Source organism: Gossypium hirsutum, chromosome A12, assembly GCF_007990345.1.
Source record: "Gossypium hirsutum isolate 1008001.06 chromosome A12, Gossypium_hirsutum_v2.1, whole genome shotgun sequence".
NCBI lineage: Eukaryota > Viridiplantae > Streptophyta > Magnoliopsida > Malvales > Malvaceae > Gossypium > Gossypium hirsutum.
In genome coordinates, this window is record NC_053435.1 from 12,185,028 (window position 1) to 12,257,116 (window position 72,089).

At 33.0% G+C, this 72,089-nt stretch overlaps 2 protein-coding genes and 2 long non-coding RNA genes across 5 annotated transcripts in view; 1 reads left to right on the forward strand and 3 right to left on the reverse strand.

Moving 5' to 3' along the window:
* Positions 1-432, forward strand: part of LOC107927090 (uncharacterized) — a 15,423-nt gene extending 14,991 nt beyond the window's left edge. For both annotated transcript variants that reach the window (XR_001692374.2, XR_005906646.1), the window contains exon 6: positions 191-432. This is a non-coding gene — a long non-coding RNA (uncharacterized lncRNA). The remainder of the gene's footprint in view (positions 1-190) is intronic.
* Positions 433-3,606: 3,174 nt separating this feature from the next.
* On the reverse strand, positions 3,607-4,146 carry LOC107939061 (uncharacterized). The gene has a single exon (XM_016872348.2). It carries the CDS (start codon positions 4,016-4,018, stop codon positions 3,755-3,757), a length of 264 nt encoding a protein of 87 aa, XP_016727837.1. The 5' UTR covers positions 4,019-4,146; the 3' UTR covers positions 3,607-3,754.
* A 28,649-nt stretch (positions 4,147-32,795) lies between these two features.
* On the reverse strand, positions 32,796-33,983 carry LOC121211347 (uncharacterized). The gene is made up of 3 exons (XR_005906665.1): positions 33,869-33,983; positions 33,663-33,729; positions 32,796-33,513 (listed from the first exon to the last, which is right to left on the reverse strand). It is a non-coding gene; the product is annotated as an uncharacterized lncRNA (long non-coding RNA).
* A 2,514-nt stretch (positions 33,984-36,497) lies between these two features.
* Positions 36,498-37,889, reverse strand: LOC121211348 (probable non-specific lipid-transfer protein AKCS9). The gene is made up of 2 exons (XM_041084090.1): positions 37,545-37,889; positions 36,498-36,631 (listed from the first exon to the last, which is right to left on the reverse strand). The coding sequence occupies exons 1-2, from the start codon at positions 37,828-37,830 to the stop codon at positions 36,498-36,500; spliced, it is 420 nt and encodes a 139-aa protein (XP_040940024.1). The 5' UTR covers positions 37,831-37,889.
* Between the last annotated feature and the right edge of the window lie 34,200 nt (positions 37,890-72,089).

Below are 72,089 nucleotides of genomic sequence, written 5' to 3' on the forward strand. Positions count from 1 at the left end.
ATTTTAAAATTTTAGTTATTTTCTTCTTATCGCTTGCGTAGTTTGACTTTGCTACTTGTTTTTAGCTTTGTTGCCATTTATCATCTTTTTTTTTATTTTTTAAATTCTTGTATTTGCTCTAGTTTTGCTGCGTGATTGTTTGTCTATTTTGTGTTTTTTTGTTGTTAGTTTCACTAAGTTATATATGCAGGCATTGCAATACTTTGGCTTCATCTAAAGCTTGAACCAGCCTTCTGTTGTATATTGTTTCTTCTTCTTTTCTGATCTTTTTCCTTTGATTAATGAGATGTGATGATGATTTGGCATTATTTTCTCACCAGGATGAATTATGTTTTAGAAATTCTAATACTTCGTGTGTCTGTGTGTGTGTGTGTTTTTTTTATGTATTAAATTACATATTGAATCAATGTTTATGTATTAAATTTAAATTCATTAATTTTTATATTTAGTTTTGAAGTTTAAATTTTAATGGAAAATTTAATTTAATTAATATTTTTTATTTATCCTTAAATGTATATAGTTTAAAGTTCAAATTTCAAAAATTAAACATAATATAATATTTAACATAGAAATAAATATTATTTAATTAAAATAAAATAATTTTTTTAATATCATTATTTTAGCAGCGTTTGTGAGAAAAGTGGCGCTAAAGGTTATGATCTTTAGCGGCGTTTGTGAAAAAAGCGCCGCTAAAGGTCATGGTCTTTAGCGGCGTTTTTGAAAATAGTGCCGCTAAAGGTCATGGTCTTTAGCGGCGTTGCATATAGCGACGCTTTTTGCGGCGCTTGAGAAAGCGCCACTAAAGGTACAAAAAACGCCGCTGAAAGTCTGTTTTCCTATAGTGAGGTGGTTCTTGAAGCAAAAATGAGAAAAACAAAAACTTTTAGTGAAGGAAAAAAAATATTATGTTCCTCTTTGTTTTGTCTCCTTTCTTTGCATCCTTGATTTACAACTTATTATTTATTATTTTTGCAGCAAATGACTTGGCAAAAAAATTATCAAATAATGTATATAAGGATGAAAAGCTTAAACAGTGGACCAGGCTGTACAAGGATGGAGGTAGAGAACACGAAGATAATAAGAAATCGTTTGAACAAGTTGATGAAGTTGCCAAGTCTAAGAAAGACATAATTATTACTTTTTTAAAATTGGTGAAAATAAAAAATTATAATAAGGTTTCAGAAGCACAATGTGGTAATGAGAAATAACTAGTGTTGTTTTCTTATTTACCACCTATGTTTTAAACATTTTTATATAAATTTTTATGAAATAAATGTTAAGATTTTCGGTAGGGAAACAGATCCTTCTCCATTAAATATTTGAGTATTGTAATTTGTTATTGTATATTAGACCTGTCTATTGATTAAGTAACTTATTGACTCAATAAGGTCATCTCAATTTGGGCCGAATTTAAACAAGTATTTTTATATCTTGAGATGACATGGCTTAACTGGAATTCAATTTAAATAATAAAAATATTTTCTAAATTTAAATTTAATTGGAAAAGTATATAAAATATCTACTAAATATATTTATTTATTAATTTTTGAATAGTAAAACAGGTTTTAATTTTTTTTAAAGAACTAAATTTCACCTCGATTAATGGACACCTCTACTATGTATTTACACTATTTAATTAATTTTCTTAAAAAAATTTAAATCACATGTAACAAATTTCCATTCAATTCCATACTTTAAAGTTTAATATGTTAATTACTTATGATTGACTATATTATAAATTTAATTTTTTTAAAAATATTATAATTTTACTTGAATTTACCGTTTCCTCACCATAAAACTTTTTTTTTATCACTGTTTAAATTTTATTTACTAGTAAATTTAATATAACATATTTAAATAAATAGACAGTAATATATATATATTAATCCGTGCTTTGCACGAGTAAAAAAAAAACTAGTTAGTTTATATAACTATTTTTAGACATTTTAAAATTTCAAAATTTAACCCAAACTTAAAATTTTATTCCTTCGTCCTTGATAACGAATCAATTACAGTTGTGAAATAGAAGGTTTAAGTCTTATATTTTAAACCCTATTTAATCCATATATGGAAATCTGTATATGGTAATTTTATGTATGGTAATCCTTAACTTATAACCTTACATTTTAAATCCTCGGTAACCTGTATATGGTATTTAAAGTTTTCGGGAGGAATTCATTAATTACATTATTTTAATATTTTTCTATTTATATACCCTAGTTATGGGTTTTTTTTTTTAATACAGCAAGGAAGGAAACAAACATATTGAACTAGAACAATTCTAGGAATAGTAAAATCAGTGCTGCCCTCTTGTAAGAGTTGCAACACACCAATTTAGAATGATATCGGATGACTAGTTCAATTAACACTAATGTAAATATTATGACGATAATGGAGAAGTCTGGCCTAGCAATTTCCTCAGGGAAAATTGAATATTTTGGCTGATATCTAGCCATACTAAGCTCCAAGATATGTGCACATTCAAACCAAACACGAACAACTCGCTCTCTGATGAATAAACCCTATTTTAGATTGAATTCCCAAAACAATAAACTCCTCTGAAGGTGGTCTAGGTATTTAGCAGGTCAAATTATATCCTACCATACGCCTAAAAGTAAAGGACCCACAAGAATTATGTTTAATATATAGTTAATCGTAGGAGGACAAAAGTGCATTTATCAAAGACGAATGTCAGGAAGCAAAATGGAGCTTGACGCCGCAAAAGATTGGGCTGAGAACGCCTGACATGATTAAAACGGACAGGAGCAAACAGATGAAGCAGATTGGTATCCAAGGTTAAGACAACAGTCATGTGAATGGTAAGATGGAAGTTCGACTTTACTAATTTCACTATTCATCTTCTTTTATTCTTTCGCTTATCCTATAAGCCATATCACTGACTTAAGCATAGGAGTCCCAATTACAAGGTCCCCATATCTCACCTCTCTTCTTGCAGGCTTTCTTGCTTTCACGTTCACCTCAAGTCCAAATCTTGACCGACCCCCGCTTACATTAATTTATCATTGAAATGAAAGTGCTTTTCTTTTTTCTGGTTTTGCTATGCTTAGAGGAAGAAAGGAAACACCTTGGACAATGAGAATGAGAAGGTACATACTTTCAACTCATCTGCAATGAAACAAACCAATTTACCCATAAATTCTTCTAAGCTGTTTCTAACATCTGAACCATCTCTGAGATTTTCAAACAAGCTATCAGAAACTTGTCTGATGCATGGTTTTCCATATGTATCACTTCTTTCACCTCTTTATTTATCGTATGAATCGATAATTAATAAAGTTGTACCGAGAGATACTAAAAACTCAGCCTTTCAGGTTTCAAAACTGGCAGATTCATATATGAAAACAGTTTAAGTCATTAACAGAGTTATAATCACTGCAGTTGCAGAGTGCAATCTAGATAACCGATACATCCTGCCAGTTTGTCGATGATAAGAACAAATTTTAAGTTACATGGAGCATGAAAATCTAATTCAGTTTGAAGAATTAGAACACCTTGTAATAAAAGAGACGGTGAACCGGGTTGGCTTTAGACGCCATCAGTCATACATATAATACTCGCAGACTGAGCTCTTTGGCTGCCCAAAAATAAAACAAAGCAATATTGATCTATTATTATGATATAATTTGCAGTTTTACATCAAAACAGAGGAATAAATCATTATGGGTAGATGAATGAATAAAATTAAAACCAGTTAAAGGAAAGCCAAAAGGAATATAAACAAAGTCTAATAATCCTAATGCTTGTGGGTACTTTTATGATACTTGTCCTTGATCCATTGAAGCCCAGAGGAGGTTCCTTGTTTGACCTTCTTCATCCCAGTTGAAGCCACAGATTTGGTCTTCTCAAGCCCATCCCCGACCTTCTGCTTGTACTTGGCGGTTGCCCCACCGCTGCTGCTTTTCTTCTCGTTCGCAGTACTAGTGGCAGCCGCTGGATCGGAGTAGTCCGATTGGTCTGCCCATGATGACCCATTGCCGTAAGACTTGTTTCCTTTCATTACTTTTTTGTATTGGGTAGGAGAATTCTAAATCTAAGAAAATAGAATTGATTTAGGGTAAGGATTTGTTAATTATTTAAAGTTAGCTAGGTTAAAAAACAGACGAGGTGCTCTGAATTGATGTTCTCAACTCAACTCCATATTTATAGGCGTTTAAAAAACCGATTTTTTTCCTTTTTATTAATCAATTATATATAATAAAAAAAACATCTCACAAAGTCACGCACGCAGTATCGAACGTTCTCTTCAAGAAACTTCCGCAATCCTAATGGCGTATGCCGTTCAATGCGAATTCCTTTCCCTCTTATCCGTGTTCAGCTTAAGGATAACCGCTAAATCGAATTAAATAAAAATTTTTTGAGTTAATTGAATTGTTAAATTATATTTTATTAATTTTAAAATATTTTTGAATTGAGTATAAGATGAATTTTGAATTAAATATATTTTTTTGATTTAAATTTTTAAAAAATAATTTTAAGTCTTTGTAACCACTGTCACCCATCGTAATTAATTTTATTATTAACTTTCATCACCTCATGATTTATTTATTAATCTTTTATATACGAATTAGCTTCTTTGCTTACTTAGCTGCTTCAATTATCTTCTGATTATGTATTTTGAAATTAAAAAAATATATTAAATGTAAAAATGTGATAACATAAAATTTTAATACAAATATTTACGGCATTATTAATAATTTAATTTTAATATAAATATTCAATATAATTAAACAATTGAATAATTTAAATAGTACAAAATGTGAAATTTAATTTAATAATATAAATAGTAGATATAAATTTTAGGGGGATGGGAGGGGAGTAGAAGTTTTAGGAGAAAGCGGGAGAGAGTAAAAATTTTGGGGGAAAATAAAAAGTTTTGAGGGCTTTTGGGAGTAAAATTTTTATGGAAAGTAAATGGGAGAGTAAAATTTTGGAGGAAAATATTAAAAAAAATTGGTGGGAAATGGATTTGGGGTATATGGGAGGTGGGAGGGGGAGGGGAGTAAAAGTTTTTATAACAGTCCCTTTTTAGTGAAATCGGAACAGTGGTTTCAGGACCACAAATCCGAGTCAGAAAGAAAAATTATTTTAAAATTATTTTAAAATTATTGTATGGTCTGCATTATGATAGGAATAACGTATGAAATTTTACCGATTTCATATTTAATTGATAAAAAGACCAAATTGCATAAAATACAAAAGTTGAGTTCTAGTAGCTATAGGTAGCAAATAACTATGGAATTCAAAACTTGAGGTCCTTATATGGTAAATAGACTATTAAGAAGGATTAGTAGATATTTATGATGATTCAGCCATGGAAATTTAAGAAAAGAAAAGGATGAAATTGAAAAGAAAAAGATGATAGGATGATAAATAATAAAATAAAAGAAAATATCATATTATTATCACCGTCCCCAAAATTTTCTATGGAAACTCTAGCTAAGAGATAGAACTTCAAGTAAGTTTAATTGGGTAAGTAATCATATCCCGTTTTTAGTAATTTATACATTTCCGAGGTCTTAATAACCCAATCTATCTATGTTGGGGATTAATTTGCAAAGTTATCAAAGTATTAAAATTTTTCCATGGATGAGTATGCTGAAATTTTGGAATTTATGGTAAAAAATGAAAGGTTGTTGATAGATAAATAACTTTTGTAAAGGAAATTTCCATGAAATTGTGATTTAGGGACTAAATTGAAAAGATGTAAAATTAAGGGAAATTTTCTAATTTTTATGAAAGACATGGACTGTTATTTTTATATGTACAAATTGGTTAGGCTTGAAATAAGGATTAAAATGTATGAATTTCATTTTCCGAGCATAGGAACGAAATTGGAATTAATTAAAAGTATAGGGGCAAAATGACACTTTTGCCTAAGATGTGAATTGGGTTGATTTGAATATGAAATGTAATAAATTGATGATTAAATTTATTTATATAGATCCGAAAAGACCAAATAAAGAGTTAGATTGAGGAAAAGAAAATGTGTAAGATTAGTAGATTCTCGTATACGAACAAGTGTCGAGGAAAGTTTGTGTAACTTAATTGTGTAATTATATGTTTGAATTGAATGATGTCTATGTGAACTATGAAATTGTTATGTACATGAAAATAATTATATGTCCGACATGTCTGATAAACATTAAATTCTGTATGAATGAAAGAAATTTGATGGATACAAGTTTCCTGAATTGGTTGTCGTCTTGCATATGTTGCGGACACACCAAAGATCAAAAGAGCATCCCGTTATTAGCCCTCTGGAGCTTCTCGTTACATGGTTCCTATGAACGTCTCGATCGGTATTGATCCTACATGTGTTGCGGACATACCACAGCTCTTTGTGAGCGTCCCGTTATATGGCTCTTCATAAGCTTCTTGATTAAAGGCTCTTTGTGAGCTTCCTGATTAATGGCTCTCTGGAGCTTTCTAATAATGGCTCGTTTGAACTTCCCGATATATGGCTATCTGGAGCTTCCCGTTAATGGCTCTTCGAAGCTACCTATTATTAGCTCGTATGAGCTTTTTGATTATGGCTCTTATGAGCTTCCTGTTATACAGCCTGGATAAGCTTCCCGTTACATGGGTTACATGAGCTTCCTGTCATATGTTCGAGAGAGTGCTCCCGATTATGTGCCTTAAAGAGCACCTCTAAATATGAATTTACGGATCACTATTTTATACACCTTGTGTCTACTACCCGAGTATTCATCGATATTTCAATGATTCAACGGACAAAAATATGAGATTTAAATGAATTATATCTCGAATATCCCTGAAATAACTGGAAATTGTTGTATGATGAGCTCATTTTTGATTTATTGATATTCATGTGAAATTTCATGACTAACTGGTTTGATGAGAGCATGTGTTTAGGCATTTGGCCAAAATGTTTTGGATGCATGTTTGTATGCTTATTTTGAATGAACATGATTGGTAAGTTAAATTCTTGTTATACGAACTTATTAAGCATTAAATGCTTACTCTATTTTTCTTTCTCTATTTTATAGTAATCGAAAGCTCATAAAGGTTGGAACTTGGTCAGAGTCACATCACACTATCCCTTGAATTTTTTGTTATATAAAGCAAACTAACTTTTGGTATAATGACATTTATAGGTTAAATTGGCCAATGATGGCATGTAAATGGTTGGTTGTAATTAGCCATTGGAATGGCTAGTGATGGCATGTTTGATGTATGTGTATGAGGTTATATCATGTTTAATACATATATATGCTTGGTATGACTAGATTGAATTTTGGTAAATTTATATGTTTATACAAATAGGTAAGTTTGAATACATGAATACATGTGATGATATATCATGCATAAGATTGGTTTTAGCTTGGTTTTAATGTCCTGAATTGGTTGGTGAATGTATTCAAGTGTTGTTGTAGGTTGAAGGCAAATTTGGGTGAGAAAAGTGGCCCTGAAAATAACCTATTTTCGTCCATATAGGTAGACACACGGGCTTGTGTCTCAGCCGTGTATGACACACGGCCATGCGCACGGGCGTGTGGTTTGGCTATGTGTCCTCGGCGTCCTTAAAATTGAGAAATAGAATGCCTGGATAACTTTACATGGGTAAAGATACGGGCGTGTGTCTCAGTCGTGTGCTAGCACACGGGCATGTGTCTTGGTTGTGAGAATCTTGTACCTAATTTTTGAAAGTTAAATTGTCCACACGACCTAGCACACGACCGTGTGGCTGGCCGTGTGACCCAATTTAGAGAGTTACATAGGTATAGACACGGGTTGAAACATAACTATGTACCTCACATCGAATACCCACACGGCCTAGGACATGGGCGTGTCACTTGGCCGTGTGAGCCATATGGCCTACCCATATGGACGTGTGTCACCTACACTTAAGAAAAATTTGTAATTTCGTAAAAAACTCTCTAAGTTCCCGATTTAGTCCCGTCTTGTTTCTAATGCATAACTTAGGCCTCGATGGTCTATTTAAGGGACAATATGATTGAATATGTTTGGTTTCAGATATGAATAGTAATTGATATAAATTAACTGTAATTGTTCTGTAAACTTCAGTAATGCTCTGTAACCATGTTTCGGTGACGGTTATGGGTTAGGGATGTTATATTTATTAGTATCAAAGCTACGGTTTAGTATTTTTCTTGGACTAACGTAGCAAATATGAGTCTAGCTATACATGCCATTATATAAATTGTGATAGTATGATATCTTCTGACCATTTTAAACATGTTTTTTATATATTAATGTCATCTAACCGAGCTGAATCCGAGGAAGCTGAGAGCAATGGTTAAGCTTCAGTTCAAAGAACTGCTTCAAGTAGTAGAAGGCCCGTAAGTGAGGGCCGAGGGGAAGAGGCTAGAGAAGCCTTTTTCCAAATGTTGAATGAATGGTTTACTAAATTCTTAAGAACAAATCCTACTGTACAATAACCTCCCCCTCCTGTTCCTCAATAGGTTCCTGATATGCCACAAGGTGCTGAACCTGTTAGAACTGATAAGCCTCCGGTAGATAAAATTTGAAAATATGGGGCAAAAGAATTTAAGGCTACTGCTGAAGATGATCTGGAAAAGGGCTAAATTTTGGTTAGAAAATACTATCAGGGTTTTGGATTAATTATCTTGCACACTTGCTAAATGTTTGAAATGTGTTGTGTCTTTGCTAAAAGATTCAGCTTATCAATGGTGGAATACTCTGGTTTCTGTTGTACTGAGGGAGTGTGTAAGTACGAGTGGGAGTTTGTTCAGTTAAATAAATATGCTAGAGAATGTATCCCGACTGAAGTTGTTATGTGTAAAAGTTTTGAAAATCGATTAAATGAAGACATCAAGTTGTTAGTTGGGATTTTGGAATTAAAATAATTTGTTGTATTGGTTGATCGAGCACATAAAGTCGAGGAATTAAGTAAAGAAAAGAGACAAGCAGAGATGAAAGCCCAAACTACAAGTAAAAGATTTATGGGAAAGTCATAATCGTCAGGTTCAAAGAAATCAAAGAAATAACATGATCGTTCTCTCACATCTACGGGGTACTGTGGGAAAGACAAAATTACTCAACGCTCTAATCTGAGATCTCAGTCCCTATCTGTAACAAGTGTAGGAAGTGTCGAAAACCCCAAACCGAGATGTAAACATTGTAATAAATTGCACTTTGAGGAGTGTCGTATGAGAAGTGGGGTATGTTTTAGATGACGTTCTCTTGACCACTATCTCAGAGATTGCCTAGAAAGGCCTAAAAAAGATACTGTTCAGACTTTAAGGCCGAGCAACTCCGCCTCGAGAGGTAGACCACCTCGTCACCCCGACAATGTTAATGGTAGCCGATGTGTGACGAAAGATTCAACCGTCAAATCTAAAGCACAAGCACCGACAATGACATACATTATTTGTGCACGTGAGGATGCCTCTGCACCCGACGCAATTATTGGTACTTTTTCTTTTCTTAATACTAAAATTACTACTTTGATTGATCTTGGTTCAACACATTCATACATATGTACGAATTTAGTGTCTGTTAAAAATTTACCTATTGAGTCCACTAAATTCGTGGTTAATGTTTCAAACCCCCTAAGCCAGTATGTGATGATGGATAAAATTTTTAAAAATTGTCCGTTGATGGTAAGGGGTTATTATGTCTGGGCTGATTTGATGTTACTGCCATTTAATGAATTTGATGTGATTCTGGGTATGGACTGGCTAACTCAACATGGTGCGGTGGTAAATTGTAAATAGAAATATATTGTGTTAAAATGTTAGAATCTCAGCTATATCTGATAAACTGATAAACTGGATGGGTTGTCTAATGTGATCTCAGTTATATCTGCACAGAAATATGTCAGAAAAAGGTATGATAGTTATCTTACTTATGCGATGGACACTAAAGTATCTTAGTTGAAAATTAAATCAGTGTCAGTTGTTTGTGAGTATCCTGATGTGTTTCCGGAGGAATTACTTAGATTACCACCGGGTAAAGAAGTGGAATTTTCTATAGATCTTGTACCGAGAACAATACCAATATCTATAGCACCTTACAGAATAGCTCTGAAAAAATTAAAAGAGTTGAAAGCACAGTTGCAAGAACTAACTGATAGAGGCTTTGCTCGACCTAGTTTCTCACCTTAGGGTGCTCCAGTTTTGTTTGTTAAAAAGAAAGATGGATCATTGAGGTTATGTATTGATTACAGCCAGCTCAACAAAGTGTAACGACCAAAATCCGTGGGCACAAAAAAAGTGTGTTATCGGGCCTCCGTCTTAGTGAAATAAGTTCGAAAATAATTATTAAAAATATTTATGAGCCTAGTAGTGTGTCTAATTAGGTTTTAATTAAGTAAATTTAGCTTAATTTAGAGTAATTAGTAAAAAGGATTAAATTGAATAAGGGTAAAAGTTTAATTATAGATTAAAGAAAAACTAGAAAGACTAAAGAGGAAATTAAACCATTTCCTATAGCTGAGGCGGTTTAATGTGGAAAAATATCAAAGATTTTATTGATTAAAATATATATATTTGTTTAATAATTAAGTATATTATTATATTATATTATATTATATTATATTATTATATATAAAAGAAACAAATGAGTTAAAAAGAAACAGAAATGAAAAAGAAAACAGAGAAGAAACAGGGGAGAAAGAAGAAAAAGGAAAATTTAGGTTTCAAGGTTCAAAATTAAATTGGTAAGTCAATTTAATCCTTTTCTTGTAATTTTTAAGTTTTTGGAGTCCTAGGACAAAATATGTCATGATTTATATTGAAAATTTGAAATATAGTAGATTTCTAAACATGAGTTATGTTGAACATATGATAGAATTGGGGGTCTATTTGATAGAAATTTTAATTGGAATTGAATAAAGGATTGAATTGTAAACTAAGCTATAAGTTTTGAGTTTTAGGGATTAAATTGAAATAAATTCGAAATTATGAAAATATGATAAAATTTAAATAGTTAGATATGGGTTTGATAAGAAATTGAGTAGCAAAGAGGTATGAATTGAGAAAGAAAAATATATAGGTTTAGTTGGGATTAAATTGGAATTAAAGTAAAAGTTAGATAAAAATTTCAGCATTTAAATTGTGTTATGCTAATAATTGTGAAATTATTTTAATTGTTCGTAGCTAATATCGAGCCTGAAGCATCGGCCCAAAAAGGAAAAGGAAAGATCGCCGAGGATTAAATCCGAAGAAAAAAAAATTCTGGTTTGTATCACTATAACTCAAGCTTTATAATTAATATGTGTTTAATTTAATATGAATGTGTGGTAAGTATTTTAAGGTAAGTATTTAATGAACTGATAAAATTTGTGATTGGGTATTAAAATTTAGATTGATACTGAACTGAATTATGGGATACTGAATATTATTTTGAATACCGAATTGAACTGTGAAATTACTGAATAATGTTACATATATTGCATTGAACTGTAAAATTTCTAATGAAGTGAATTATTGTATTATTGTGAAAATTGATCAAAATAATAAATTATAATTAATATTGAATCGAAATAGAAATTGTACTGAAAATGATTTAAGTACCCTATTAACTAGTCGGGCTAGTCGGATATAGTTGGCATGCCATAGGATATGAAAGAGTACAGGTTTTTGCCGGCTTACTGATCAGGCACTTATGTGCCGACTACTGTTACTGTTACCATTACTGTTACCGATTCGACACTTTGTGTGTTGAATATTGTTACAATTACTATTACAGATTCAGCACTTTGTGTGTTGAATACTGTTACTGTTACTGCTACTGCTACCGTTACTGATTACTGATTAGGTATTGTGTACCGTTAAGGCACATTGTGCCGTACTAGTGTGTTGGTTGGAATCCGTGTATCCGCCAAGTCCGAGTCAAGTTAATAGGGGCAAATGAAATAAATCTACTGATAAAACTAAATTTGAATGATATGGCATATGTGAAAGTTGAAAATTGAAATAAAGAAATAAGAATGATATATATATAATCGAATGATAAAATAAAAAGATTTAATTGTTCATTAAGTGATGATGATTGTAACATAAAAGTATGTGTGTGATTTAATGTATTTAATTATAAACTGAAATATAGTGATACCACTGAGTATATACATACTCAGCGTACGGTTCTTTCCGTACGTAGGTTGTAGAAGTCAAGTACTGAACCAGCATCCTAAGCCAGACCCGACTTCAGCAAACTTTTGGTGATGTATATTTTCTTTTGGTAATGTGGCATGTACATAGGATGTGTATAAAGGTTATTATGTTTTGAATATAAATGGTTTAAAATATTAGTATCGCAAGTCTAATAATTATATGAAAAAGTTTATCCATTTCAATTTAATTAGTACAATGATAATTTTAAATTGATATTATATTGATTAAGTTGATTAGAAAGTATTTAGGATAGAAAATAAATATGTGAAATAAATTGGTTGAATTGGTTATGTTTGAAATGAATATGGTTTAATTGCAGGGGGTTTTATGTAAAAATAAGTAGAAATGTTGTCAAAATTTATAAAAATAAAATAAAAAAAAAATTGGAGTACTTAAACGAGTCCCGTTTCACTTAAATGTATGATTTAGATTTGAATAGTTCAATATAGGGATTTAGTAATTAAATTATGCTATGAATATTATTTTATTTGTGAATTATTCATAAATTGGTTGAATTGGTTATGTTTGAAATGAATATGGTTTAATTGCAGGGGTTTTATGTAAAAATAAGCAGAAATGCTATCGAAATTTATAAAAAAAATATAAAATAAATAATAAATAATAAATAAATAAATAAAAATTGGAGTACTTAAACGAGTCCCGTTTCACTTAAATGTATGATTTAGATTTGAATAGTTCAATATAGGGATTTAGTAATTCAATTATACTATGAATGTTATTTTATTTGTGAATTATTCATAAGTTGTCTGATATGACTGGTAATGCCTCGTAACTTTGTTTCGGCGACGGTTCGGGGTTAGGGGGTGTTACAACAAAGTCACAATAAAGAATAAGTATCCACTGCCTCATATTGATGACTTGTTTAATTAGTTGAAATGTGCCACTGTATTTTTGAAAATTGATCTTCGTTCTGGTTACTATCAGCTATAGGTGAAAGATTCAGATGTGCCAAAGACAACCTTCAGAATCGGGTATGGGCACTATAAGTTTCTTGTGATGCCGTTCGGCTTAACTAATGCACCTGCGGTATTCATGGATTTTATTAATAGAAATTTTAGACCGTATTTGGATAGATTTGTTGTGGTGTTTATTAATGATATTCTGGTATACTCCCGATATGAAAATGAACATGCTAACCATCTTAGAATTTTGCTGCAAATTTTATGCGAGAAACAACTGTATGCCAAATTAAGTAAATAGGAATTTTGACTTCGGGAAGTTGGTTTTCTCGGACATATAGTATTTGCTGAAGGCATCAAAGTGGACTCGAATGAAATTTCAGCAATTGTTAACTGGAAACTACCAAAAAATGTGCCTGAAGTCAGAAGTTTTCTGGGATTAGCTAGATATTATTAGAGGTTTGTAAAAGGGTTTTCGATGATATCTTCTCCGATGACACGATTGTTGTAGAAAGATGTAAAATTTGAATGGTCTGACAAGTGTCAGCAGAGTTTTGATAGACTGAAAGCCTTATTGATTGAAGCATCTGTACTAGTTCAGCCTAAATTGGGTAAAGAATTTATAATTTACAGTGATGCATCATTGAATGGTTTGGGTTGTGTCTTGATGTAAGAAGGTAAGGTAATAGCCTATGCTTCTAGACAGCTAAAACCATATGAAAAGAACTACCTGATACATGATCTAGAATTGGCAGCCATTGTGTTTGCATTGAAAATTTGGCGACACTATCTATTTGGTGAAAAATGTCACATATTCACCGAGCATAAAAGTTTAAAGTATCTGATGTTGCACAAAGACTTGAATCTAAGACAGTGAAGGTGGCTTGAGTTATTAAAAGATTATGATCTAGTTATTGATTATCATCTAGGAAAAGCCAATGTGGTTGCGGATGCTCTGAACAAAAAATCCCTGTTTGCTTTACAAGCAATGAATACTTGGTTGTCTTTTCCTGATGATGGTTCAATCATAGCTGAGTTAAAAGCTAAACCGACATTTCTACAGCAGATCTTTGAAACTCAGAAAAATGATGATGAGCTACAAGCTAAATGGGTTCAATGTGAATTAAATTCTAATTCAGAATTTCAGATTGGGCCTGATGATTGCTTGTTATTCAGAGGCAGAATATGTATACGGAAGAATTCAAAACTTATATAGAAGATTTTGCACGAAGCTCATAATGGTATTATATCTGTACATCTGGGGAGTAATAAAATGTATAATGATTTGAAAAAGATGTACTGGTGGTCGGGAATGAAATGTGACATTTTTGAATTTGTGTCTAAGTGTCTGGTATGTCAACAAGTTAAAGCTGAACACCAGGTGCCTTTGGGATTATTACAGCAATTTATGATACTTGAGTGGAAATGAGAAAGAGTTACCATGAACTTTATATCAGGATTACCTTATCTCCAAAAAAGAAAGATGCCATTTGGGTAATTGTTGACCGTTTAACAAAGTCTACACCCTTTATTCCGATACATATGGATTTCTCTCTAGACAGATTGACTGAGTTATATGTTTTTGAGATTTTCAAATTACATGGGGTGCCAGTCTCTATTATTTTCAATAGAGGTCCCCAGTTTACATCCCGGTTCTGGAGCATGTTGTAGGAAGCTCTATGTACATAGTTACATTTTAGTACTGCATTCCATCCTCAGATCGATGGTAAGTCTGAGCGTGTAATCCAGATTCTAGAAGATATGCTTTGGTGTTATGTACTAGAGTTTGAAGGTAACTGGGAAAAGTACCTAACTTTAGTTGAATTTGCATATAATAATAGCTATTAGTCCATCATTAAAATGGCACCGTACGAGGCTCTGTATGGTTGTAAATGTAGAACTCCATTGTATTGGACTGAGCATAGTGAGAAAAAGATACATGGAGTTGATTTGATCCATGAGACTGAAAAAAAGGTACAAGTGATTCAGGATAGTTTGAAAGCAGCCTCTAATCGTCAAAAGTCTTATGCCGATCTTAAACGAAAAGAGATAGAATTTCAGGTCGGTGATAAGGTATTCTTGAAAATATTACCTTGGAAGAAAGTTCTCCGGTTTGACCGTAAAGGAAACTGAGTCCACGGTTTATCAGACCATATGAAATCATTGAAAGAATCAGACTTGTTGCGTATCGATTGACATTACCACCAGAAAGCAGTATCCAAACCTCTTTACTGGTAAGATTTTCGAGGACAAAAATTCTTTAAAGGGGGAGAGTTGTAACAGCCCAGAAAGAAAAATTATTTTAAAATTATTGCATGGTTTGCATTATGATAGGAATAATGTATGAAAATTTTGTTAGGAAAAATTTTACCGATTTCATGTTTAATTGATAAAAGGACCAAATTGCATAAAATGAAAAAGTTGAGTTCTAGTAGCTATAGGTAGCAAATAGCTATGGAATTCAAAAATTGAGGTCCTTATATGATAAATAGACCATTAAGAAGGGTTAGTAGATATTTATGATGATTCATCCATGGAAATTTAAGAAAAGAAAATGATTAAATTGGAAAGAAAAAAAATGATAGGATGATAAATAATAAAATAAAAGAAAGTATCATATTATTATCATCTTCCCAAAAATTTTCTATGGAAAGCCTAGCTAAGAGAAAGAACTTCAAGAAAGTTTAATTGGGTAAGTAATCATGTCCCATTTTTAGTAATTTTTACATTTCTGAGATCGTAATAACCTAATCTATCTATTTTGTGGATGAATTTGCAAAGTTATCAAAGTATTAAAATTTTTCCATGGATGAGTATGCCGAATTTTTTAAATTTATGGTAAAAATGAAAGGGAGTTAATAAATAAACAACTTTTGTAAAGGAAATTTCCATGAAATTGTGATTTAGGGACTAAATTGAAAAGATGTAAAATTCATGAAAAAATTCTAATTTTTATGAAATACATGGACTGTTATTGTTATATGTACAAATTGGTTAGGCTTGGATAAGAATTAAAATGTATGAATTTCATTTTCCGAGCCTAGAGACGAAATTAGAATTAATTAAAAGTATATGGGCAAAATGGTACTTTTGCCTAATATGTGAATTGGGTTGATTTGAATGTGAAATGTAATAAATGATTAAATTTTTTTATATAGATCCAGAAATACCAAAAAAAGACTTAGATCAAGGAAAAAGAGCTGTCGAATTAGTAGATTCTCGTATACGAACAAGTCTCGAGGTAAGTTCGTGTAACTTAATTGTGTAATTATATGTTTGAATTGAATGATATGTATGTGAACTATGAAATTGTTATGTATATGAAAATAATTATATGTCTAACATGTTCGATAAACGTTAAATTTCGTATGAATGAACGAAATTCGATGGATACAAGTTTCCCGAATTGGTTGTGGTCTTGTATATGTTGTGGACACACGAAAGCTCAAAAGAGCATTCTGTTATTAGCCTTCTCGAGCTTCTCGTTACATGGTTCTTGTGAGTATCTCGATCGGTATTGATCCTGCATGTGTTGTAGATATACCGTAGCTCTTTGTGAGCGTCCCGTTATATGGCTCTTCGTGAACTTCCTTATTAAAGGCTCTTTGTGAGCTTCCTAATTAACGGCTCTCCAGAGCTTCCTAATAATGACTCACTTGGACTTTCCGATATGTGGCTATTCGGAGCTTCCTGTTAATGGCTCTTCGGAGCTACCTGTTATTGACTTGCATGAGCTTCCTGATTATGGCTCTTATGAGCTTTCTATTATACAACCTGGACAAGCTTCCTATTACATGGCTCACATGAGCTTCCTGTCATATGCTCGAGAGAGTGCTCTTCCTGACTATTTGCCTTAAAGAGCACCCCTGGATATGAATTTATGGATCACTGTTTTGTACACCTTCTGTCTACTACCCAGGTATCTATCAATATTTCAATGATTCAACAGACAAAACTCCTTGTGTGATAAAAATATGAGATTTAAATTAATTATATCTTGAATTTCTCTGAAATACCTAGAAATTGTTGTACAATGAGCTCATCTCTGATTTCTTGATATTCATGTGAAATTTCATGACTAACTTGTTTGATGAGAACATGTGGTTAGGCATTTGGCCAAAATGTTTTGGATGCATGTTTGTATGCTTACTTTAAATGAACATGATTGATAAGTTAAATTCTTGTTATACGAACTTATTAAGCATTAAATGCTTACTCAATTTTTCTTTCCTCTATTTTATAGTACTCGGAAGCTCATGAAGGTCGAAACTTGGTCGAAGTCACATCACACTATCCTTTAGACTTTTCGGTATATAAAGCAAACTAAATGAGTCACATCACACTATCCCTTAGACTTTTCGGTATATAAAGCAAACTAACTTTTGGTATAATGGCATGTATAGGTTAAATTGGCCGATGATGGCATGTAAATTGTAACACCCCTCACCCTTATCCGATGCCGAGATAGGGTTCAAGGCATTACCGGGGTTTCACATTCACAAACATATTAAATCAGGTCACAGAGTTTCACTCAAATTTAAAACTTTTCAAACATGTACATCTCGTCCCTTAAACAGGCCTTCGAGGCCTAAAACATACCTAAGGGAAGTTCGAGACAAAACCGGGGACATTCGATAAACTTTGGGTACCTTGGAAAATTTCCTTTACTTTGAAGTGTCACACGCCTGTGTAGGTGGGGCCGTGTGATCACACACGCCCATGTGTCTTGGGACACGCCCATGCCCTCAGCCCGTGTGCAACCCTGACTTTAACCTTATCCCGTGTACAACACTGACTTAAACCTTTAGGTGCAGGGGATGCACGACCATACCACACACCCATGGGAGTGGCCTGTGTGTCACACATGGCCTAGACACACGCCCATGTGCCCAACCGTGTGGACCCTAATAGGCTATTTTCCAAGCCTTTGGTCACCCTTTTCAATACTTATACTTAATGATTGTCAAATGCAAAGCAAAACATGATTATATTCTTATAAATGTTCTTGGCAAAACTTATTGCATAGAAACCTCATATCGTTTGTTTCACACATGCCAGGTTATTTCCCATCTTGTATTTATGGGTTTCCATGTCACTTTAACACATTAAAGATTGGCTCGTTCTTGTGACTCATTGCCAATTGGAAACAAACCATCATATATGAATATAAACATGCATGGAAATTTTGTAGGTCATAGCCTACTTCAAAATAAGCCAATTCTTATGGCCATATACAAAAAAGAAGAAGATAGATACATCTTTACATGCCTTTATTTAGCAAATCAATTGACACATATAACAAAATACTCAAGAGTCCTATACATGCCATTGAACAAAATAGAAATGTCTTTATACCAAAGCTGGTTTAGTTGATAGTGTGCTGACTCTCCAACTGTCTTCCAGTCCTTACAAGTCCTCGAGCTCTGAAAAATAGGGGAAATGAGAGGGGTAAGCATTTACATGCTTAGTAAGCTCGAATAACCGGAAAGTAAACTTACCAAGTGATTAGCATACATCCATAATAGATAATGAAACCAACAAGTATGAAATGGTTCCCTATCACATGCACTCAATCAATGAGTTAGTCACATAACAAAGCACCATGTAATTTATCCTAGATGAACTCATCATCCATCGTTTCATTGATATACATCCTTCTCATGTTAATTCTATTGAGTTTCTAGGAAATCTCGATGGGATCTCCATTAACTGTCAATTCATAAGGATAATAATTTCAAGTGTGCACTCCCGTGAACCTCACATTTTATGGCGAGATTACCAGTCCAGGCTAAATCCCCCATTTACAAAACTCATAAGGTGATGTCAGGATTGCCAGTCCAAGCTAAATCCCCTTATAACAACAAACACCTTTATTGAGCTCAGATCTAAATTACCAGTCCAGGCTAAATTTAGACCTTAATTAGATTACCCGTCCGGGCTAAATCCATAATGCACATGTATTCTTCGGGAGGCTTGATCATCCAAAGGAACACCCGTTCGATTTGGATCCTTTTTATAATTGAGATCAACGGATTACCCGTCCGGGATAAATCCTTTCTGCAACACATGCAGGATCTCAATTCACTTGTAAATCATGGTTTATCTATCGAATTCCCTTTTTAAACCTCAAACGAGACATTTTTCAACATATCATTATCAAAGATGCATTTCATGAAATTTTTATGTTATCAATAAATGTAAACATCATTCATTCAAAAATCATATAATTAGGCATATTAAGAGTTTACTTTAAGTTATCTAAACTTACCTGGTATTCGTTTCGGTGTCGTGTTTCGGTTATTCCGAAACCTTTCGTTTTCCTCGATCGACCTCTGAAATTTGTTCCTCGGGGTCTATAACAATAGAATTAAATCATTAATACTCTACACTATACTTTTCAAGTCTAAATTCCACCCCATTCTAAATGACCGTTGTGCCCCTAACCTTTCACATTTTTACGATTTAGTCCCTAGGCTCGTATAATGAAACACATGAAATTTCTATCTTACCCAAGCCTAGCCGAACACTTTTTTCCTCTTATGGCAGCCCAAATTTTCCATTATTTTAAAATTTTTACCATACATTTAACAACTTTTGCAAAAAGCTCCCTTTAGGGGTTTTTCATGAAAATCACCTAGGAAAAGATGTTTAACACACATCCAACTTTCATATTCCTACATAAACCATAAAAATACAAGTAACTCATGCATGGTTAAATTTTTAAACATAAACCCTAACATGAAATATGGGTAGAAATGGAGAGAGCAAGCTACCTGGATCTCAAAAATGCAAAGAACATTAAAAAGGGGCTTAGGAGTACTTACTAATGAGCTTGCAAAGCTTGAAAACCCTAGTTATGGAGGGCTTGAGAATTTTAGCTGGTACAAGGGAGAAGATGACTGATTTTTGCTTCATTTTTCCCATTTTATTTCATTAAAATGCCAAATGACCAAAATGCCCTTAAGCCCTTTCTTTAAAATTTCATCCATGCAAGCCCATTTTTGTCCAAAAACTTAGAAATTGGAAAAATTTCTCTCCAAGGCCTTCTAATTTATAATCTAAAGCAATTCCATACAAATTGCTCCTAGAATCCAAGTTTTGCAATTTATTCAATTTAGTCCCTAATTTCCAATTGGACACCTTACTCAAAGAATTCCTTCTTGAAATTTTAACACATGCATATTCCCATACTCTAAACCTCATAATAATCATAAAATTTTTAATATTTGATGTCGAATTTGTGGTCCCAAAACCACTATTCTGACTAGGCCATATTTTGGGATGTTACATAAATGGTTGGTTGTAATTAGCCATTGGAATGGCTAGTGATGGCATGTTTGATGTATGTGTATGAGGTTATATCATGTTTAATACATACATATGCTTGGTATGATTAGATTGAATTTTGGTAAATTTATATGTTTATACAAATATGTAAGTTTGAATACATGAATACGTGTGATAATATATCATGCATAAGATTGGTTTTGGCTTGGTTTTAATGTCTTGAATTGGTTGGTGAATGTAATGTATTCAAATGTTTTTGTAGGTTGAAGTAAAATTTGGGTGAGAAAAGTTGCCTTGAAAATGGCCTATTTTCGTCCACACGGGCGTTTGTCTCATCCATGTGTGACACACGGCCATGCGCATGGGTGGTTTGGCCGTGGGTTCCCTGCATCCTAAAAATTTAGAAATAGAATGCCTAGATAACTTCACACAGGTAGAGACACAGTCGTGTGTCTCAACCGTGTGTGACACACGGCTTAACACACGAGCGTGTGTCTTGGCCGTGTGAATCTTGTACCTAATTTTTTAAAATTAAATTGTCCACATGGCCTAACACATGGGCGTGCGGCTAGCTGTGTGACCCAAGTCAGAGAGTTACACGAGTATAGACATGAGCTAGAACATGGCCGTTTGCCTCACATTGAATTCCCACACGGCCTACCCACACGAGCGTGTGTCCCTTGCACTTAAGAAAAATTTTGTAATTTCGCGAAAAATTCTCTGAGTTCCCGATTTAGTCCCGTCTTGTTTTTAATGGATAACTTAGGCCTCGAGGGTCCATTTAAGGGACAATATGATTGATTATGTTTGGTTTCAAATAAGAATAGTAAATGACATAAATTAACTGTAATTGTTCTGTAAACTTCAGTAATGCTCTATAACCCTATTTCGGTGACGATTATTCGTTAGGGGTGTTACAATTTTGGGGGAAAAGTAAAAAAGGTTTGAGGGTTTGAGGTAAAAATGTAAAATATTATAATTTGTTATTCGATTTATTCGAATTGAAAATTCAACTTGATTCAAACTTGAAATTCGAAAAAAAAATTCGAGTTGACTCAAATAACTCAATTTGTTTAACTTAAAATTCAAAAATTTCTTCAATTTTTTCGAGTCGAATCAAGTTTTGCTCACCCCTAGTTCAGCCCATTCACTTTTTTGATAAATTACCTCAGTTGGTAATCCAACTTTTAGGTCGTTTTCATTTTGGTCATAAAAATATTTTTACAATTTCATCACCTAGCTTTTAGGATGTTTCATTTTAGTCATCCAAGTGTTAGAAAATCATATGCCAATCATATGCATACTAATCTTACACTTTCATTTTGGTCACCCGACTTCTAGGTCACTTTCATTTTGGTCATTGAAAATATTTTTAAGTCTTAATTTGGGCAAAGAAAATAAAGAATGAAGTGAAAAAGTGAATAGAAAATAAAATAATGTATTAAAAAAATTTGTCATATTGTACTTGTTTACCCCATTGCGAAAAGTTCTAAATTTCCTTTTTATTTTCAATACTGAAAATTTAAATTTCAAAACATCAAAATAAATTAAATAAATTATGGATTTTTTTTCTTGATAATGTCAACTGATTTCTTACTATATCAAAAAAAGAAATGTAGAATTTTTGCAAGAGGATAAACAAGTACAATTTGACAAATTTTTATTGCATTATTTTAGTTTTTACCATTTTTTCACTTTAATCGTTTTTTTACCTAAACTAAGACCTAAAAAAATTTGGTGACCAAAATGAAACCAACGTAGAAGTTGGGTGATCAAAATGAAATTGTAAACATGATATGGATATGATTAGGCTTGTACAATCAACCGTTGTTAAAGATTTAACGCTTGAGTGATTAAATGAAAACGCCCTAAAAATTAGGTGACAAAATTATGAAAACAAATTTGAGAGTGACCAAAATAAAAATACTCTAAAAATTAGGTGACCAACTAAGTAGTTTACTTTTTCTTTTTTTTTTAGTTTAGTTGTTACATTGATTCAATACAAGGAAAAAAAAATATAATCATAAATTCTGCTCTCCTATCTAATTTTAACCCTTCACTTTTTATTTGATAAATTTAACTCTTGTGCTTTTATTTTGGATAATTTTTTTCTCAAAATAAAAGGAATATGATAATATGAGGTGATTTGGATCACACATTAATGTGAAATTATGTATGAAAATTATACATTTCATAGTCATATACCATATACCAATGTTTGAATCAACAAGATCATCTTGCTAATCATATGAAGTTGCCGAAATTGTCAAGATTCACGAGTAAACTCAAAATTATTATTATTATTTAAATTAACATTTCTAAAATTACTTTTATCATTTTTTTACCATTTTAGCCAAATATATCTTTCAACATAAAAAGGGATTAATATCAAAATTATACATGATCTATGATTTAATGTATAATTGTATACATGAACATTGATTTTATGCAATTTTATACATGAAATTTTGATTTAATCTACTTATTGATATAACATCATTTTATATTTATATATTACATGCATAAATAATTATATTTATTCAATATAAAAAAATTAAAGTATTTATTTCTTTAAATGTATATGATTAAATCAAAATTAATGTTTTAAGTATATATTTGAACCACAATTAGAGTTTCACGTGTATAATTATACCAAATTAAAATTCGTGTATACAATTGCACATTAAATCAAAATTTATGTATAATTTTAAATTTTATCCCACATAAAAATCACATATTTTAATAAAAAAAATATATGTTTAATCTCCTTTTATATAATTTGGAATATCGTCCTTTTTCACCCTTAAATCATAACAAATTGTTAACATCCACAATATATGTATTTAGTTTAAATATTGCTTCTCCCTTTTCTTTTATTTCATGTTGTATTGCTTCTAAAGAAGTAAACTAGCATTAAGCATGCGATTAATGATTGAGGGAGCCAAAAATAATTGTGTAATTTTTTTAAAAAAGTTTTCAATTGTGTATAACAAACTTGAAGATAGCAAATTATGTAACATTAAAGAATTTCAGTAAATATGACACTCGTAGTTGTAGGAATTATTATTTTGTTAAATAACTTAATTTAATGATTATATTTTATTTATTGATGTAATTATAAATATTAAGAATAGTTGCTTTAAGGAAAAAAATAGTCAAGATAAAAAATATTTAAAATGATTTAAAATATAAATTATTGTTCAATAACGTAGAAACGGTATACAGTAATATAGATTGGTATTGGTTGCAACAATCGAAACACTTATAGTTTAGTCAAATCCAAACAAACAAAAAAAAGTTGGTCCTACTTAAGGTCAAAATGGTATGCACTAGCTGTTGCTACCATTATCAATATGGTATCGACCACTATGTTATGTACTCAACCATTATCAATATGGTATCGACCACTATGTTACGTAGTAAACAATAAAAATAAATAAAATTTATGAGGATAATTTAGTAAAATGTGTCTTTAGGTAATTTTTTGTTCCATCAATCAAATAACAAAAATTGACATTCTAATCAAATGAATCAAACAAGACAATGTAATATATTAGATAATATAAAAGTAATCTAAATGGGAGGGTAATTCTATTACCAGAGGTAATCAAACATTTCCCAGTCCGCATTTCTCTAAAAGTTTGATTCATTTAACTAAAATATATGTTGAATATTAACAATAGAACTTAAATTTGTTATGGTCTAAGGGAAAAAACAAAAACAAAACTACTACTAACTATATAAAAGGAGATCAAATATATATAAATTGCTTTTTACTGAAACATATCATTTTGTTATGGGTTAAGAGAAAATTTGACTAAAATGATAAAAGAAAAGTATCAAATTGGTACAAAAATAATATTTTGGATGAAATTTTACAAATATCTAAAGAAAAGGTAATATTGATATTACCCTATATTAGTGGTTCTTAACACTATTAATAATATCTTATTTTCAATAATTTTATTTTTATTTTTATTTGAAGGAAAAGATCATTTCATTAAAAATAAAATCAGGATATGCTAAGAATTAAAGAAAGGGGTTAGGTAATATTCAGGAAACATTCACTCAATTTTATACTTAGTTCTAAAATTGTACTTGTTTCTATACACAAATTATCATGATAAACAAAGAAATAATATCAATTTAATCTCTAAAAATATGTTGCTATATCCCTAATTAATAGCTGTTAAGGCTATCAATAAAGTAAGGTTGTCAACACTCCCCATCAAGTTGGTGTATAAATGTCTCACATGCCCAACTTGAAAAGTAGATTATGATAAACCTTACAACTAAGCCCTTTGGTGAAGACATCGGTTAACTGTTTTTTTGACACTAGATGAAATAGGCTCAAAACACCATTGGTTACTTTTTCTTTGATAAAACAACGATCAATTTCAATGTGCTTGGTTCTATCGTGTTGCACTGGATTTTGAGTGATGTTGCTGGCCATCTAGTTGTCACAATAAAAGGATGATCCATTTTCGTCCAACAACCTTAGTTTTTCCAATATCTTTCGCAATCATAAAAGCTCACAAACACCTTGTGTAACACTCCTTGCTCGGTTCGGTCGCTGGACCCAAGCTATAGGATACTACAACAATTCAACTTGTACTTTTACTACAAACACACATGTTGACGTAGCTCATGTATTGACATAGTTCGCATGTCAATACAGCTCACAGATAGTTCGCATGTCAATACAGCTCATAGATTTACACAACATGCATATTATTACTTTATAGGCTAGCTCACACTTAGATACTTTATAGAGAGCTCGCACATAGACACCATACAAATTCATTTCACACATAACTTCTTTAATGAATTAGTTCACACACACTTGACAAAACCAGCTCACATATACATTACAGAGTCAGTTAGTACATGACTAGTTATAGAATCAGTTCACACATACATTACAGTGACAGTTTGTACATTGACATAAATCGCATATAAACATAGCTCACATATAGAGACAGCTCGCATATAAACGCAACTCGCATATAAACACACACACACACACACACACACACACATATATATGACATATAGCCATTCAAATTCTAAGCTACATTTATGATTTAGAGTACCATAGTTCGACATATCATAATATCATGTTTTTATACCACACCCAACAATCGTATTAAACTATCACCCAACAATCACATATTGAACAATTTTACATCATTCTCATAGCATTACCTTAACCATTCCACATTCAAAATTTGGCAATCGTACACACTTATATACATAAAATGTAAACCTCCAAAATCAAGTATCAAAATGAGCAATCAAAATGACACATATACAATACGAGTGAAAAAAAAAATTTCACAAGGTAACATATTGAGGAAACATTCACTCAATTTCATACATAATTCTAAAATATGTACATGTTTATATACATAAATATCATGATAAATATGGAAATAATATCAATTTAATCTCTAAAATTTGTTGCTATATCCCTGATTAGTAGCTGTTAAGGTTGCTATCAATGAATCAAGGTTGTCAATAGGATAAAAAGAGAAAACAAGTAGAGAACCTAAAGCCAAGCCAATAGGCTTACCTAATACACTAGACACTATCTCCCTTCATTATCACCCAAATCATGACGACAATCAGAAATTAAAATTTCTGCAATAGAATGAAGACAAATGACAAATTCAGAATAGTCAGCAACATTTTTATTGAACTTTGAGTATGTGATTAATTATGGAATGTAATATTAGCACCAGTACATTCAATGATCTAAACAACCCATAAATGGAATATAAATCTATACCTATATATTAAAGGAATGTCAAAAGAACCTTCCTCTTTAAGCAACATGGCACACCCACAAGCTTATTTCTTCTCTTTTTTTTTCCATTTTATGAAAAATGGTTAATTTTTAATTTTAGCCCTTCTAATATGGTTAAAATTAAGATTTAATCATTATACTTTAATTTCTAACATAATTTGACATTTATATTTTTATAATTTTATTAATTAGTTTAAATGGTTAATATTGTTAGCTTTTCAATTAAAATATTATGTGATTATAGATAATTTGATATACGGATTTCTAAATTCATAAAGTTGAGAGATTAAAATAAAGTTGACGGGCTAAATTCTAAATGTATGAAGTGTAGAGACTTAGAGTCATGTTTGTTTGAACTGATCGAATTGGCTGAGGTACCAGTCCGAAGAGAGTCATCAGATTGGTTGACATACGAACTGGTATGAGTTGGTAAAATTAGGCTAAAAACCCAATTGAATCATTTTTATTTTTAAAATATCTTTTTTTTTGTTTTTAATGATTCATTTAATCGAACTATACGAACTAATGGTCTAACCAGTTCGACCACCGGTTTGGTTCTAAAAACTTTGCGTAGAATATATTTAATCTTCAAATTTTTACTCTATAATTTGACATAAACAAATAATTAACCCAGCACAAAGTGTGAGTGAACCATTCTAATTTACATGAAGATAAGAAAACTAATTTACCCATAATCTATCACCTTACGTTTGAGTTTTCTTCGCACCTACAACCTTAACAAGGTAACATTTATGATCCATAACCTTCTAAAATATTTCACCATCCATCCACTATTTAATCACGAGTTAAAATTTTAATTACTCATGCATGCATAGCTTATAAATCAACTTGACATGCAAATGGCTTGATCCATCAATACATACATAAGAATGAGAAAAAAAATTGTTCAAAAATCAATACCACATGGATAAATTAAATATATATTTTTTAAAAATAAAAAATAAACCTCAATTATATTCTAGTGTCATAGGCAAAAAATCAAAAACTGTGACAAATGCACACAAAGCATCCAATAGAAGTCAAATGATTAAATGGGGTTAATTTGACCTACTTGAATTGACCCAATTTGTGGAACAAATGAAGAAGTCCATCTACTTGAAAATCCTCAGTGACCTAGTGGAACACTCCAGTAAAACTAGAGTTATCATGGTGAATATTTAAATCCCTTAAGACTCTCATATTGTAGATAGACATTAATCTCAGCCATTGATGTAACTCAATCTGCACCGTTGGATCTGGGGGAGATCAACTATAAATAGAGGCCTTCCCCTTCATTTGTATTCATTACATTCATAGTTGTCTAATATATTTTAGAGCATTACTCAAACACCTTGTGTGTATTGCTTTTGTGTGGGTTTTTTAGTTTTTTTGTTGCTCCTTACTTTGAGTTTTCTTCCGCTTTATTTCGGCACCTTAAAGAATTTCCTTTTGAGAATACTCATTTTTAAGTTGATTTAGGTGGATTTGAAGCAAATGAATCACCTAAAATTGCGCGGTTTGCGAAACTAAAGTTCTTGCCTTGTGATACTAGAGCTATCATTTTCCCACATTCAGTGGTATACCCCATGCAAGGAAGATCTTTGACCAATTCGTTTTGAAAATTTCATTTCCCTTTTAGCCATCATTTCCTTTGAATCTAAGGACCAACAATAAAAACTAACTCGAATTGAAATGTTTTAACGATTTATGGATTGTTGATATACTAAAAATCGAGGTTATTCATATGAATGGAGTTACATATAAGATTAGAAAAAGTTAAAAGAAACACATGTAATTTATATATATAATATTGGTGAATAAATCCCACACAAAAATGAAATAACCCCACAAAAATTTGACTTCAAAAAAAAAAAATTAAAAATGCACCACCAAATTTTTTGAAAATATTATTTTATAAAATAATTTATTTTATTTGAAAAAATGAATCTCTCTTCTATACTTAAAAAAAATCACTAATCCTTTTTATTTTCCTTCAGCACTTATCACATTTCTTGTAACAGCCTAATTTTCAGTGGTATCGGGAATAGAGATTTGAGATCACTAAATCTGACAGGTGAGTTGAAAATTTAATAAATTAATACCTATGAATCAAATGTGAATATAAAAACATTTTTTAATTAGTGAATTTGGTGATTTAAAAGAATTAATTAGGTAAATTGGGTCGAGAATGAGGTATCGAGACCTCGACTTCATAAATCGAGCCATAAATATTTTTAGAAATATTTATGGAGTGTTGGTGAGGTAGTAATAAAATTTAGTCAGAAAATTTTGACGTTTAGGTGGTTAATTAAATAAAAAGGACTAAATTGAAAAAGGTGTAAAAGTTGCTAAAAGGATTAAATAGCTCAATTGTCAAATGAGGACGGACCTAAAGTGAAAATAAGCCCAATAGAGATATTTTGGGCGGCAATAGCTGAGAAAAATCAAGAAATGGGTGAAATAAGGGCAAAATTGGAAAATTGCCAAAATGGGCTAAATAAAAATGGGACTAAATTGGAATATCTAGAATTCTCTTCATTTTTCTTCATATTCATCAGCTAAAAAGCAGCCATGGAGGAGGGTTCAAGCTTGTTTTCATACTCTAGCTTCATGTAAGTTTAATTCTTGCTTTCTCCTTGAAATTTTTATGTTTTTGGACTTTTACAATTGGGTCCAACTTACTATTTCATTAGTTTTTGATTCTATGTCTAATTTTTGAAGTTGTTATGGATGAGTGCTGGAAGTATATGATGATTTGGCATGGAATTAGAGCTTTAAATTGTTTATATTCTGATTTTATTGAAAGAATTGAATAGAAAGCGAATGTTTGAGACCTAATTGTAAAAGAGTTTGAAGTTAGAGTTTTATGTAGAAATTTTGAATTTCAATAGTTATGAAATAACTTATAATGTCTATAAAAAGTATTAATTGAGAAAATTATCTTAATTGAGGGGTTAATTGAGCAAGGACTGAATTGTATGAATTGTGAAATTTGGGGCAAAATGGAAATCAATATTTTGCAATAAAACTGTTTTGGGCAGCAGCAGTAGTGTAACTTTGAAAAATCATCAAAAATTGTAGAAATCAAATTATAGGATGAATAAAATATGAAATTAAAGCTTATTGAGTCTAGTTTCTTATAAAAGAAATTATGTAAGCAATGAAATTGTAAATCATGAAATAAAATAACTTTTGTGAGACAAGGTTAGAATGATTTCGGGTTCCCCTGTTCTGAATTTGGAAAATGATCAAAAATTGGATAAAAATAATTATGGGCTTAAATTTATATTTTTAGATACTGAATGAGTCTTTTTTCAAGAGAAACAAAGAAGGACATCATTCGAATCCTTTACGAGAAGATAATTAATTTTTAGTGAAGAAGGGTCGGAACTGTCAGATAGCAGAACAAGGGAGACTTCAATGAATAAACTGTATTAATTGGCCCAACCAAAAATTATGAAATTTTTACGGTAAGAATACATATGAGTCTAGTTTCTAGGAAAATTTATGGATATTAATTTTGAGTTCTATAGCTCAAGATAAAAATAATTTAGTGACTATGACGCAGATGGAAAACTTGAATATTCACATAAGTAGATAGTGAAAATTATGGATAATGTTACCTACAAGTGTGTTGTTTATACTAAGGATGTGGATGGAGAGGAGGAGGAGGAAATATATATATATATGAATGAATTGTGTATAAATTGATCACATGCCCGATTATAATTGATAAATGTTGAATTAGAAATGATATAATGTTTTATTTGGAATATTTATTATGAAATTATGATTATCGTTATAATACAAAAATCGTACTTGTGAGTTTGTATAACTAAATTTTAGTGGCCATTTGTTAATTTTATGAATTTCATGATGTGTTATTTCATATGAATTGATGATAACTTCGTGAATATTGTGTGAACCACACGATCTGACCACACAGCCTGTGACCCCTTGCAGTGTTGAAAAATTTTAAATATTTTCGAAAAATTTTCTAAGTTCTCGGTTTAAGTCCCAATATCTATATGCTGGGCCACGATGGCTCACATAAGGGACACTATGATTAAATTTGATTGATTTCAGGTATGAATGTTATGTGAAGCGAAATTTTTTTTAAATGATCTGTAAATTTTGGTAGTACTCCGAATCCCTATTCCGGCGATGGATACGGGTTAAGGGTGTTACATTTCTCTTATTCTCTCACACACACTCTCTAGAATTTTTACAATATAGGTGATCAATCTTTCAATACTTTCAAGTGAGTCTCCCTAATTGGGTAACAACTCTTTTTTTTTCTTTTCAAGCTTTATTGATTAATCTCTAGAAAATTAGGATTATGACTAACTGTTAGAAAATTAGGAATATGGTTTTTCTTATGATTGAATAGGTTTTTTTAATCCAGATTTAGTTATTTATTTATTAAATAAGTTTGGGATATTCATTTTCTATGATATTCCTAACATATTGATTGTGTAATAATTTTTTTAGGTTGATTAATACAAATCGTTGAAAATATTATGATTGATTGTATTTATAGTATTGAATTTCTTGAACATTGATTATAATTTTAACATTTTCATTCAAAAATGTTTGTTGCTAGTGTGATTATTGTAAATCTTACATTTGAAATTTGACATATTGCATTCTCATGATATTTAAGTGATTTTTTTGTGAAAGAAAATTACTAGTCGTATGTTGGCCTAATGAAAACCTTCAAAGATTTATTTGTTCTAAATGTTTAATAAGATTGAAAAAATATTTTAAAAGAAAGTTTAATGGTAAAGTAAAGTGTTTTCTAAAGGAAAGGTTTAGATTTATTTATTCTAAATGTTGGCTTGCTTTGATTTCGATGGTTGCTACAACAAATGTGCAACGACGTGGAAACAGGAGACGTCGTATCGTCTATACAAGTTTAACATTGTCATGACGAGCGAAGGGAAAGTCGTAACGTCAGGTGAGAATGTCACGATGTTGAGGTAGATGACATCACAATGAGACTCTATTTGGCTCAAAGTATCTAAATTGTACCTATCTTAACTTCATACATACCATTTACTAATGCCTTTTAGCATTAAAAATCATCATATCTTAACATCATTTAATTTATAAACTTAGACAAAAATTACACTAGTACTAATATTCAACAATTCAATCACTAACAAATGATGATATATCTTGATGTTTTAGCAAAAAAATACATTTCTACATGACTTAATTAGATAAATAACTAAGCACTTATATACATGCATACTAGTTTTGTAACACCCTAAACTCGACCTAGACGATATGGCCAAATTTGGAAGGTTACATCAGTACATAGAAATTTTGCTTTTTCAAAGCATGTTTTGTTATGAAATTGAAACCAAAGTTTATATAAGTTCGTCATGTTTCCTCAATAGGAAAATTTGTAACATGAATGTGAAGATATTAATTATTAACTTTAAAAACCCAGCCTCATACAATCATAATGCTTAAATCACTTGCTTTGTAAAACTTATAATTCTAACTAAAACTTTGCAGCAAAAATTCTAAAGCTAATATTCGTAAATCATGATTTCATCAAGTGGAAACGTTTTATTCAGCCGATTGAGCATATTGTTAAACTTACGTTATTAACTTTCGTAAGATCCTAATTCGTATTTTTGTGGAGAAAATTTATTGGTTTGTATACTTTTGAAAACCCAACATTGATTGTTGATTAACACAAATCATGTAGAAAAAAATTTAACTAAGTAAAAGAAACCCAAAGGAAAAATTAAATCCGAGAAATTAAACCAAAAGCCAAAAGTCCAGAAAATCCATTTATAAACCATAGCAAACCATTTTATGAGAGAATCAACCCGAGCTCCCGCACGTCATTCGATTTTAAACTTACTGGTTACCAAAAAAATCAGAAATAAAACAAAGGGGTGAGCTATAAAACTTAGTGTATAACCAAACTCAAATAACTAACACATATATCACAATATACATATCAGAGTATCATAGAGGATTTCATCACGAACAATTGGGCAGAACTAAGAATGCATGATTATGCCAATGCGGTATTTTTCATAAAAACATAATGCATATTTTTCAGAAAATTTTCTACAACTCCACTACACACCAAAATAGAGTTCCTTAGAACTTGTCTAACCAAATCACACCAACATATAATTGTGGACATTGCAGTTAAACTGCCAAATCAAATATATGTGGTTAAGCCACTATACTGCAGCAAAGCTATTACAACATATATGAGTGATTGAGCCACCATAACTGCAGCCAAGTTGACAAACAAAAATGTGGGTAAAACTCCAGAAAGTGCAGATCATTAAACTACCATAACTTCCTCCTTACCATATTATCCCAACCCCATGTGTTAGAGTTGTGACCCAAATTCTTATTAAAATAAAATATGGTACAAGCTACACACGAAGAATCTGTATAGAAGTTTACTTCCTCTGTTTGATATTGATTTGAATCAAGTGTTTCAACCTTACTGCATTACTTCTATTAGATGTTGATTAGAATAAGGTTTTCTAAACCTATAAATAGTCACAGTCTATACTCCTTGTAATTATTCAAATTCGACATAGTAAATTTTTTTCTCCTTTACCCGTGGTTTTTTCCCAAAAGGGTTTCCACGTAACATCTGTGTGTTCTATTTTTTTCTTTCTTTCTTTGCGATACATTACCATTATCGACATTCCATTTTAACACCATGCAATGTGACATGGCATGCATATACAAAATCAAAATGATAAGCATGTTGAACATGCATCCATATTCTTAACAAAATCCAGTAATCATGGTTTTTCATGCTTTGCATATAGATATATCATATTATGAATCACTTAAATCAGAAAAGTCACAATGTCACATGCATGGTCAAATATCAAATTCAGAGATTTACAATTTAACATATTCAGACATCGTAAACTCACGCACAATATTTCAACATGGCTACATGCCATCAGATTTGTTAGAACACAATTCATACATATATATTTTATGGAATGCATATTTTAGAAAATGGACCCTACGGAAGGTCTAATTGCACATTGCACAACATAAACAACCCTAAGGTAAAATTTTAGAAAATGGGCCCATATGACCATGTAGCCCATACGCCCATGTGGCCTACATAGCCTCGCACATGCCCGTGTGACCCACACGGCCCAAATAGCCTAGATCGTATGGCCACATGACCTATCATATGGCCATGTGTCGCACACGGCCTAGCACACGGTCTGACACACAGCCGCGTGGCATCGACAACCCCAATTTTGCCATTCAGCCGTTCGCTGATTTCTCGAGTTTTTGTTACACACCATATCAAGTTCTGTCGCAGATCTAAAATCGAGTATTCCAATACCTAAAAACATCATGCACTGAGCAAATTTAGCCGATGATAGTGAATCGATTAAGTGGATATGGTTTTCGATTTTCCTAAATTACTAATCAAACAAAATATGATAAACTCAATTAGGCACAACAACCCCAATTTAGCATTAAAACACTTACTGAAGGATGAAATTAGCAACCTTACAATCTTAATTCACCAAAGGGTTAATCACCTCGCGATTTCCACCTAAAACAAAACTCGCACAATTAAAGATATGAAACACCGCTACACATAAATCCCACACCGCTACACATAAATCCCCCACTTTACAAAAAAAAGTAATAGAAATCCTCGAAAGTTAAAAAAATAAATAAATGATACTTACGCAAAAATTGAGTTGCAATCTCTTTAATCGAACACCTACCTCTGAAATTGAACGACAAAAGGGTCAATAAACAAGAAAGCAACGAAAATTAGGAGATGAAAGATGAAGAAAGAAGAAAGTTTAAGAATTTCTCTTTCTTTACTAGAAATTGGGAGAAACGTGAAATATGTGAATAATAGGGAAACAATTTTGGGGAAATATTCTTAATTTTTTTAAAAATAATAATAAAATAAAAAAATCTAAACTAACCAGACCCACTAACCTAATCCCCATCTAACAGATTTTCTAGAGTTCGATTAAAACTCAAATTCCACAAGATGGACAACACACAAGAAAAATTAACAAAAATATTCCCACTTGCACAGGCAAGGATTCAAACACAAGACCAAAGGATAAATTGAAGCGTTACCATTGAACCAATAGGCTCATTCTTATCAAAATTTGAGCGAGAATTAAATTTAAGTCAGATACTAAAAATAAGAATTAGGGCTAAAATAATAAAAAAATTCAAGAAACATGATTCAAAGCCAAAAACTCTTACATACAAACATAACACTTACCCACAGAACCAGATTAATTAACTTAACAAAAATTTTCACAATCGTAACTCAAAGTCATAACGTAACCACTCTTGATTCCAACAATCCAATTTCTTCTAACCCAATTTTTGGGATGTGACAAGTTTATTTAGCAAGCAATGAGTTTCCAAAGAAGCCTTATAAGATCATATCTAGCCATAATATACCAAATTGACCTACATTTAACAAACAAAAACATGATCAAACCTTCCAACAACTTAATAACCAATACTCTTCAACTTAACAAAGTTACACAAGTAAACTAACTCTTATTATCATGCATTATAATGCATAACTCAAGCATTGAAAATTTATCACAAAGAAATTAATAGGTTCGTTACTAATCAAGCATACGACAACAAATGAAATAGCATTAAATCAAAAGACTTAATCTAGGTACATGCCATTAACTAACTATATGAACAAAGAGTGCAAAATCAGAATGAGTTAAGCTATTTAATTTGGGATACTTGTCGAATCTTCAATCTATTAGAGAACCTAATTAGAATTTGTTCATGGAAACAATCAAATTCGTACGCAAAGTAATGTATAATTAGTGGTGCTATCATAATTTAAAATCAAAACAAGTTAAAGTTAAATTAAAAGCATAATTGAAATATAACAATTTATATAGTAACAAAATTTACATAATTCACATTCTTCACATAATAATCACATTATTTATTTACCAAAACACCCTCAATGTATTCGCAAGACGTACTTGAATATAAGAATTTTCGACGCACCTTTAGGGTTTTAGTGTCTCATTTAACATAACATAGGTCAATTTTAATTTCAGTACTTTAAACATAATCAATGATTATTTATAATTCACATTCATTTATATTTTCTTAACCCTCATTAACTAACTTGGATTTGAGAAAAGATACATGGATCAACCCACCAACACACTAGTATACACACTGAAGTGCTAATCGGACAAAAATACACTAATCCCACCAACCATACCAGAATACACATGTACCTTAAGGTATTTGAGCTGGTGATATGTTCTTGACTCGAAAGGCATTAGAGAATTGTCACTTAATGATACATGCTCAGTGTTAGATCTCCCACCTACAAAAGGAACCTAATGGCATGCCAACTATACTTATAACTCTATTTAATACTGTTAATAGGACATTATCCATTATCAACTATCACTCAAACATATAATGATCAAGATATCATAGCATTATTATATTGTAATACAATATTCACACATGTACATATACATATTTCAAACGTAACCCAATCGACTCAAATTGATCAAATTTATTCATTCCTCGAATCATTCTCTAGGCCAATATTATTTGATTATAATTAATTACCTATTTAAGCATAAATTTAAATGAAAGTATGTAAGCATAAACTGGATTAGCTATTCGTGGATGGCTTTTTCTTTTCCTTTATCTTTGGACGTCCCAGTGTCGTCTTTAGCTATGTTCGATAATTGATTATGGAAATTCATTAGTACACAATTGAAAAAGGCACACATAACAATTCAAGCATGAATGTATGTTTTAAAATTAGGTCTCTTGTTAACCCTAACGTCTGACATGCTCGTATCTTTAGGTTTTCCTAATTGAATCTAAATTCAACTTTGTATATATACTACAAGAACCTTAACTACCAATCTATAACATAAACTTTCAATAATTTTTATTCTATTCAATTTCGTCCCTAATGTTTCCTTACTAGCATAGTTCTCACATGCACCAAATTTAACAACTAAAATTTCATAGTTTCAATTTAATTTCACAATGTTCCGTACATTGGTAACTTAAATTACCTCATATAATATTAACATTTAAACAATGGGTTAATTAGAACTAGTTTCCTACTAGAGAAATCTATGAAATTTAAGAAGAAAAATACATGTTTGCCTTGTTAATTTGTTGGCTGATTATAAAGGGTGAAGCTTTGCCTATTTCTTCTCCTTAAATTCGGTTTATGGAGAAGAAGATGATGAAGACATGTTTTCTCTCTTTCCCACTTAACATCCATATATATAATAATTAACTCACTAATTAATCGTTAGATTGAGTTAATTAAACCATGACCCTAAGGCCATTAATCCATTTCTTAATCTTTAGTGGAAATAGATGGTGATGATACTTCTTGAGCCCGAGGAAGAAGACAGTGATGAGAGTAGGGGGATATGGATGAGTTTCTTCATGATGACCTGGATGAAGGTTGATCATTTCTTTCTTATTGTCTGTCCATTTGAGTTTTTCGTTTCTTTTCGTATTATTATTTCATTTTATAGTTTAATTTTGGTTATTTTATTTTGTAGGGTCTACATGTTTTGGCTAAACATCGGCTTTTGCGCATTCAAGTATATCGAGGATGATGTTCAAATTCAATACATGTTAAAGGAGCAATTCTAGACCTTAACAGTAAGGTAAAACTCTTGAAAACTTTGGGGTTTTATTATTTATCGATTATTTTCAAATAATTAAAAAAAAAAGGAATTGAGAGTATTAGAAAGAAAAAGGCATCAGCCCCCAACAATTCCAGGATTGTCTTCTTTTTTTCCTTCAAGTTCAACAGTAGTATCGGCTCAAATTCAGTTATTGTGTACTAGCGATAATGTGAACGCTAGACTCAGCACTCCAGACTTTTCTCCCCAACACTTGACATTGACTCATCAATTGGGTCAGGAAGAAATGATAAATTTCAATGGAAATAAAGCAGGTGAATATTTTAAGTAGCTTATTTTTTTGGACATATAATAAGTTAACCCAAATTAAAATTAAATTAGTGTTGGCTTTTTTAAGCTTCTATGAATTGCATTAAAAGAAAAAACACTGTCCATGAACTCACGACAAATTTAATTGTTCAAGTGTTGCTTATCAAATCAAAGAAGGAAAATAATGAAAAAAGAACACAAGTTGATTAGCCATATTTTCACGATAACCGTAAGCCATACTAATTTATCTTTTTTATAATTTCTTCCAACATAAAAAAGTAAAATATTATATTAATTTTATCTAATATCTTATCGTTATTCTTTTATTCAGAACAGTACTTGACAGCAAAAACAACACTTATTTGCTGCCACTAGATAGTAGATACACCATTAAGCAGCATTTAACACTTAGGATATGGGACTCCACAAGTCGAAGCAACCCTTTTAGCGTTAGGATTGTCGACATAGTGTTTAAGAGCTGGGTTCTTCATGTATCCACAGAGGCATGGCTGTTGTTCCTTCAGCCTGCTGCAACAAGTGGTTGACGGAGGCGAGGACGACGTGAGCGCCGACTTGCAGGGGAGAAGCTTCATGGGACTACATGTCTCCGCCTCCGCCGTGCGAGTTTCACTTGAAAATAGCACCACCTCCAGTGCCACCACACACAATGCAACAAAGGAAACTCTCATCATCTTTTTTTTCTCCTACACAAGCTGCTAATACAAAGAAAGCAAAGAAGTTAAATTGTACTGGGTGCATTTTGGGGTATGATTTGAGGCACAATTTATAGAAGTTGGGATTGGTAACTCCTCAGATGTTACAGTTTGCACCATGATTTACGGATGTTAAACTCTCTAAGTAATTTTGATTATTCTATTATACTCATATTTGAAATTTAATGTTTAGATTTTTTATATAATACATATGCCATTATTCCTTTTACAGTTTCATCCTAATTTTGTTTGGATCGGAGGTGTTATTTAGGTAAAGATTTTTCAATAATATCGTTTATAGGATTCGAATTTGGTACAAATATCTAAGGCATAAGTCTACTTCCACTTCTTCCTACCACTCATTGATTAATGTTTATATTTTAATTTGATATTTTTATTACAATGACATTAGTCGATTCAAATTGTTAACATTCTTAGTTATTTTAATTGAAATGATGTTGTTAATTTTTTTAAAAACTCATTTTTAGTACACAAAAAAAAGGTATTTTAGCATGATTAATTTAGAATAGATATCTGTAAGAAAAAATTTGGACTTTAGTATTTTAATTAGAATAATTAAAGTTGTTAACTATCTAAATTAACAAATTATATTATAAAAATATAAAAACTAAATCATATCAAATTAAAATATAAAAATTAAATATTATAGTAAAAAATCATAACCATAATGTGACTTAAAACGATGTATGTTAATACCATATTTTATCATTTGATTTAAAAAAAATAGTATATTTTAAAAAAATATATCTGTATTTAAATTGATTGGAGTAGTTTTATGTTTAGCCCAAACGAAGTAAGGATAGAATGTTTAGAAAAAAAATTAGGTCAATGGGAATTTGGTAAAATGGTGGCACCTGTCTTATTCTTGTAAAAGTAACCAGCAACGTTGCCAAGGAATCGAAGTTACTGGTTGTCGTCACTCGTCATAGTTAAGAAAACAATAGGTTTGACCAATAAATATTGTCCCACACTTGGATCTCTAGTGTGGAAATCCAGATTTATGATTAAAGGCAACAAAATAATTTCGAGTTTCGTTTAATTAAAAAATAAAAATTCAGAGTTGGAGAACACCCGTATCAAATAATCTTAATCCATAAAAAATCCTGTTTCAAATTATTTAATTTAAAATATTTAGTAAAAATTAAATACCCATTTAATATGGATTCAAATAGTCATATTTTTGTTTTAACTTTCAATATAATATTAAAACAATTAAAATTTTTAAGCAAAAAATTATTCAAACATGGGATTGACATCACCATAAATTTACGGAGATTCAAACGTAATATTAAAAGTAAAAATAACTGAATTTTAGTTTTAGTAGTTTTTTAAGGTTAAAGTTTTTCATTTGTTTTTGTAATATGTGTGAGTTGTGATGGTCTTGTAATTTAATTTGATATAGTTAAGTATCTATATCTTATGAATTTTAATTTTTTTTTTAAACTTAAATCATGATGAATTAGAAACTATCAAATCCATTAAGTTAAAAAACTCAATGTGTCAACATATTATTATATATATAATATCATGTCAACTAGTTATTTTCATATATTACTCACAAAAATGTCAGTTATGGGTTTAAAATTTGGCATTTGTGTCAAGACTAAAATTTTGAAATTCCAAATTTATAGGGATTAATAATGATTTAACTTGGAGAATATTAACTAAATCTAAAATTTAGGCATAGTACAAGACTAATGGCAAAATTTAACTAAACAAATTTAAATGCTACAGCTTGGTCAAGACTAGAATTTCAAATTTTGAAAAGTACAAGAACTAAAATTGACTAATTCAAAAACTAAAAAGAATAAAATCAACATTTCCTTTAAAGTAAAGTTCCCATAGGATGAAATGTCATAAATCAAGATAAAAGATCATCTAACACAAGCCAATGGATGATACTCAGATAATCCAAACAAAAAGAATGTCCACATTCTCATCAAGGGGCAACACCATTGACCGGACTATGAGCATAATAAAAAGAAACAAAAATCAAACCACTCATACAAAGTACGAGTTTCCTCAATGATTTAACCATAAATAGACAAGTCCAAACTACTACTCTTAAGTTTGTGAATCACTAAAAAATCTGACTCAGCAATAATGCCGCTAAACTCCAAATCCCTAGTCATTATAAGGATGTTGACAACAGTTAAAGCCTCAATTGAAAGACCATTAAATGAACCATCAAGTTGTCTAGCACACCTCGTGCGTATCATTCTTTCTAACTCACGAACAATTGATCCATAAGTCGTCGTTCACTTCCTATCCAACCGTGACACGTCAACATTGATCTTCTAGTGTTCACCACTCAAGGCCTCCCACCTTTCAATACTCAGTCCCCTAGCAAGGAAGGGTGTGCATAAGAAGTTATGCACCCTGAAGTTCCTATTGAGAGTGTGAGCATGAACCAGAGAATCATGTAGGGTCATAGTCTTTCCTTGAATGATCTCCAAGTTCCTTGCTTCCTAATCTTTCACAATACCACTAAAAGGCTTGTGAAAGCCTCATTGAGCTTCCTTATAGCAAACTGTAGTCAACAAATCAACTTACAAAAAAGAAGCACTCAATAATTTATTGTCAATACCAATCAAAATCAACACCTCCTTGGATAAAGGACAATGACATTTCATGTATAATATACATTCTCAGATCACTATATCTCTTACACTAAACATTATTAGACAAAGCGAAAGGGGCACACTTCACAGTTGTTGGAAGAATCTCATGGCCCATTCTGGAACTAAATAACTTGGTCTCAATTAGAGCCTTCAAATTCCAAATTTCCTTCCAATAAGCCCTATGCGGCCCATGCCCCCCAATGAATTAAAAATGAGTCAATTATAACCAAACCTAGTTGAATAAACCTCATTTGACATATAGCCCCAATTGAATACATCATCACTATTATAAGTATATGTAACAACCCAATTTTGGGTCTAGTCGGAACAATGGCGTCGGGACACAAATCTGAAGCAGAAAAAATTATTTCTCTTATATTTTTATGGTTTAAAATTTTATGAAATGATTCTGTAAAAATTTTGTTCAAAAAATTTGACGTTTAAGCACTCAATTTAGTAAAAAAGACTAAATTGCAAAAAGTGTAAAACTTGATTTTTAGAAGCTAGAGGTGTCTAATTGCTATGAAATTTTAAATTGAAGGTCCTTAGATGGTAATTAGACCATTTTTTAAGTTAGTGGACAAAAATAGACATGAATTAAGAGAAATTTTAGTGTTTTAAGAAAATGGCGTTTTGGTCATTTAGAAATTAAATGAATTAAAAAGTAAAAATCAAACCAAAATCATGTCTATCTTCTTCTTCTTTGGCCGAATATCCCTAAGGAAGACATAGCTAGGGTTTATTCATCTTCCAAGCTCGATTTTAAGTCTGTTCTTGCCCCGTTTTTAAAGCTCTTTACATTTTTGAAGTAGTTGTAACTCGATCTACCTATTTTTAGCACTAATTTGAGGAATGATTAAGGTCTAGGGTTTGACCTATGTTACACATGCGTGTATTTTGATGGCTAATGGTAGAAAATGCATGTTTGTTGTTAGATAAACAACTTTTACTAAGTGATTTTCGGTAAAAATGTAAAAAAATGACCTATTTGTAAAAGTTATACAATAAGTAGTAAAAGTGTGATTAAGTGGAAAATGTGGGCTGGTATAAGTATGAAAATGGTTCGACTAGGCTTTGGTAATGAAGAAATTAGATGAAAATCATTTTACGAGCCTAGAGACCAAATTATAAAAATGTAAAACATTAGGGGGAAAATATAATTTTGCCATTGTAACACCCCTCGTCCATATCCGACGTGGGACATGGTTCGAGGTGTTACCTGACTTAACTCAATCAACTATACAAAACCGGGCGGTAAAATTTTGATAAATTTTAAAACTTTTACTTTCATAAGCAATTAGTTCATTTAATGGGCTTACGAGGCCCAAAACATACATTTGAGACGATTTAGACTTAACTGAGAATTTAAGAAAAACTTGGTGAAATTCATGCTTTAGGGTTCCACGCCCGTGTGACTTGGGACACGCCTACGTCCTCAGCCCGTGTGCGACATTAACTTTAGGGCATAGCCATGACACACGCCCGTGTGGCATAACCGTGGACAATACTAATTTAAAAGTTTAAGTAGAGGGGGACACATGACCATAACACACACCCATGGGGGTGAGCCGTGTGTCACACACGGTCTAAACACACGCCCGTGTGGACAAACTTGGCTATCTTCCAAGCCATTTTGTTACCCAATTTGCACAACCTACACAAGATCATTTCAATATGCTAATTCCATCCCAAAAGACATCAGTTCATCCATAGAAGAAACATCATAGCATTTGCCAAAATGAATAATAGCCATTATCCAGACTTAATACAAAATGAAGGGCTTTTATTTTAAGCCAATATACATAAACAATTCTCAATAATACAACTCCTTAGTCTAGCCCTATACATGCCATAATCAAAAATATAAATCCAACTATATCGAGTGTTACAGCTGATAGTGTGATTGATATCTCTGACTTCAAGGGATCCTTGAGCAAAATGGCAGTACTAAAAGAAAAGAGAAGGAAGGAGAGTAAGCATAAAGCTTAGTAAGTTGCATATAAATATATACACAACAACAACTTCACTGTTTATCAATTATGCTCATAGCTCAAAGGTAAGTTTAAACTGGACTTACTCATTACCATCAACTCAAATCATATTTTCTAATCGAGCTCATTACTCATGCCTACCAAATACGTACTTGTAACACTTACAACATTATCATACTTTCCTTATTAAATCTCTTTCTTAACTCTTAAAGTTGAACCTTTTGGAATACTACCGGATATTCTATAAGCCTCAAATATGGGTTAAGTTGCCGCTGCCATGTCCCAGACATGGTCTTACGCTGGCTATCTCCATCGAGGCCGATCCCATGTCCCAGACATGGTCTTACACTAGCTCTCGTGTATACGTGCTGCTGCATATCCCAGACATGTCTTACACTAGCATGAAACTTAGTTGATGCATGTCCCAGACACGTTTTACACTGGCTAACATCATCGAGGCCGATGCATGTCCCAGACATGTCTTATACTGGCACTTACCTCTACGCCGATGCCATGTCCCAGACGTGGTCTTATACGGGCTATCATGATGCGGCTGATGCATGTCCCAAACACGTCTTAGACTAGCCCTCGCCTCAATGTCGATGCCATGCCCCAGACATGGTCTTATACTGGCTCTCACATAACCCCATGTCATGGCATGAATATTCGGTTTGTTTCCTGGGGTTCTTATTGGATCTTTCGACTTTCTCAATCATAAATACATATACTTAGTTCTCATTCTAGAAATTTATGCTATATCAAATCAATAACAATCAAATACATGCATTAATAATATAGTTGTATTATTTATATACAACTTACCTCAGTTTACAAAAAGTACTTGACTAGTCGGCTTAATTAGATTGTTTGGCTTTGCCCCGGTCTAGGCTCAGTTTTGGAAAATCTTGATCTATAATAAAAAATACACTCATTCAATCATTAAACACAATTAGGCTATCTAAAATTTACATTTTTGGTAAAATGACCATTTTGCCCCTAGACTTTAGCAAAATGACCATTTTACCCCCATGCTCAAAATTTGATTTTTATCGAATTTATTCGTATTTCCAGCCTAGCTAAACTCTTTTTACTACTAGAAAAACCTCAAATTCTCACTATTTCACACACTTATTATTTAATTTGCAACTTATGCAAAATAGTCCCTTTAAGTGTTTTCATGCTAACACCCTTCATAAAAGTTGTTTATAACACAACTAGGACTCATATTCCTCCATAAAAACTCTGCATATACCACAAATAAATCCATGGAAAAATCCTAAACTCTTGACCATTTTGTAAGATATCACCCTCATTTGAAAGTTCATGCTTCAAGGGTCTCAAAAGTGTAAAAATCTTGAAGAAAACTAATTAAAATCACTTACTTATGAGTGCTTTAAGTTGCTGCAGATTTTTTAGCTTTCAAACCTTAATATTTGATGATAATTTCGGTGAAGAAAGAAGATGGAGAAGAAGAAAATGATAGCTAGGCTTTTAGGCATTATTTTATCACCAAATCATGACATCATCTACCTAATACTTTGATTATTTGTTTAAAATCCATCACATGGCCGGCCAAAACTATTAAAAATGGTGTAATTTCCCTTTGAAAGCCCTCAATTTTGACTTTCTAGCTATTTAGCACATTTGGGTACTAAAATGTAACTTTTTCCCTTTTTGCAATTTAGTCCTTTTCAGCAATTGGGCTTGAAAATATTAAAATTAACTTACCAAAATTTTCATGCACTAATATAATCATGCTATGACCTCAAAAAAATAATAAAAATAATTTTTCTATCTTCGAATTTGTGGCCCTAAGACCACTGTTCCAACTAGGCCCTAAATCGGGTTGTTACAGCCATAATATGAATTTTGGACTGAATTGAACAATGTGTGTATTAAGTGAGTTAAATTTGTCATTATAGATCGAGAAAAATAAGGTTCAGACCTAGATCGGGATAAAAACAAAGTGTTTGACGATTAGGTCAAATTCTACTATTTTTGTACTGAGGTACTTTCGTATGTAAATAATGCATTGTTATATTTATGTTTTAAATGCTTTAATATTGTATGAATTGTGATTGAATCCTTGGATGTATTCGACAAAGTTACGGTAAGCGAGAATTCTCGGTTAAGCCTTAGGAATAAAATAGGACACGAGTGACATGTCACTACGAACCCATATGTTTATGTGATTCAGGTGTTGGTCTCGTACGTCCTACCAGTGGCTAGGTAGTCCAGCATGAGCTACAAATACCTGACAGCTTGTGTGAGCAGCACTGTGTAGCTACATCCTAACTGACAGCTTGTGTGAGTAGGCCCATGAATAGCTCGGCAATGAGCCTATATGTTTTAGGAGATATGACAATGCTTTGGCTATATATATGGAAATTATGTGAAAAATTTCCAAGTATCCGTTAATATTCCGAGTGTTCAACGAGAATGCCAAAGTTGTGAAAGACTATAGTTATGTTTCGACTTGGTACATGTATGTATGTAAAACTCATTCGTAATAAGCTCAATATGTGATGAAACCTTGGTAATGTTAGGATTGAGTAAGTTATGACTATAAGATTTTAATAACATTTATGCTAATTTTCATCTTGTTAATTGTATGTAAATGTACGGTTATAATAAATATTATTTGCATGGGAACTTACTAAGATTTATAGCTTACTCCCCTTCCTTTCCCTTATTTTATAGTATCACCAAGCTAGCTTGGGATTCGGAGACCGTCGGAGATCCACTCACGCTATCAACAATTATTTTGGTACCAATGATTTCAATATTTTGAGTTATGGCATGTATAGGGGACTTGGTTATTTTGTTATGTGTCATAATTGATTTGCCCATATTTGTTGGCTTATATTAGTTGAAAGTACATTTTGTATAAGGCCATTTGAAATTGGCTACTATTGGTTTAAGCAATTTATATGATGATGCCCTTCATGAATGTGGAAACTCACATGATTTGAGTTGATGGGTATGTGATGTTTGCGTATAATAGATGGTAGAATGTAATTGGCGTGTGGATGTCTTGATTGTGGTTGATTTAGTTGTATGTAAATGCTTGAATTGGTGCTATGTTGTGTTGTGTAGGTGTATGCATTAAAGGCTGGCAAAATGGCTTAGTAAATAACCTTATTTTTGTCCACACGGGTAGACACACGGGCATATGTCTAGGCCATGTGTGACACACGACTTGCCCCACAGGCATGTGTTTAGGCTGTGTGTCCAATGCCCTTTAATTTTGAGAAATAAAATGTTCAAAATGAAGCACATGAGAAGAAACACGGTCATATGTCTCAGCCATGTGATGGCACAGCCTCAGGCACGGACGTGCGTCCTGGGCGTGTAAAGTCTACATCTATTTTATGAAAATTCATAATTTTTAAATCGGCCATACAGCCTAGCACACGGGCGTGTGACTTGGCCGTGTGTCTTCAATTTGTTCTTGGTTGACAAACAGAGAGTTACATAGGTTAGGGACACCGACGTGTGTGACCACACGGCCTGTCCACATGGGCATGTCTCTTATCCACACGGGCGTGTGACACCTGTTTAGGATAAAAATTTTCTAAGTGTTGCAAAATTTTCTAAAGTTCTTGGTTTAGTCCCGACAATTTCCAAAGCATGTTTTGGGCATTGTAGGCTCGTATTAGGGACCTTATGATTAAATGCAAAAGGATTTAATTTGGAAGAAAATTTATGGATCAAAAATATATGTTTGATTGTGTTTAAGTCCGGTAATGCCTTGTACCCTATTTCGGAGTCTAATACTGGCAAGGGTGTTGCATTTAGTGGTATCAGAGTTATGATTTAGTCGATTCTCAGACTAACATGGCGTGTGTAAGAGTCTAGCTATACATGCCATATATGAACTGTGATAGTGTGATGGCTCCTAACAATTTTAAACTGTGTTTTCATATAGTAAATGGATCCTGACCGAGCTATAGCTGATGATGTAGAAAGTAATGCGTCGGCTCTCGCTCAAGGGGTGGCGTCATTTGAAAATAGACCTCCCACGGTCAGTTAAAGAGGAGGGGCTAGGGAAACTTTCCTCTACATGATGAATGAGTGGTATTCGGAGTTTGTTCGAACAAATTCGAATGCTCAACATCCTCCATCCCCTTCTTATCCCCAATCGATTCTCGTAGTTCCCCAAGGTGTGGATTTGGTCAGACAGAATAAGCCTCTGGTTAATAAGATTCGAAAGCAAGGGGCTGAGATATTCGGGCTAATGTAGATGATGACAACAAGAGAGCTGAGTTCTAGCTTAAGAATACTATCAGGGTATTTGATGAGTTATCATGTACACCCGAAGAATGCTTGAAATGTGCGATATCTTTATTGAAGGACACAACATATCACTGGTGGAAGACACTAGTATCTGTGGTACCAAGTGAGAGGTTTACATGAGAATTCTTTCAAGAGGAATTTCGAAAGAAATATATCAGTCAAAGGTTCATTCACCAGAAACGTAAAGAATTTCTTGAACTGAAACAGGGCCGAATGTCAGTAACAGAGTATGAGTATTAATTTTTCAAGCTCAGTAAGTATGCCCGAGAGTGTGTTTCCTCCGTAGCTATTATGTGTAAAAGGTTTGAAAATGGGCTGAATGAGGACATCCGACTGTTAGTTAACTAAAAGAATTTGTTGTATTAGTTGAATGAGCTTGTAAAGCCGAAGAGCTAAACAAAGAGAAGAGAAAGGCCGAGAGTGAGGCTAGAGATGCAAGAAAAAAGGCCAATGAGTAAGTCATTTCAATTTCAATCAAACAAATCTAGAAAAATGAATTCTCGTTCGAATGTATCAGCTGAGAATTCGCACAGAGACCACGGAAAGCAATATTCGAGTTTTAAATCTCAAGCCACTTCAATGGCAAGTGTGGGTAATGTTAGGTCTAAAGACCCGAATGTCAGCATTATGGAAGAAGACATCCTGGCGAGTGTAGGATGAATGACCGAGCTTGTTTCAAATGTGGTTCTCAAGAGCATTTTATTCGAGATTACCTTGAGATGGCTGAGAAAGAACAATTTCCAAATGTAAGGCCGAGTAATACTAACAACAGAGGTAGGCCAGAAATACCGGGAATGGAACTAGTAGTAAATGTGTGATGAAAGATACAACCGTGAGATCTGAGGCCAGAGCACCTGCTAGAGCTTATGCCATTCGTGCTTTTGAAGATGCGTCATCTCTTGATATGATTACTGGTATATTTTCCCTTTATGATACTAATATTATTGCATTGATTGATCCTGAATCTACTTATTTTTATGTTTGTGTGAATTTGGTATCTAGTAAGAATTTGCCTGTTGAGTCTACTGAATTTGTGATTAAAGTGTCAAACCCCTTAGGCAAGTATGTGCTAGTTGATAAAGTTTGCAAGAATTGTCCTTTGATGATTCAAGGTCACTATTTTTCGGCTGACTTAATGTTGTTGCCATTTGATGAATTTGATGTTATTTTGGGTATAGCCTGGTTGACACTTTATGATGCCATAGTAAATTGTAGACAGAAAACTATTGAATTCAAATGTGAAAAAGGTGAAATTCTTTGGGTTGAAACCGATGAATCAAGTGAATTTCCTATTGTGATTTTGTCTATGTCTGCTCAGAGGTACGTAAGGAAAGGATGTGAAGCTTATCTTACTTATGTGTTGAATATAAAAACATCTGAATTGAAAATTGAATCAGTTCTGGTAGTCTATGAATATCTGGATGTGTTTCTAGAGGAGTTTCCTAGGTTACCTCCGATCAAAGAGGTTGAGTTTGCTATTGATTTAGTACTTGGGACTTTACCAATATCGATTGCTCCATATAGAATGGCTCCAGCCGAGTTAAAAGAATTGAAAGCTCAGTTGCAAGAGTTGACAGATAAGGGTTTTTCTAAACTGAGTTTTTCTCCCTAGGGTGCTCCAGTGTTATTTGTAAAGAAGAAAGATAGATCTATGAGGCTTTGTATCGATTACCGACAACTCAACAAGGTGAATATAAAGAACAAGTATCCTTTTTTCGAGGATTGATGACTTGTTTGATCAGTTGAAAGGAGCAACGGTATTCTCGAAGATTGATTTGAGATTTGACTACTATCAGTTGAGGGTTAAAGAGTCAGATGTGCCGAAAACAGCTTTCAGGACAAGGTATGGGCACTATGAATTTCTTGTTATCCCTTTCGAATTAACTAATGCACCTGCCATTTTTATGGACTTGATGAATAGAATTTTCCAACTGTATTTAGATAAGTTTATGGTTGTGTTCATCGATTACATCTTGATTTACTCTTGAGATGAGTCTGAACATGCCAAGCACTTAAGAACTATATTGCAGATGTTGAGAGATAAGAAATTGTTTGCTAAATTTAGTAAAAATGAGTTTTGGCTCTGAGAATTCAAATTTTTTAGACATATTGTTTCAGGTGATGGTATTCGGGTTGATCCAAGTAAGATTTTGGCAATTGTTGATTAGAAATCGCCAAGGAATGTATCTGAAGTTAAAAGCTTTTTGGGCTTAGCTGGTTATTACCAATGTTTTGTCAAAGGATTTTCGATGACTGTTACTCCTATGACCAAGTTGTTGCAAAAAGATGTAAAATTTGAATGGTCCAAAAAATGTCAGCAGATTTTTGAAAAATTGAAAGCATTATTGACTGAGGTGCCAGCTTTAGTGCAACCTGAATCAAGAAAAGAATTTGTAATTTATAGTGACGCTTCATTGAATGGCTTGGGTTGTGTGTTGATGCTAGAGGGCAAAGTGGTAGCTTATGCCTCGAGACAGTTGAAACCGCACAAGAAGAATTATCTGACGCATGATTTGGCATTGGCTGCCATCATTTTTGCTTTGAAAATTTAGCGTCATCATTTTTACGGTGAGAAATGTCACATCTTTACTGATCATAAGATTTTAAAATACTTGATGACTCAGAAAGATCTGAACTTGCGACAACGGAGATGGCTCGAATTACTGAAGGATTATGAACTAGTGATTGACTATCATCCAGGAAAGGCGAATGGAGTCGCAGTTACTTTGAGCAAAAAGTCCTTGTTTGCTTTGAGAGCTAGGAATAGGACATTGACCTTGTCTAATGATGGTTTAATTTTGGCCGAGTTGAGAGCTAAACCGGTATTCATTCAACAAAATTTTGAAGCTGAGAAAAATGATAGTGAATTGCAAGCCAAAAGAGCTCAGTGTGAATCGGGTAGTGATACAGACTTTTGGATCCGTTTAGATGATTTTTTGATGTTCCGAGATAGAGTATGTGTACCAAAAACTGATGAACTTATTCAGAAAATTTTACATGAGGCACATAGTGGTTGCTTATCAGTTTATCAGGGTAGTATGAAAATGTATAATGATTTGAAGAAATTGTATTGGTGGTCAGGTATGAAACGAGACATTTCAGAGTTTGTTTTGAGATGTTTAATTTGTCAACAAGTAAAGGCCGAACATCAAGTGCCTTCGGGTTTACTTCAGCCAATGATGGTACCCGAGTGGAAATGGGATAAGATTACGATAGACTTTGTAACGGGTTTGCCTTTGACTCCGAAAAAGAAAAATTTCGTCTGGGTTGTTGTTGATAGATTGATGAAATCAGCTCATTTTATTCCAGTATGTACTGATTACTCACTAGATAAGTTAGCTGAATTGTATATTTCTAAGATTGTTAGATTGAACGGGGTGCCTATTTCTGTTATTTTGGATAGAAATCCAAGGTTTACTTCGAGATTTTGGAAGAACTTACAAGAGGCTTTAGGTACAAAGTTAAACTTTAGTACCGCTTTTCATCCTCAGTTCGACGGTTAATCTGAGAGAGTAATTCAGATTCTTGAAGATATGCTCCGATGTTGTGTTCTAGAATTCGAAGGTAGTTGGGAAATATACCTTTGGTCAAATTTGCTTATAACAACAGTTTTCAATTGATTATAAAAATGGCACCATATGAAGTATTGTATGGCTGCAAGTGTCGAAATCTGTTGTATTGGATAGAGCTTAGTGAGAGACAGATTCACGGGGTTGATCTGGTTAGAGAAACCGAAGAAAGAGTAAAGGTAATCCGTGATTGCTTGAAAGCTACTTCATATCGACAAAATTCGTACGCAGATTTGAAAATAAAAGAGATAGAATTTTAGATTCGTGATAAATTATTTCTAAAAGTATCTCTGTCGAAGAAGATTTTGAGATTTGGATATAAAAGCAAGTTAAGTCCATGTTTCATTAGGCTGTATGAGGTTATTGAAAGAATAGGGCCAGTGGCATATCGGTTAACTTTACCGATAGAGTTGGAAAGGAATCATAATGTGTTTCATGTGTCGATGTTGCGGCGATATCGTTCTGATCCCTCACATGTGATTTCTCCAACAGAAGTTGAGATTCGACTGAATATGACGTACGATGAAGAACCAATTAAGATTTTAGTTCAGGAAGTTAAACAGTTGAGAAATAAAAGTATAGCCCTAGTGAAAGTTTTATGGCAACAATATGGAGTCGAAGAGGCTATGTGGGAACCCAAGGAAGCTATGAGAAAACAGTACTCAAACCTATTTTCTGGTAAGATTTTCAAGAACGAAAATCCCTAAAGGGGGGAGAGTTGTAACAGCCCGATTTTGGGTCTAGTTGGAACAGTGGTTTTAGGACCATAAATCCGACATAGAAAAATTTATTTTTCTTATATTTTTATGGTCTATAGTTTTATGGAATGATTCTGTGAAAATTTCGTTCGAAAATTTTGAGGTTTGAGCACTCAATTTAGTAAAAAGGACTAAATTGCAAAAAGTGTAAAACTTAAGTTCTAGAAGCTAGAGGTGTCTAATTGCTATGAAATTTTAAATTGAAGGTCCTTAGATGATAATTAGACCATTTGTTAAGTTAGTGGACAAAAATAGACATGAAGTAAGAGAAATTTTAGTGTTTTAAGAAAATGACATTTTGGTTATTTGGTAATTAAATGAATTAAAAAGAAAAAAATCAAGCCAAAGTGTGATTAAGTGGAAAATGTGAGTTGATATAAGTATGAAAATGGTTCGACTAGGCTCCAGTAATGAAAAAATTGGATGAAAATCATTTTACGAGCATAAGGACCAAATTGTAAAAATGTCAAACATTAGGGGGAAAATATAATTTTACCATAATATGAATTTTAGATTGAATTGAACAATGTGTGTATTAAGTGAGTTAAATTTGTCATTATAGATCAAGAAAAACGAGGTTCAGATCTAGATCGAGGGAAAAACAAAGTGTTTGACGATTATGTCAAATTTTACTATTTTTTACCGAGGTTAGTTTGTATGTAAATAATACATTGTTATATTTATGTTTTAAATGCTTTAATATTGTATGAATTGTGATTGAATCTTTGGACATATTCGACAAAGTTACGATAAGTGTGAATTCCTGGTTAAGCCTTAAGAATAGAATAGGATACGAGTGACATGTCACTAAGAACCCATGTGTTTATGTGATTCGGGTGCTAGTCTCGTACGTCCTACCAGTGGTTGGGTAGTCTGGCGTGAGTTATGGGTACCTGATAGCTTGTGTGAGTAGCATTGTGTAGCTATGTCCTGACTGACAGCTTGTGTGAGCAGACCCGTGAATAGTTCAGAGACGAGCCTATATCTTTTATGAGATATGACGTAGCTTTGGCTACATATATGGCACTTATGTGAAAAATTTTCGAGTATCCTTTAATATTCTGAGTGCTCAATGGGAATGTCAAAGTTGTGAAAAACTATGGTTATGTTGCGACTTGGTATAGGTATGTACATAAAACTCATACATAATGAGCTCGATATGTGATGAAACCTTGGTAAGGTTGGGATTGAGTAAGTTATAACTGTAAGATTTTAATAACATTCATACTAATTTTCATCTTGTTAATTGTATGTAAATATGCGATTATAATGCTTATTATTTGCATGGGAACTTACTAAGCTTTATAGCTTACTCTCCTTCCTTTCTCTTGTCTTATTGTGTCACCAAGCTAGCTCAAGATTCAGAGACTGTCAGAGATCCACTCACACTATTAACAATTATTTTGGTACCAATGATTTCAACATTTTGAGTTATGGCATGTATAGGGGACTCAGTTATTTTGTTATGTGTCATAATTGATATGGCTAAACGTGTTGGCTTATATTGGTTGAAAGTTCATTTTGTATAAGGCCATTTGAAATTGGCTACTATTGGTTTAAGCAATTTATATGATGATGCCCTTCATGAATGTGGAAACTTGCATGATTTGAGTTGATGGGTATGTGATGTTTGCATATAATAGATGGTAGCATGTAATTGACGTGTAGATATCTTGGTTGTGGTTGATATTGATGCTATGTTGTGTTGTGTAGGTGTGTGCCTTAAAGGGTGGAAAAATGACTTGGTAAATAGCCTTATTTTTGTCCACACGGGTAGACACACAGGCGTGTGTCTAGGCCGTGTATGACACACGCCTTGCCCTACGGGCATGTGTTTAGGCCGTGTGTCCCTTGCACCTTAATTTTGAGAAATAGAATGCTCAAAATTAAGCATACGGGTAGAGACACGTGCGTGTTTCTCAGCCATGTGGATGACCCGCCCTCAGGCATGGGCCTGTGTCCTGGGTGTGTGAAGTCTGCATCTATTTTTAAATCGACCACATGGTCTAGCACATGGGCATGTGACTTGGCCGTGTGTCTTCAATTTGTTCTTGGGTGACAAATAGAGAGTTACACGGGTTAAGGACACGGGCGTGTTTGACCACATGACCTACCTACACTGGTGTGTCCCTTATCCATACGGGCATGTTGTAACACCCCTTATCCATGTTCGATGCCGGAACAGGGTAAGAGGCATTACCGAACTTAAACATACACATTCATGCAAAAATCGGGCCATAAAATCTCTTTTAATTCAAAACCTTTCAAACACATGCATGTCGTCCCTTATTTGGGTCTACGAAGCCCAAAACATTCATCAGAATCGATTTAGGACTTAACCAAGAACTTTGAGAAGTTTCAGCAAAACTTAAAAAGTTTCCCATGAAACAGGGTCACACGCTCGTATAGACATAGGGACACGCCCGTGTGCCTTTGGCACACCCGTGTCCTCAGGCTGTGTAACTCTCTATTTATGACGTCAGTATGCACATCGAACCATACGGCCGGGCTACATGCCGTGTCTCCAGGTCGTGTCCCTCACATAATTGAGATGCACGACCGTGTCTCAGCCCATGTGGCCAACACTTAGGCTATTTTCCAAGCCTTCATGTTACCCATAATCTCTTACAACCTTATCCACATCAAAATTGCAAATCATGGCATCATTTTAGTGATTAAACACTCTTTCTTAAGACATATCCTTAACATTAACATGTTTTCTTACAAGTAATGCATCTACTCATGCAATACCGAGTCTAGATTCCTTATTTCACATTCATAAGACTTGTCATTTTGATGACCACTTTTACCATTATACTATGGTTACCAAATTATCCATCAAGCACTCCAGTTTAATCATTATCACGTTTTGTTTATAACGTGTGATTACTATATGGCTATGACCACCTCAATTGGTCATAAAGCATACATCTAACACACATGTCATATTACTAACCATGCATGACAAACAAACATAATTACCTTATAAACATTATACATGACATGAATAGCTAGGCTTACAAGCCAAAATCAATATGAACCATATCTCATGGCCATATACATATAACTCAATATAAGCCAACACATTTGGCCAAAGAAAAATAATACATGTCAACCAACTAGATCCCTATACATGCCACTCACTTGAAATTTTTAATATATACTTCATTATTCTAAAAGTAACGGCTTTATAGTGTGATGTTGCCTCCGACATCTCCAACCTTGAGCTAACCTGAAAAGACTAAAGGAAAGGAAAGAAAGGGAGTAAGCTTTATAGTTAGTAAGACCGTATGAAAATAATAAGCAATTTATCAACTTGCTTCTCATTGTAATACAACCTTATTTGCATTTTAACTTATGTTCCAGTCAAGCTGTTTTCTCAAGTCATAGTCACTAAATTATTTATATCTGGAGCTACAGAACTCTAAATTAAGTTCTACTAATTTTCCATGAAACTAGACTCAGATATATTCTTACCATAAAATTTTTCAGAATTTTTGATTAATCAAATTAGTACAGTTTATTCCTTAAAGTTACCCTTTTTCGCTATCTGACAGTTCTGACCCCTCTTCACTAAAAAATAATTATCTCATAATACGGGAGTCAGATGATGTTCCTGTCTATTTCTATTGAAAATAGTCTCATTAAGAATTATAAGAATATAAATTATAACTCATAAATATTTTTGTACAATTTTGAATGATTTTCTCAAATCAGAATAAGGGATTTCAAAGTTATTCTGACTCTGTCTCATAACAATTAAAATATTTCATAATATGAAACTCGTTTGCTTACACCATTTCTTCTATGTGAAACTAGACTCATTAGGCTTTAATTTTATATTTTATTCAGCCTCTAAATTAATTTCTAAATTTTTTTGTGGATTTTTAAAGTCGGACTATGGCTGCTGTCCAAAACTATTTTAGTGTCAATTAACGATACTATGTTTATCACACCATATTAATTCATTTTCACCACATTGGTAAGGTTACGTATTCATACATCATAAGTATAGACCTATAATCATAAAGTCATCACAAAATCATTCTCATAAGCATGAATTACCTATTTACATCTTCACTAAATGTGCATCATAAACTGAAATCATTTCTCATGAGCTTGGCATACATACTTGTGTTACTCAACATGCTCATATTCATTCCTTACTAATCATATAACATGAATTGAATTCACATCTCATCAATTTCATGTAAGTACCTGTACCACTCACAATATGGTCATAACCTTTCTCATTTAGCTTAAACCGTAACTCTCACCGTTGAACCATTCGAAAAGCTATCGGATATTCACTAAGCCTCAGACACAGGGTATAATGTCGATGCCATGTCCCGGACATGGTCTTACACTGGCTCATCCATCAAGTCGATGTCAGGTCCCAGACATGGTCTTACACTAGCTCTCACATATCCGTGTTGAAACCATGTCCTAGACATGGTCTTACACTGACACATCTCGTAGCCGATGCATGTCCTAGACATGTCTTACACTGGCTTACATCTCGAGGTCGATGCATGTCCCAGACATGTCTTACACTGGCACACAAATAACCCAAATGTCATGGCATGAATATCTGAATTATTTCTTAAGGTTCAAACAGGAATTTTACTATCTCAATATTTATCATACATAATCATTTCCACAACCAAGCAATTTATGCTATATCAATTTAAACACATATAATAACAATGTAGTTGTATTATTTACATACAACTTACTCGTTTCAATGGAATATCATATTTCATCAAATCTCCAAGCATTCAATCAACACATAAATGTTATTTACATTTGATATCACTTTCTCATATACAATATCGTCAACATAAACTTTAACACAATCATGGCAAGATAGATTTTCAAGTATAATAACAACAACATAAATATCATGCTCATTTAATCACACAGACTTACCTCAAATGCAATTTCGACTAATTATTCTCTTTTTGTCTTTAACCACGCACTTTCTCAATTTAAGCCCAAATCTCGATTTTCTTGATCTAACATGATGAAATTCACTCATTTAATCACTAAATAAATTTGGACAATCAAAATTCACATTTTTGGCAAAATAACCATTTTGCCCCTAGACTTTCACAAAATGACCATTTTACCCTTAGGCCCGAAAATTGATTTTTATCGAATTTCCTTATTAGCCAATCCTAACCGACCAATTATTACTGTTATGAAAACCCAAAATTTCCACTATTTCCCACAATTACAACCTATTTTATAACTTTTACAAAATGACCCTTTTAAGTGTTTTCCATGAAAATCCTTTCACAAAAGTTGCTTATTACACAACCAAGACTCATTTTCTTCCATAAAAATTCATCAAAAAACATAAATCCTTTCATGGCAAATCCCTAGACTATCAACCATTTCACAAAATAGTCCCCCCATTAGCTAGTTCATGCTACAAGGGTTCTAAAAGTACAAAAATTATTAAAAAAATAGACATCTAAATCACTTACTTGTAAGGGATATAAGTTGCTGAAATTTTTGAGCTTTCAAAACCCCCTCTTTTTTGGTATTTTTGGTGGGGAAGAAGGAAGAAGAAAAGATGACAACAATTTTTTTTTTCATTTTGTTTTATTTTATTACCAAATAAGTCACCTAATGCACACCAACTTTGAATTTTCAACCTTTTTTTGTCTCCTTGATCAGCCACTAACATATTTATGGTCTATTTACTCAATAAAGACTCTAATTTAATGTTCTATAGCTATTTGAAATCTTTAGCTAGCAAAACAAAACTTTTTCCCTTTACGCGATTTAGTCCTTTTTCGCAATTAAGTATGAAATCGCTAAAATTATTTCATCAAAAAATTAATGCACTCATATGACAATGCTATAACACATAAAATATCGTTAAAAATAATTTTTTCGGCCCCAAAATAGTGGTTCCAAAACCACTGCTCCGACTAGGCCCAAAATCGAGTTGTTACACATGTGACCTCTGTTTAGGGCAAAAATTTTCTAAGTGTTGCAAAATTTTCTATAGTTCTCTGTTTAATCTCGAACCATTTCCAAATCATGTTTTGGGCCTCTTAGGCTTGTATTAGGGACTTTATGATTAAATGCAAAAAGTTTTGATTTGGACAAAAATTTATGGCTCGAAAATATATGTTTGATTGTGTTTAAGTCCGGTAATGCCTCGTACCCTATTCTGGCGTCGAATATGGGTAAGGGGTGTTATAGCATTAGTAGAATAGACAAATACAATCCATAATATTGATCTAGAAATGATCAAAGCAAGTTCTCGGTCCATCTAGATATATCCTCTACTAACTGATTAGAAACTGTAGCGTCATATGGAAGAGCATCATTGAACACAAGGTCTTTCATATTTATGTCTTTTTCTCCCTATCTATCCAGACACACCTTTGCTTTATTCCCATTCTTGGTAAATGTGCCTATATTGTAGTAAATATATAACCGTTTTTTATTTATTTGAACGATGAATAAATAAATAAAGTTAGTTTCACATTTCACTATTATATTTTTTGTATTTATGTGTTTTATATTTTGTATGCATAAGGAAATTATGACAAACAAATATTAGCTCATTGATTGTCTAAAGTTCAAATTGAAGATAAGTGGCAGTGTAAAGAACGCTTACATTGCGAGAAAGGTAACTTACTTCAGTAGATAATCTAAATAAGTCAGTAATCTCGTAAAAAAATCGAAGTGAGCATTTGATTCAAATACTGAGAAGGATTATTATGCCGTCTACAATTCTAATTGGTGAGATGGCTAGTTTTCATTATCAGAGCAGTTGGTTCATTGAGTAGAGACAAAGATGTATTTATTGGTAGAACTGGACCCATAATGAATTAATTCTGAATCCGTTTAAGAATTAATTCACTTGTGACGTTCATGGTGTGATTTATCTAAATCCTAAGTTAGTCACTAACCATTCGTATACATCTCACGTGCTTTGATATAAGTGGAGGCTTATTCTCAAAACATGATCAAGCCCATAGTCGGTATGGTGGGTACATGACTTGGGCATAGCACCACTTTACTAGCAACAGTCGAATGTATAGCTCAATTAAGAAATTAATGATATCCTCTCATTGACATTGTGTGAATTGATAAAAATGAAACATGGCCACGGGTTACTTGTTCTGAAATGAGTAATTTATCACAGCTATTTGTTGACAACAATCATATTAATCATTAAGAAGACACAATGTTGACAATGAGATAAAATAAGATTTTATTGAGTGAACGACTTTAAGTCAAATGAGTAAATGATATCATATGAGGGTAACACACATGACGAGGTCATTGGACAAAACAGTTGGATGAATTGCTTTCGTAAAAAGTATACAATAAGGAGTTTTCAATCATGGTACTTCTTATAGACTAACTCCATGATTAAGTGATTGCAAATTATCGAAACGATGCTTCTGACATAATTGCAATCAGTAGAGCCTAATGTGTATGCCTGATTGGTCCCTTCGCTAGCTCAACAAAAGCTTAATTAGACTGTATTTGAATTAGAAGAAAATTCTACGACTTTAGGAATAATTTAGTTGAATCAATTTGTTCGACGTGGAATTAAATTAGGCGGTCGTAAGAATTACTCAAGTAGAGAATTTGATTAAATAATTTTCTTGAAAAATTAATTCGAAAAATCTAAGTGATTTTTGGAAAAATTAATTTTGATTAAGTAAAATTAATATGATATTTTTGGAACTTAATTTTCAAGTCAGACAATTAGTCAAATGGGTAATTGAATTTGAAAATTAGACCTAAGATTGTAAATTGGGCCCAGGAGCCAAAAACTGAGACCAAGACCCAAAAACTGGTCAAAACTGGCTCGGTATGTGAAACCAGACCGACGGTCCAATAGGTGGCTGAACCGAACTGGTCATTTTGTCATTGACCCAGATCGAACCGGCAATAGCCAAACTGGCTCGAGGTGTGGTAAGGGTGTCGCACCTGCACCGCCAGACATGGCGGTGCCAATAGCTGCGACAGCGTTGTCCTGATGGCTTGTGGTGGTTGTTAATCAGTGGTTGAGCAGTGGAAGAGTTACACTCCTACTGGGATTTTGCCGGAGAATTTTATTTCAGATTAATTATTCCAAAAATAATATTATTTTAATAGTTTAATATTAAATTAAATTTAATACTTATCTTAATAGTACTTTATTAATTTAATATTAAAATGATTATCTTAATATTAAATTTAATTTAATGTTTATCTTGTAGATAAACATTTTATTATTTTAATAAGATCTAATATTAAATTTAATCTAATATTTATCTTGATAAATATTATATTAATTTAGTATTAAAGTGATTAAGTTTAATCATAATTGAACTCTCTAAACTCTTCCTATATAAAGAGAGCCTTGAGTTATTATTTATACACACTTGAATACAAGTGAAAATTGTAGAGAGAAAATTCTCTGAAGAGATTATTTCAGAAAATTTCTAGAGATATTTTTCTAATTTACAACTTGACCCAAAACTTTATAGAAATTGCAAAATTACCACACTGATAATTTTTGTGAAAATTTTCTAATTCGAAGCGAGCCCACACTCGACAAACGTGAGGTTGAGGATAGCGGAGAAGACTACTCGGTTGAAGCGTTCATCCTAGATGAATCGAAAAGGTACAATTTTGATTAAGTGTTTAGTACTATATATATCACAACAAAGATCTTGTTTTGGTAAAAAAATTAAAACTATGGTTTTTCCCTAAATTTATTTTCCGTTGCATTTTTCGAACTCATTTTTTTCCAGCAATTGGTATTAAAGCCAGGTTTTGTTCTATCTATAAGTAAAAACAGATAATCAAAATAAATTTCTCTTCTTTTTGAAGGATTTGATTACATAGAAAGTGACATTCTTTAGATCTTATGCATGTTTTGAGTTATATCGAGAATGAATGGGATATTATATATTAGTTATATAATTGTTTTTTTGTCGAAGATGAGATTCTTAGGAAATAGACTATGGACTATCATCTCCATGTAGGGATATTTTCTTAAAATTTATAAAATTCTTATGAGCCAGAAATGGAAATAAGACTTGGATGTAATTTTTTTTCAAAAGGAGTCCATGATGAGGAAAAGATGTGATGGTAGTTGAAGACCCAAGGAATGTCTTATGGTGAAAATTTATGTAATTTGATTTTTCATTTATTTCTAGAAATAGAACCATGGAAACTTTGACTGACAATTTTATCTATTTTATAATTGTTTGTAATATTTATATTATGTAATGTTATAATTGTGATATTTATATGAGATGATCCACAGTTGATTGATTAAAAATAAGAAGTGTGGTAATGAGAAAATACATGTGTTGTATTGTTCTATTCACTTTTTTAGGTTATTTGATGATTGTGAGAAGTGTGGTTATGAGAAAACTAGGGACGACTTGGTTTTTAAGCAATCAAATTTGACTCACATCCCTTTCCTAAGGCCTTACCTGATACATGGTTTGCATTCACTTCTTCAACTTTTTCCTTAAAAGAAAAATTGTGGAAAATCAAAATTATTTGTTTTTATGATTGATTGATTCTTGTGAATGAATGTGAATATTATAAAATTGTCATAACATGCCATGCATATATAGGAAACATGTTATTTAATTTAGTTGAGAATGCCACTAGGACTATTGTATGATCATTCTTGAAATTTGGGATAAAAAAACATTGCATGTTTTTTTTTAAATATTGAGTGGGAGAATATCCTTGAACAAGACCTACGGCCTCCATTGATGGTCCTTAAGTGATAGCATGATAAAGTTCGAGCCGGTTCATATCCTAACCTCACCCCAAGGTAAACTTTGTCATGTGGGTTCACTAGATGAGATTTCCTTTTAAGGACAACTAGTTATGCATGACTTTCAGAGATATTGTCCCAAGATGACTCACAAATGAAAGCATGTTCATGATGGATGTTGAGTCAATGGTTACACACTAAAGATCATCTCTTATTAAATAGCTTCCCAAGAAATGATATTTAAACTAGAGATGATAGTCAAATGTTAAACGGTCATTAGTTCATGCGAGAATTAAGATTCACGAACTGATTAGATGTAATCCATGTTCTTGCTAATTAATCATGGGACCCCGAGACGATATGGTTGATGGGTGTGAGAATAATCGTAGCAATGAATTTTATTTTCAAGGTTTTAATACAAGACACATGCATCATACTGTATTCTTATTATGTAGCTAAAATGAAAAATATTTGCTTAATACAAAGATAGTAATTAATGAAATGTTTATATTTTTCAATTCAAAAATATCTCATACTCCTCTTATTAGTATTCTTACTGAGAATAAATTAAATGGGGATAACTTTCAAGAATGGAAATGGAACTTGCTAATAGCTCTCATCTGTGAGAAACACAAATTCGTTCTTGACGAAACATGCCCTCCTGAAGCTCAACTCAAACTAAGAAATCGCTGGAGAGATTCTGAATCGATTGCTCAAAATTATATGTTAGCGAGCATGAGTAGTGTGTTGTAAAAGCAGCACGAGAATTTTCATATTGTGAAAGAGATCATGAGAAATTTGGAAGATTTGCTTGGAGGCCAAGTCGCATTGGCTCAACAATCTGCTATTACAAATTTTATGAATTCTCAATAAAAAATCGACACTCTGATCAAAGAACATATGCTTAATCTTATGGGATTCTTTGTGGAAGTGGAGTATAATCATGCTGAACTAGACATGAACACTCAAATTGAAATAGTGTTCAAATCCTTAACCAAGAAGTTTGCTAGTTTTAAAGTCGCTTACAACTTAAGGAATAAGGCACTTACCTTGACTTAGTTCATGAAGGAATTACAATACTATGAGTTGATGATTAATGATGGAATGTTGGTTCAAGAGAAACATGAGACAAACTTAGTTCTGGGCCCCTCATCCTCTAAAGGAAAACAAAAAGATAAGATAAAGAAGAAACCAACTAAGCCTTTGGTTCCACCTCGTGTGCATAGAAAGAAGGCTAATGAGTTAAAATATTCTAAAAGGATAAAATGTTTCTTCTGCAATAGAAAAGAGCATTTCAAATCAAACTGCAATGAGTATTTGGATTACTTATCTGAAAAAGGAAAAGGTACGAAACTCTTTGTGGTTGAAACTTGCTTAGTGGAAGAACAAATTAACAACTGGGTTATTGATTCTGGATCCACTAACCATGTATGTGTTTCTTTACAGGGGTTCAGCAAAATGAGAAGTTTGCGTGATATGAGTTCTCGTTGCGGATCGAAGATGGAAGCTATGTTTTAGAAGAAGCAGTAGGAGAAGTTATTTTACAGTTTGATAATTTTAGGAAGATTGTTTTAAAGAACGTGTTTTATGTACCTCATTTTAAGAGGAATTTAATTTCTATAGCATGTTTATTTTATGATGGTTATACCATGACATTAAATAAAAGGATTGCTATTCATAGAAATCGTTCTTTAATCTGTAATGGATGGATGAAAAACAATCTCTACTTTATCAAACCAAATAACTACTTGACGCTTTAAACTGAAATATTGAATAAAAAGCTTAAAACTTCTCAATCTAATTAGGGGTACCTATGGCATTTAAGACTTGGTCATATTAAACAAGAAGAATCACTAAACTCGTGAAAAATAGTCCCTCAAGTATGCTTATGGAAGTTAGTCTTCTACAATGTGAATCTTGCTTGGAAGGTAAAATGACTAAGAGGTCTTTTAATGCGAAAGGTACAAGGGCTAACCAACCTTTAGAACTTGTGCACACTGTATGTGGTCCCATGAACATCAGTGCTCGAGGAAGTTACGATTATTATGTGACTTTTATCTACGACTATTCTCGGTATGGATATATGTATCTAATGCACTGCAAAGCCGAAACCTTTGATAAATTTTGAGAGTTTCATGTGGAAGTGGAAAAGTAATTAGATTTAGCCATAAATAATATTCGGTCTGACCGAGGTAGGGAATATTTTTCCAATGAATTCTCAGGATTCCTCATAGAGAATAAGATTTTATCCCAATTGAATGCGCCAGGCACTTCATAGCTGAATGATGTAGCTGAAAGAAGAAATAAAAAATTGCTTGACATGGTTTGTTTAATGTTAAGCTATTCACAACTTCCTACTTCTATCAGGGGATATGCAATACAAAGGATTTGCTATATTCTGAATAATGTGTCAACCATGTTTTATTGTAAGACACCTTATAAACTATGGCATGGAAAGAAACTCACTCTAAACCACTTTACAATATGAGGTTATCTGGCACATTTTCTGGATAAGGATGCAAAGAAGTTGGATGCACGGATAGAATTGTGCATGTTTGTAGGATATACAAAAGGAACAAAATGAGGATTATTCTACAATCTGAAAGAGAATATGATTAAAGTTTCTACTCATGCTACCTTCCTAGAGGAAAGCTACATGGATAACTTTAAGCATCAAAGTAAAGTGATATTCGAGAAATTTTTGGGAGTGGTAGAACAATCATCGACTTCAATTCTCGAGAAACTTGTAGAAAAACTTGAAATGATTAACAAGATAGGGGAATGTGTCATAGTGGAAGACTTTCTAAGAAACTAAACTTCTTAATCTATGATGGTAGTATTTATAATATGAAAGTTAATGATAAGGATGATGATCCACTCACTTATGATGAGGCTCTGCAGGATATTGATTCCAAGCTCTAGAAATAGGCCATGGATGTCGAGATAGATTTTATGAAATCCAATACGTTGTGGGAACTTATAGACTTACCAGTTGGGATTAAATCCATAAGGTGTAAGTTGATTTACAAGAAGAAGATAAATGCGAAAGGGAAAGTGGAAACACACAAAGCTAGACTTGTAGGGAAAGGCTACACGCAGAGAAAATGCATTGATTCCGATGAGATATTTTCTCTAGTAACCATGCTCAAGTCTATCCGCATACTCTTTTCCATTATCACTATTCTCAATTACGAGATCTAGAAAATGGATGTCGAGATAACATTCTTGAATGAGTATCTTGATGAGACCATTTACATGGCTTAACCCACTGGCTATGTTGTCAAAGCAAATGAGCAAAAAGTTTGCAAACTGCTAAGATCCATTTATGGAGTTAAGTAAGCGTCCCACTCGTGGAATAAAAGATTTGATCAAATGATCAAGACTTTTGGATTTGAGGAAAACGTTGATAAACCTTGTGTTTATAAGCGTATAAAGGACAAAAAGGTGATATTCCTTAATTTATATGTTGATGATATTCTACTTATTGGAAATAATGTAGGAGAATTTTCATCGGTTAAACTGTGGTAAGCTAAACAGTTTAGCATAAAAGACTTAGGAGAAGTTAGTTATATTCTTGGAATTCAAATCTTTAGCGATCAAAAGAATAAAACGGCAGCTCTATCACAAGCTTCATACATCAATAAGGTACTAGAATGTTTTGCAATGACCGATGCAAAGCTAGACGTTCAGCCGACTGTGTTAGGTTTTCATCTTTCTTTAGATGATTGTCCAAAGACAGCGGAAGAAAGAAAGCATATGAGCAATGTCCATATGCTTCGGAAGTTGGAAATCTTATGTATACGATGTTTTTCACACATCCAAATATTTGTTTCACAGTAAGATTGGTTAGTCAATATCAGACGAATCCTAGTCATAGGCATTGGTAAGCTGTAAAGCATATATTAAGGAACCATGGATTATATACTTGTGTATTCTGGGGAGGACCTTACTCCTGTTGGATACACAAACTCATACTTCAAAATCTGTAAAGATTCGAGGAAATCGACGTAGGGAAATGTATTCATTCTAGTCCGTGTAGCTATAGTATGGAGAAGTGTAAAACAAACTTGCGCTGTTGACTCTACTATGGAAGCCAACTATGTGGCTACTTCTGAGGCAACGAAAGAATCAATATAGCTTCGAAAGTTCTTAACCGAACTTAAAGTTATTCCTGGTATAGAAAAATCTATAACACTGTTATGTGATAACAGTGCTGTAATAGAAAATACCAAGGAAATGAGAAGTCACAAAAGGACAAACCACATTGATCAAAAGTATTACTTTATACGAGAGGTAGCAGTCGGAGGAATTGTAGATGTGATGAAAGTAGCTTCTAAAGATAACCTTACGAATCTTTTTACTAAGAATTTTGTAACTAGGAGTTTTAACAAACACATCAATGATATGAGAATATGAAACGTGACACATTTACTTCACTGGGGCAACTGAGAGATTATTAGGAAATCTGCCCATATTGTAGAAAACATGGAATTTTTTTTATTTGAACGATAAAAAAAAATAAAATTAATTTCACATTTCACTATGATGTCTTTTGTATTTATGTATTTTATATTTTGCATACATAGCGAAATTGTGACAAGCAAATATTAGCTCACTGATTGCCTAAATTTCAAACTAAATATAAGTGCCATTGTAAAGAACATTTACATTGCGAGAAAGATAACTTAATTCAATAGATAATTTAAATAAGTCTATAATCCCATAAAAGAATTGAAGTGAGCATTTGACTCAAATATTGAGAAGGATTATTATGTCGTCTACAATTTCAATTGGTGAGATGGCTAGTCTTGGCTATCAGAGCATCTGACTCAATGATTAGAGACATAGATGTATTCATTGGTAGAATGATACATTGGAAAGGACCCATGATGAATTAATTCTGAATCCGTTTTAGAATTAATTCACTTGTTATGTTCATGGTGTGATTTATCTAAATCCTGAGCTAGTCTCCAACCATTCGTATGCAAATCATGTGATTTGATATAAGTGGAGGCTTATGCTCTGAACATGATCGAGCTCATAGTCGGTATGTTGGGTACATGACTTGTGTATAGCATGACTTTACTAGCAACAGTGGAATGCATAGCTCAATTAAAAAGTTAATGATATCCTCTTATTGGCATTGTATAGCTTGATAAATATGAAACGTGGCCACGAGTTGTTAGTTCTCAAATGAGCAATTTATCATAGTTATTTGTTGACAATGATCATATTAATCATTAAGAAGACACAATGCTAACAATGAGATAAAATAGGATTGTATTGAGCGAACGAATTTAATTCAAAAGGAATAAAGGATATCATTTGAGGGTAACACACAAATGACGAGGTCATTGGACAAAGCAGTTGGATGAATTACTTTCGTAAATAGTATACAATAAGGAGTTTTCAATCATGGTACTTCTTGTGGATTAACTCCATGATTAAGTAATTGTGAATTATCAGAAAGATGCTTCTAAACATAATTGCAATCACTAAACCCTAATTGTATATGTTAGATTAGTCCCTCTGCTAGCTCAACAAAAACTCGATCGGACTGCATTTGAATCAAAAGAAAATTCTACAACTTTGGGAAAAATTTAATTGAGTCGATTTATTCAATGTGGAATTAAATTAAATGGTTGTAAGAATTTTTCAACTAGAGAATTTAATTAAAGAATTTTCTTAAAAAACTAATTTAGAAAATCTAAGTGATATTTGGAAAAATTAATTTTGATCAAATAAAATTAAATTAATCAAATTAATTAAAATTAATATGATATTTTTGGAAGTTAGTTTTCAAGTTAGACAATTGACCCAAGGGTAATTGAACTTGAAAATTAGACCTGAGATCGTATATTGGGCTCGGGAGCCCAAAACTAAAACCCAAAGACCAAAACTACTTGAATGGAGCCTGGCATGCGAAATTGGGCCGACGGTCTAACCGACGGTGAGTCCGGACAGGCCAGGTCGTCAATTGACCTAAATGAAACTTATAGCAATCGAACCAGCTCAGGATATTGTAAGGGTGTCACGCCTGCATCATCAGAGACGACGGTGCTGGTGGCTGTGATGGCGATGTCCTAGTAGTCGGTAGCAGTTGGTGTCACATCCAAAAAATCAATTTAGAAGAAATTGGGTTCGTGAAACCAAAAGTGGTCACGCCCTGATTTTTTAGTTAAAATTGTGAAAATTTTATCAAGTGAATTGATCTAGTTTAGTGGTTAGATATTGTGTTTGTGTGGGAAAGGTTCTATTATCAAATCCCTTCTCTTAAATTTTGTTTTCTATTTTTGCTTAAACCCCTATCTTTAAACTTGTAGCTTAAATAATATTTCTGCACAAGTTATGATAGAATTAGCATGTTGGTTTAGTGGTAAGGTAGTGGCCTACTTAGAGGTCTTGTGTTTGAAACACTATGTGTGCAAAGTGGGGATTATTTTTTTTTATTTTAAATTCGACAGAAAAATCTGATGTGGGTAAGGATGGAAGTTAGCGGGCAATTTTAAAAATAGTGATGAGGGATTTTCTCTTAAAATACCTCCCTCACAATCGTCCCTCACTCATCCACTTTCTCTCCCTCTTTCCCATTTTCTATTTTTGAGTTTTGATTTACGTTATTTTTTTGTTTTCTCTAAAAGTTCTATTTTTCTTCTTTTTTCTTTCTTACTTCTTGCTCAATTGTTCCCTCTATGTCATTGATCCTATTCTTTATGTTCCCAATTTCTCAACGTGTTACTTGTTGGGTCCCTATTGCTGAGTTCTTTTGGTTCCTTACTCTTATGTTGCCGAATTATTCAGTGCCAATGTTAATTACAGGTTTCGCTATGTAACCTTGTGCTAGTAAGGGGAATGATTACATTGTGTTGAGGTTGGAAGTTCTATTTTGTTTGTAAACTTTCAATTGATGGGTTCGGTTTCCTTTAGGTGGTATTCGTGAGGCATAAGATCTTTCAATGGTAAAAGACAGTATAGGTCGCTGTCAATTTTGCAGTTTCGAGAGTGCTCTATTGTGTGGTTAATCAGAAATAGCATCGTGTGTGTGATTTTAACCTGAAACGAAGTTAGAAACTCAATAAAACTCGAAAAGAGAGACTGTTTTCAAAACTATTCTACGTCACACGGTCGTGTGGCAGATCGTGTAAGCCACACGGTTTAGGCTATTTGGGTTTTGTGGGCCACACAAACATATGGGCCCATTTTCTGAAAAATTTCACTTAGGCCCATTAGACTCTAAAATTTGTAATTAGACATTTTGTGAGGTTCGTTTGGCTTACATATGATTTTAAAATATGAGGTCTGATATTTTTCGAATGTCCATGATCGAGATAAGGAATGTTTAAAATGTGAAATTTGTATATGGTCTGTAACTTAATAATTTACTTAGTATGTTCTAATGTGAAAAGCATGTATGTATATGATGTCTATTAATATTTGCATGATCACTGGGGTGGGATATGATATGTGATGGAGGGAGGGATTTTGGTAGTATTATTGCATGTTTTGGCGGTGTATCCGCAATATCAGATATGGCAGTTGTAATAGCACGATTTTGGGCTCAGTCGAAATGGTGATTTCGAGACCACCAATCTGAAGTTGAAGAAATTATTTTATTATTATTTTAGAGTTATAGCATGTTTATATTAGTGCATGAAAAATTTGGTGAAGTAATTTTAGCGATTTCATGCTTAATTGCAAAACAGTACTAAATCGCATATAGTGTAAAAGTCTTGATTTGATAGCTAAGGGTGTTAAATTGCCAAGAAACTTAAATTGGGGGTCTTTAAAGGGCAATTAGACCGTTTAGAGAGACTTGGCCGGCCATAAGACAAAGAAAATAAATTAGTCAAAGTGTTAGGTATTTGATGGCCTAATTTGTGATAAAATAATACCCTAAAGCCTAGCCTTCATCTTTTTCATTCATCCTTTCTTCTTGACCGAAAATATCAGCAATAGGACGGTTTGGAAGCTTGAAAAACTTCAGCCATTTAATCTCCCTACAATTAAGTGGTTTTGATGACTTTTCTTGATAATTTTTGTATTTTTGGAACCCTTGTAGCATGAGCTTTCAAATGAGGGGACTATTTTGCAAAATGGTTGAAAGTCTAGGGTTTTACCATGAGTGTGTTCATGTTTTTTTTCTGAAATTTTATGGAAGAAAATGAATCATGGTTGTGAAATAAACAACTTTTGTGAAGGGACTTCTCATGAAAGCCTTAATAGGACTATTTTGTAAAGTTTGTAAAATAGATAATAATGTTGTGAAATATTGGAAATTTGGGGTTGTTATAAGAGTAATAAAAGGTCGGTTAGGCATGGTTAAGGAGAAAATGTGATAAAAATCAAGTTTCGAGTCTAGGGGCAAAATAGTTATTTCACCTTATTATACATTGTTGAGTACCTAGATTGACAAAACGGTTAAATTTGTTAATTTTTATCATTATAGATCAAGAATTACAAAATTCGAACATAAATCGGGGAAAGGCCATGCAAGTAGACTAAAACCAATTAGTCGCCTACATTTTGTAATCTGAGGTAAGTTGTGTGTAAATAATGCAACTATATTGTTATCATGTATGAATGAATGAATTTTTATAGCATAAATTATTTGATTGTAGAAATGACTAAGCATGATGAGAATTGGAGTAGTAGAACTCTCGGTTGAGCCTTAGGAATCTTCAGATATTCATGCCATGACACTTGGGTCATTTGTGTGCTAGTGTAAGACATGTCTAGAACATGCATCAGCCACAGTATAAGAGCCAGTGTAAGACATGTCTGAGACATGCATCGGCCCCGAGATATTTAAGCCAGTGTAAGACATGTCTGGGACATGCATCAACATTGAAGCGAGAGCTAGTGTAAGACATGTCTGGGACATGCATCAGCCTCACGAGATACAAGCTAGTGTAAGACCTGCCTGGGACATGGCGTCAGCTTGTTGTGTGTCACTGTAAGACTCTGAGACATGGCATCGGTACCGATAGATGAGAGCTAGTGTAAGACCATATCTGGGACATGGCGTCGGCGTCTTAACCCATGTTAGGGCTATTGGGTATCCGGAAGTATTCCAATTGGTTCAACAAAAGGTTTATGATTTATATCGACATAAAAAAAGTTATGAGCATGTGATGAGTGGTATAGGTACCTAATGAAAATGTATGAGATATGGCATCGATCATATTATCATCCGAAGCACTTGGTATAGTTAGAGCTTTTATTTTTCTTATGGCATGTATAGGACCTTGACTTTTGAGCCAAATATGTTAGACCGATCTAATATTTTTTTTATTTTGTATAAGGCCATGAAAAATGGCTAATATTGAAAGTCATTATATGAATGCAATCTAGTCTTTCATGAATGTGAAATTGTTGGCATGGTTGAATGTATGAAATGTATGTAGGCCTTAGCTATGGTTGTTTGGTTGAGAAATCATATTAAGTTAGATTTTGATATGTTGGTTGGTGTTAGGTTATGTTACAGGGTGGCAAAGGCTTGATAGATAGCCTTATATTATCCACAAGGGTAGACACACGGGCGTGTGTCTAGGCCGTGTGTGGCACACGGTTAGCCTCATGGATGTGTTATTCGGCCGTGTGTCCCCTGCACATAAGATTTGCAAGTCAATATGTATGGTAATAAACACACGGGCAGAGACACGGCTGTATGTCTTAACTGTGTGGAGGACACGGCCTCTGCCACGGGCGTGTGCCTTGGCCGTGTATCCCTTATTGGATGCTGACGTCAGAAACAGAATGTCAAGGTTTTTAGACATAGGCTAAGACATGGGCGTGTCATAGTCGCGTGAGGGACACGGGCAATGGACATAGGCGTGTGTCAGGTTATGTGAAAACCCCTGTAGGTTGAAATTTTGAATTTAATTTGCACGGGTATGAGACACGGGCGTGTCTCTAGATGCTTAGGCCGTGTGTGTCACACGGGCCCTCAGCACGGCCATGTTGTAATGACCACACGGGCGTGTTGCCCTTCCACACGGGCTTATGCCCTGTTTCAAGGGTCATTTTTATTAGGTCAGTTTAAGGACCTGAGTTGGTTCTGAATGGCTTCCACCGAATGTTTGAGGCCTCGTAGGCCCATATTAAGGAGATTTAATAAAGTTCGAAACAGTTTTAATTTTGATCAAGTCTTAGTGACTCGAAAATGTTTAAATGTATGCGTTTAAGTTTAGTAACGCCTCATATTCTGTCTTGGAGTAGGGCACGGGTATGGGGTGTTACATTTAGTGGTATTAGAGCTATGTTTTAGTCGATTCTAGGACTAACCTAGTGAGTACGAGTTTAGCTATACATGCCATAACTGTATATTGATAGTGTGACGACTCCTGACGAGATGAATTGTGTTTTTATTTATATAGTAAATGGATCCTGACGTAGTTACGGTGGATGATGTGGAGATTAATGTGCTGGCTCCCACTGAAAAGACCGCGCCAGTAGATAGTAGGCCTATGACACTGAGACAGGGCAGAGGGGATAAAGAAGCTTACCTCCACATGATGGACGCTTGGTACACGAAGTTTTTTCATGCGAATCCGAACACTCCACCTCCCCCACCTCCTCCGATTCCTCAGTATGCCTCGATAGCTCCGCAAGGAGTGGATATGGTTAGGAGAGAGAAACCCTCAGTAGATAAAATACGAAAGCAAGGGGCTGATAAATTTCAAGCTAATATTAATGAAAACCCAGAAAGAAAAGAGTTCTAGTCGAAAAATATCATTAGGGTATTTGATGAGCTATCGTGCACACCTGAGGAGTGTGTGAAGTGCGCAGTGTCACTCCTGTGAGGCTCTACCTACCAATGGTGGTATACTCTTGTGTCCGTTGTACCAAAAGAAGATAACTTGGGAATTTTTCTTAGAAGAGTTCTGAAAGAAGTACATTAGCCAGAGGTTTATAGACCAGAAAAGGAAAGAATTTTTAGAATTGTAGAATTGAAGTAAGGTCGTAGGACAGTGATGGGGTATGAACGTGAGTTTGTGAGACTCAACAAATATGCACAGGAGTCTGTATCTACAGAAGCCATTATGTACAAGAGGTTTGAAGATGGTCTGAACGAAGATATTCATCTATTAGTTGGAATCTTAGAATTGAAGAAATTTGAGGTGCTCGTGGAGAGAGCATGTAAGGCCGAAGAATTGGCCAAAGAGAAGAGAAAAGCTGACATCGAGTCCCAAGACTTAAGGAAAAGATAGATGGGAAAATCA

What these genes read in the sequence shown, in the direction of transcription:
- LOC107939061 (XM_016872348.2), bottom strand. Translation starts at nt 4,018, where the DNA reads ATGAAAGGAAACAAGTCTTACGGCAATGGGTCATCATGGGCAGACCAA.
- LOC121211348 (XM_041084090.1), bottom strand. Translation starts at nt 37,830, where the DNA reads ATGATGAGAGTTTCCTTTGTTGCATTGTGTGTGGTGGCACTGGAGGTG. An exon ending in TGGAGTCCCATATCCTAAGT is followed by an intron (nt 36,632 to 37,544) that starts GTTAAATGCTGC and finishes ACCTTCATCCAG; the next exon opens with GTCATCATGAAGAAACTCAT.